The following is a 72,089-nucleotide window of genomic DNA, read 5'->3' as shown; positions in this document are numbered from 1 at the left end:
ACCTTACAAGGAAAATGACACCCATTGCCCGCAATGCCTGAACTTTCAAATAGGTATTACATAAACCATTAACTATTTCATCAAAAATAATCAACAAGGAATTAAACTTATAATTACTTAGAGAAGTACCACATCAAAAACAAGATATCTGAGTAAATAAATGATGCCATAAAGCCAGGTTTAACAAAATGCTTATGTCCTCTCATGGCTATAAAAAAATGTCCCCTCATGACTATATATAAAGTCCTTGTCCTTAAATCAAAATATATATATCTCTCTCACTGGTAGACAATTGATAAATCATGCTGTATTGAAGCACTTGAGCCTTTTTCCCAAAGAGAAACATGTAATGAATCTTGGCTAGATCAGTAACACATGAATGTATTCAGAACTTAATATTACCATGCTCATTCCTTCTTGTATTTCCTGTACAGAAGTATCTATTTTGATTATTCATAGAATATCATGTTCTCAGTTACCACCATCATCACTATATATAGCAGTGAACATATACAACTATAGGACACACTTTGGCCACAACACCCCCAGGTAGTGCTACAGGCTGAGGACAGAGTGGCTGGAGAGCAGTCAGGAAGAGACCTGTGGGTACTGGTAGATAGTAGCTGAAGATGAGCCAGCAGTGTGCCCAGGTGGCCAAGAGAGCCAATGGCATCCTGGCCTGGATCACGAACAGTGAACCCACCTTGAGTGCTGTGTCCAGTTTTGGGCTCCTCAATTCAAGAGAGATGCTGAGATACTGGAATGTGTCCAGAGAAGGATGATGAAGCTGGTGAGAGGCCTGGAACACGGTCCTGAGAGGAGAGGCTGAGGGAGCTGGGATTATTTAGAGGAGGCTCAGGGGTGACCTTATTACTGTCTACAATTACCTGAAGGGAGGCTGTAGCCAGGTGGGGGTTGGTCTCTTCTCCCAGACAACCAGCAGCAGAACAAGGGGGGGACAGTCTCAAGTCATGCTGGGCGAGGTATAGACTGGATGTTGGGAGGGAGTTCTTCACAAAGAGTGATTTGCCATTGGGATGGGCTGCCCAGGGAGATGGAGTTGTCATCCCTGGAGGTGTTAAAACAAGACTGGCTGAGGCACTAAGTGCCATGGTCTAATTGATTGGATAGTGCTAGGGTAGTATGTTGGACTGGATGATTTTGAAGGTCTCTTCCAAACTGGTTGATTCTATGACAGAAATTAGCTTTTCTAAATTCTAGCCCTGACCCTGACAAAAGCTACCTACTTAAGATTTTTTTCATTCAAAAACAAAATAGAGATTCTCTCAACTAAATGTTACTAGACTAATAAACCCTTTTTTGTTGTTGTTCAGTTATTAAAACAAAATACCAGTTAGTATTTCAGTGTAATATAAGCTCAGAGTTTATTTAATCATTATTTTTGCAAAGGCTGAAAAACTAAAACATAATTTTTTGGTCACTATTAAACATGCATATTTACAACACACATGCATCCTGTACTTGGTGGATGAATCACAGAATTTAGACTGAGATGGAGTCCATTAACTCTGAATCCCTCAAACACATCATCAAAGTTGTTTTTAACCAACTCTGTAGAGAGCCGAAGTCCAAAGCATAATAAAAACCTTGAGGACTTCCATTCAAATACAGCTGAAAGTCCATTTCCTCAACAAAGAAAGTTTTGGGAGACTACCTGAAGGGAGGTTGTAGCCAGGTGGGGGTTGGTCTCTTCTCCCAGGCAACCAGCAACAGAACAGGGGGACACAGTCTCAAGTTGTGCCAGGGTAGGTATAGGCTGGATATTAGGAAGAAGTTCTTCACAGAGAGAGTGATTTCCCATTGGAATGGGCTGCCCAGGGAGGTGGTGGAGGCACTGTCCCTGGGGGTCTTCAAGAAAAGCCTGGATGAGGCACTTAGTGCCATGGTCTAGTTGATTGGTTAGGGCTGGGTGATAGGTTGGCCTGGATGATCTTGGAGGTCTCTTCCAACCTGGTTGATTCTATGATTCTATGTTGACACATGCTTCTTTGGCCAGTCTTGGGCAACAGGACATTTGTAGAGCCATGACATCTGTTTTTTCAACCCTGCTGCTCAGGGATTTTTTGTATTTCAGCTTTTATACCGTTGGAGGAAAATAATGGTGTCAGCATCCTTACAGTGAAGACTACAAGACTTCGAGGGAACTCCCTTCACCCTCAGTGTGTCAGCCTGTGGTAGAACCTGCAGAAAGCAACAGCCACGCAACACACATACTTTACATCCCCTGTAGAATGCTCTTACAGCCCTTAAGCTTAGCTTTCAGCAGGGCACTAACGACTGAGGGAAATTTCAAGGCTTTAACCAGGACACATTGTTCCAAAAAGGTAACTGGATGCCCCACTACCAACGTGAACGCTCAGCTATTTATTACCTAGAAAACAAGCCTCTGTTTAGCAACTGAGCTTTCTGATAGTTAAGTTTATCAAGCTACCTTCTGCTCCCAGAAGCAAAGATAACAGAGAGTCACCATTAATTTCTCAGAGGGAAGGCAAGAGGAAAGCAGCACATATTCTTGTACACTTGTTATGTATATTTTGGGGGAGTTATACAACTTTAGTTTTGCAAAGCAGTTTTCTGAACTTTCACTGACAAACAAATCTCATCCGAAAAAAAAAAACCTCTTACATCAGCAGGGTTGGTTTGCAGATGTTATTTGCACCACTTATTTATCAAAAATAACTAGAAAATGTTTTTAAAACATCATTCTGGACTGTACAAATGGGAATGTGACATGGGCTGTCTGTTTTACTTATACCGTTTTACTGCTTCATATTCTGAGCAAACAGAGAGGCTATTTTCCCCAGGGGTTCAGGAGGGCATACTATTTCATTTCTCTCAGAAAATTGTTTCTCTGGATTTCAATCTTTTTTGGCCAGATATGACAAAATATAATATCAAGAACACTTATGCTTTTTATCAGCTCTACTTTCAAAGCATAAATAATAGATCAGTATATGTTTAAGTCAGGTGACCAAGTCTTATTTCAGAAATCAAATAAGCATTTTGCAATTTTTAAATGGTGCTGTATATTTTCACTACAGCATCATTATGCCTTTAAAATGCTTTCAAAAGACCAATTTATAAGCGTGGAGCAATCCTGAAGATATTTCACTAGCGTTAATAATACCTCACTCGGGTGGCATTCAATTTTCTGAATCCTTGGGTTAATGAGCCAAATAAATCAAAATTAAATTGGCATTGAAAGAAAAAAGAAATCCAAACAAAATTCCATCTATCACTTTATACATCCTGAGACTTCTTCAGTACTGTTTGCAACGGCTAACAACATTCCAGCACTCAGAAGCATTAGACTCACTTTTAACACAATCTGAGATTTTAAAATCAAATAGATCAGACTTCATGACTAGACAAATATAACATCTCATTATATCAGGAGTATTCACAATAATATGCACACAGTATTAGTTGAGTACTTTCCATTAGGTGTTCTTAAATTTCAGCTGCCCACCATTTATTCAATAATTCAACAAGCACCTTCCAGGAGGATTTCACCATTGCAATCCATTAAGTTTTAAGATAAGCCATAAAAATAAAACACATTCTGCAACCAGGCAGTCATTCACCATCTCCTTACAAAAGCCCCAGCAACATACAGATGTAGTCAAGTAGCTGAAACAAAAACCCTAGTACTTTTTTAAAAGTATTTCTAATCATAGAATCAACCAGGTTGGAAGAGACCTCCAAGATCATCCAGTCCAACCTAGCACCCAGCCCTAGTCAATAATTGTACTGTTGTAATAGAAACAGTAGAAAGAAATACATATTACCTTCACTATCCTCCCTAAAATATGAGAGAAAGGAAATGTTTGCCAGGTATTATACAAAAGATTTTACCATTGGGGAATGTCAGTGTGTCAATTCTTTAACAAGTTCATGCCAATACAGAGTACTAAAGATGCTTAAGTTGTTACCAGAAGTAATTAATTCAGCATCAGCAAACAACAATCAACAAACACTAACACGCAGTGACACTGCAGTTGCCATTGTCCTGCTGCTGCTACTTGTAATCAAGTAACAAATTAACTTCTCCACTCATGGAGTCACCTACAGGCAGGAGGGCATCCATTCACCCAAAAGAACTTCCTGCCAACACAGGAATGAATCAAAGGCCCAAATGCCCTTACACAACAAAAGCTGAAAGCAAGAAGGAACAGCACAGGAACATGTCTGCCTATTTCCCCAAGCAGCATCTTCCCCATGGCTTTGCAAACATTTGTATGATCAGAAGTTTAACCAGTAATATATGGATAATCTAACATATTGGGTTTGCTTCTCCTCCCAGAGGAAAAACTGACAGTACAAATAGTCAAGAATTTTCTAGCTGTTGCTAAAAAATGTTGCAAAAATCTGTTAGAAAGACTGCTGCATTTTGATGAAATTTCCACTACAAAAGTTTTTCCCCTTTCTTATCAAAATGCAACTAGTGTAGATGGCCAGCAAACAAGCAGTCTCCACAGCTTGGAAATCTACTCTAGAGAAAGCACGCCCCTCTGCCTTCAACAGGTTTGGGATACAGGCTCCATTTGGTTCCCATGTGGGCATCAGCAACTTGGGTCATCTGTTTCATGCACCGCAGTCCCAGTACAACCCTTTTTACTGGGGACTAGCAGTTTGGATTTTTGACAGCTTAAAGAAAACCACTTCCAAAAGGTGTCGATTTCACACCACTATAGAACAAAAATAAGCCCTTCCCCAGCTCCTGAATAGAAGTTTGATGTCTAATGCCAGCATGCCACCAGTGCTCAGTGACCAGCTGCTGAGGAAGCAGGTATTTCAGAAGAACAAGAAGTTCTATTCCAAGTTGTTCCTTCAAGTTCTGCCCATGACAGGCAGCACTGATTTAAAAAAAAAGAAATCCCCATTCAATGGTTACTCAATTGCTTGCTCAGAATGACATAGTAATTTTATTCTGATTTAAATCCACAGAACAGATATTCCAACTGCTCCAGTCCTTTTGAGGCTTTATACTTGTATTGATTTGTGGTTTTATTGTACCTGCCAGGTAGCGGTTGTGTGCCACCATTACTCAGTAATTTATAACAACAGGTGAGGAAGTTTGGAAACTAAACAAAGTACACCTTGATCTGCTCAAGAAAAAGAAAATATGAAACACCTCTGGAGCAGCCAAAACCACCTTTTAAATCAGTACACGGTGCAGGTCTGAGATACTCTTGCCATGTTCCAAAAGGCACTTGGAAAAACGTTAAGTTTGCAATATTATCATACACATAACCAACTCTTACAAGTATTACTATGGGAGCAAAATGAACACAGTGGCATGTCAACTGCTTGCAGGATCAGGCTTTAGACATATATCAGAATATGAAACATAGACTTGATCAGAAAACAATAAAAAGGTTTCAAGAAACTCTCCTAGATAAAAAAAAAGTATTTTAAAGTTAATCAGCGGCACAGGGCTACTTTCTGCCACTGAAGCAATGTTAATATAAAAGCCAAGATTCACTTGAAAACATTCACCTCTAAATCAAAAAGTCCCCAAAGATTAAATTCTGCATTTACATTATTTGCAAAATATATTTAAACTTAGAGGCACCTTTTTTCCCCCTGAAATAATTGCTTACAAGATGAGAGCTAAAACGCAATCTCAAGTGTAGTAAAGGTAATTGCTGCACTTACGGCTCATGTCATGTTGATGTATTACTATGTATCAGAGGTCACAGTTCTGTACTCATACATTATCAAATTTGAAAGAGCAATATTCGATTGTGACCAACCTTTAAACTGCCCAGAATGTGTGTGAAAATGGATGTGGGGCTAACCTGGGTTTTAAAAAAAATGAACCCATGTTTTGGAAGCTGAGGGGTCAATCAAGCTAGATTGACAGGGTTAGGTGTCACTTCTGGGTGTCCAATACTCCCCCAGATTATCAATGAGGTGTAGTACACTGATCACAAGCTAAAGCAGCTGTACTAATGAAGCAGTCTGGAAAAAAAATGGTAATACAGGTCTGTGACACAAGGCAGTACCTTGTGGACAATAATGTAGGCATAAGGACATAAATCACCATTTAGACACAATAAAACCTGTATAATACCCCCCCGAAATGTCTGTAGAATCACAGGTCAAAGTCAGCATCTTCACAGCTCTCTTTGAAGCTGTCACAACTTTATACTTTTTTTTTTTTAAACATTGAGTCTAGGCAGGTTTTCCATGCCTCTACTTGAGTGAGCACACAAAATTTTGCAGTCATATGCCAGCCTGACCTTTGAGGGTGGCTAGCTGGTTGTCCATGCCATGAGGCAGGAGTTCTCACAATTGGCTGTAGCACAGATAAATGGGTCTTATCAGAACCTACTCAACCTTGAACAACTTTTTCCTACTTATGCCAGTCCAGCTTGGGGGTGGGGGTTGCACTGAACAATCTGGGGCACCCTCATCCTTGTTTTGGTAACCTACCAAGCTCTCTTGAAAAATAAAAAAACCCACACATTTCCAAAAAATTAAAAATCAGCTATGAAGTCCAAGTTGAGTACAGTCAGCACAGAATTGTCATTTGAAACCATAAATCACTGCTATCCAAAGAGCAATCTGACTCTTCCCAGTCATCATCATCTGGATCTGGTAAGTATGCAATAACTTTTCCAGAATCAGTTTCCTCTGAGAAATCAGACACAGCAAAGGCAACATATAGTCCAACAACCACCTACATAATCTAATTTCACACTCTAGAATTTACTTCACTTTGTCAAATACCAGATTTCAAGAGAAATACAAGTTCAATTTTCACCTCAGTTACAAACAGAAAAGACAGCCATATCGTGAAGTCTACCAGACCTTAAGAATTTACACTAATTAATATCTTTGCCATTGATTTTAACTGAGTTTCAGCTGCAGGTTATAAAACTTCTGGTCAAGGCCATAGCTAGGATTAAAATGATACTTCTGATTAAAGATACTATTTAGAATACATAAGCACACATATGCTTCACTAATGTAGCAACAAAGCTACTAACACAAATGAGAATTCAAGATTCTATGCAGGATCTCCTGTTTAAATAGAAGTTCAATATACCAAACATACAAGATACACAGACAACAGCTACATAGGAAACACCAGCTTTCACATTTCTTCCAAAACATCATTGAAACAGTGTTCTTAAAATGCATTTTCTGTGGTTTTGTAAAACGTTTTCCTGTCTGCTGACAAGTTAAAATTAAGTTTCATCAAGTTAGTAGAGCTCCTTGAAGCGATGCAAGGAATTACAGGGCAGACCATTTCAGGAAAGCTGGAAGGTCTTTGTTTCTTGAGTTTTCTACAAATCCAGCATCTCTATTTTCATTTAGGCAGCAAAAAGGAGAAAGAGAGAAAGAATTATTATTTCAATCTAAGTCACAAATTTAGAGTTGAATTTGAATTTACAAATTGAACACCCAAAATTGCCAGATCTCCAGCACCTGCACCCCTTGTTTCCTCCTATATCTGATTATTTCAGGATTTTGCTGCATGTATTTCTCTGGTAACTGCAATCTCCCTTTTGAAAATTATTCTTGTCACACAATAGGAGAAGAATACATCATTTTACTGCGGCAACAGCTCGCAAAGCTCTCCTGAAAAACATTGTTAATTGTTTACTGAGAGTTCTAGCAGTGCAACGCTGGGTACACAAACAGTTCTTAAGTAGTTTGTCCCACAGTAACTACAGTCAGAAGTAACTAGTGATAGGAGAATTGGTCAGGACTCTTCCTTCTATGCAAAAATTAAGTTGTGAACAAATTGATTTTATGCAACCTTGAAAGGGTTGTATGATGATTCAGTGCTTTAGATTTTGCACTGTTGCCGAGTTAGATAATCTATCAAGAATCTTAAAGTGTTTGCTTTAATCTCAAAACCCCATGGTCCAGGAGCAAATTATTGTATAATCAATATGTCTCATTTTAAAGCCCTTCTCTCTATCCTGCCCATCATACACCTCTCTAGATCTTATTCTTGCAGGGAAAAGATTGAATGTGACCTGACAGGACCCCGGAGAGGTTCACAAATCAAAAGCAATGTGAAGATAAGTCAAATTCCTTGAGATTCATGATCTTTAAGGACAACTCAATTTATTTTTTAGTGCTGGAGTAGAACAGTTTCTATTGTTAAAAGCTATTAAAACTTAGTCTATTTGTTGTGTAAGCAAACCCCCAGTGAAGACCAACTCCTGAGAAATTCTCACCTACTGAGGATGACATTTTTCTTTCTCCAAAAAAGACAGAAATCCAGGGCAAGAATCAAGTCATTTCAGGCTAGCAGACACAAATATCAGGTATGGCACACTTCTGAAGGAAATTTACAGTTTGTCCTCTGATAAAAGCTTGATGTGTTACTACACACCAAGACCTGGAGGCCGACAACCCTATGCCAATCAGTTCCCTAGGAAAACTAGCATTAGAAGAGAAAGTTGTAATTCCTCACCTTCACCACCTTCCAAAAAACTTAGGACATGTGAACTTCATCTAAAGACCACACAATGGTAGAAAAAAACACTTCTACAGATCAGCGATTAAGTTTCTCAAACACTTTCCCTTCAGTGAATCCAAATATCTGGGTAATAGTTAAAAACCTCTTTGATGAACTAATCACAGAACCTGTCATTTAATACATTCTTAAACAGGAAAGGCACACACCATTAAAAAGCATCCACCAGTCACTGGGCAATCTGCTGTTGTCCTCTTACTCTAAATTTTAAACCTAATTCCTCCCACAAACTTATTTGTGCTAACAATTAGTATTTTTCAAACTTTCATTCTTAGTTTATTTACCAAATAAAAAGTTACTTTCTCCTTAGTGTTTATGTACTCAGTGTATTTGCAGACTTCTCTTATTCTTAGGGATATATCTTCTAAACAGTCTCCTCCAGACTAGAAACAGGTATGACACTACACAGGCTCACTACACCACAGAAATCTGGACAGGTTTGCATTATAGAATTAATTGAAGCATGAGATGCTGAGATCTAACCATTTTTAAATCATGTGACTGGATAGGAAAGAACATCTTTGAGATATTAGGAAAACAAAACAATCAAACCACAAGAAATGGAAGGAAATAAGGGCCTAAAAATGTTGCTTGAGAACACAAACTGGTCACATGATTTGCCCTCCAAGATGAAAATTATTATGCAAAGTTACTGTTCTAGTGAAATAGTCACAGAAAGGCCCTTCCTTTCCCCACACAGAGTCATCCTCATTGTAGAACACCTAACAAATCTCACTCCAGAAGCAATTCATTTTTAACAACTTTCTTTACATGCATTATTCTTGTACAGAACATATTCAGTCTTTATGTTAAGACCTGAGCTAGAGACAACTACTGAACAACAAACACTTCCCCCTGTTAATCACTTATCCACTACCATTAATTGTAATTTTAGAACCAATTCTAAACACCAAACAAGCTTCTCCAGTACTTGCTGTCAAATACATCCTTATTATTTCTGCATGATACTAGCCTGGAGTGTGTACTGCCATGTAGTAATAGCCAAATCCTACTACATTTTCAGGAAAAAAAAAATCTTTTCAGGTTCTTTTGTCTCTTAAGAACTTGACCTGACAGATGGGTGATAAGGGCACTTGTATAACAGTTCTCAGAAGCAAGCGTTTCACAGGACCAGACTTTTAAGTACTTTTACAGGAAAAAAGTGTTCACACATACACTTGGAAGTCATAAGACAACAAAACAAACTACAGCACTTGTTGTATTTAACCCCTTGCATTATTTCATCTCCTCAACTTTTGAGAGTCAGTCTGCCCTTGGATTACATATCACTGACAACTGCTATACCTTTTTGCTCTACATATTCCTACTTCCAAATTTTAAGTGGTTATGAAAACATGACTCAGTGTGGATACTGCTGTTAGATGGCAGATATTTGGGGATTTTGATTCAATTCCTGTTGGACAACTGTCTTTTACTATTGCCAGACCATCAGTAGACAGAAGCCAAGCAACTGCTGCAGAAACAGAATCCCCTTCTCACATTCATACCAGGACCGGGGCACACATACTTGGCAGCAGTAACATGTGAATGCTTACTGTAAATTGAGGAAAGCCCAGAGACTGTTACTGTCATATCCCTCCCTGAGACTAAGCTCACTTGCAAAATAATTAACTCTTTAGCCTCATTTATTACAACTGCTCTAAAATCCAGAAAGATTAGGAAGTTAAAAGTGGATCTATACTCCTTAACAATTTCAAGCCCTTCTGAAGCAATTAAGGAAGAAAAGACTGCTTGGACATGTTTTTTCAGCATGCTCAGGAAAACTATCTACACTTCCCCTCTTTAAAACTCCTAGGTGGTCTTCAGTCTCATAAAGCTAGTTTCTCCCATTTAAAACAAACATTTGTTTTCACATCAGGCTGACTGTCTCTATTTGATCCTTCAGTTACATTATACAAAGTATCAATCATTCCTTTAGAAAGTTGCTCATGTCACATTTAAGGATTTTTTTTTCTTCAAAGAAATCAGCCTTTAAAGAGATAAATTAGTGAGGCACTAAACACAATAAAGAGGCTAACATCTGAGAGGGCTTACATAAATGAGTTACCTTTGTCACATTTCACACATCTCTCTTTTAAAGAGGTTCCAAAATTTAAAATGCATTCTCTTAAAATACTGAAGAACACATTTCCCTATCACTTTGTACCTGCACTTTTCTCATACTGTTTTACTTGTATTCCCAACTAGAATAGTTACACACAAAATGCTTTTACTGATTGTTTCTATAGTCAAATACCTAGAGGTAATTTTAATCACATGTCTATATTCTGACTGTTAAGACTATTAATTATAATGTGAATTGCAACTTACTCTGTGAACCAGAACAAAAATTCCTTGTTTATCTAAATACAGACCAAACTTGCTACTAACCAGTGGAAGGACTGAACTTTTCAATTAACCATAAAAGAATCAAAGTATGTGTGAACAGCAATAATTTTCCTAAATGTATAATTATCTCTCAAATACACAGATACTAAGGTCACATTTAGAAACATGTTTTACTTGCAAAAGTCTTTGGAGCCACACAAAATTAGCTTTTTACTGCTGCCTTTACACTGTCAAACCAGTTCAACAAACAAAGCCACCTCACACACCTGTTTTTGAAGTTTCTCAAGAATCAGAACATTGCACACAACTACTACATCAAATTAAGCTACACCTACTTCTTAAAAATCTAACTGATTTAGGTACCCCAATGCCAGGCACCAGAAAAAGTGTGGTCCAGGTTCCCAACTGTTGTATTTAACACCACATGTCCTTAATTTGAAAAGCTGTACAATAATAATTAAAAATATACACATTTTCAGTAATCCTGCAGCAAATATTCATTGTTATTTTCACAAATAGTATCAACAGACTCTAGGCACAGCTAGGAAAGTCCTCTGGCAAATACACATGCACTTCCCCTATTGCTAAGGGATCTATTTCTACATTACATGTAGCTAAGGTGGCTTTGATAGACATGCTCCTTTATTTCTTCAGAACTTCCACAAGCTAACTGCAGAAAAGCTGCATACAGTAAAACACAAATTCTCTTCAGTTTTAGAAATCACAAAGCAAATAATGCTGATAGATATCTTTATTTTCCTTTAACAAAATACACAAAGGCACAAAATTCACTTTTATCTTGTCATTATTGTACAGGTATAAATAGTGCTTTGTATTCAAGTACAATCAAGTGCAAAGACTTTCTATATTTTATGTAAACACAAAAGAGTATGTATGTGCCTCTGGTTCATCTGCAATGCAAATACCAAAGGAGATGCCATTTATCCGAGTGCAATTTAACTGAATTCTGTCAAAAAGTTAGACAATGAATAACATTAACACCACTGTAATGACACTTTCATAAGCTCAAGTCAATTTTTGGATGACACTTCTGCTTGTAAACTTCTGTGTATTTAAAAATGTACTCAGTTCATTTTAACAGGGAAGCATTAAAAAGTATCTTAAGTTCACTAGACCAAACTTACTAGGTCAGCTGCTGCCAGTAATTGTTCATTACATGTGACAGCTAAAGAGATGTCAAATTATACATCACCCTTAGGAAAGCTTATTTTTTTTTAATATGCAAACTGAATGATGGCTACAACTTCAACCAACTACACATTCTCTGTACTAACTTAAAGACACGTACTTAATTTACAATACCCACACTTCTACACATAGCTTCGACATACTGTGGCAGTTGAGGCAGTTCAAGCTCAAGCAAGACTTTTAGGTGGTACCATTAAAAAAAAAAGCTCACCTGAATAGTAACAATAGGCATGAACAAAGCTGAAAACTAGCTACAGAAGGCACTTGAAGTACTTTATTCTGCTTTCACTAAAGATTCTTCACTTCGTTCAGAAATAGACTCTCTTTCTGAGTCTCCAGTTGTTGAAATGTTTTCTGTTTCTTTCACAACTTCTTCAGCTAGCTTATCATTTAGCTGCTCAGGACTTGGTGCTTCATTATCTGTCTCATCTGTTTCAGTGATCTGGGCTGCATCTTCTTCAGAATCTGAAAAGAAAAATTAAATAACCATTTTCAAAAATTAAGAGGTAGCTAAAATTCTTGGAAAGCAAATGAAACAATATCTTGCCATTACACACATTTTTAACCAGTCACTGTGAAGTCCAAAACTGCTAAGAACTACTTTTTTTCTAATGAGGGAGTCACAGGGAAAAATGGTAACAGCCAGGAAAACACACACACACAATCACAATGAAAAAAGAGTTCAGATCTCAGTTATAAAAAAAATTATGCATTATTTGTACATGCTCCTCCACAAAGTATTTCTAAGCTTGTTCATTAATGCAAGACAGCATCAGGAAGACATTGTGGTGATTCGGCTTCTTAGTAATTCAAGTTTTACCAACAGTATAGCTTTTCCTTTAAGAGTTCAAACTGTACACAGAAACTAAACATTCTGTTTCATGGAAACTAAAACATCAGGAACCAGATAACCAGATAAAGAAAAAAAATTAGAATAACATAGGTCTAAGCATCTCAAAACATACTCTGAAGATTGCTGCGTGTTCTCAGTCCTCTCACAGTAAGCGTAGGGCAAAACCACAGGAGTATCTCAGCCTGGGATGGGAGTTTTTGGTAATAGGCAAGCAGTCCAAAATACTAAGTACTCTCTCTGAAGAAGTAAATTCTGTCTTCACAACAGGATTTCAGTAGCACACAAGAAAGGCAGTCACATTTTGAAATAAGCATAAACATTGAAAAACTGAACAGAATGATGCACTACACAAAGGTACTATAGAATGATACCATCAACAGCAGGTTATTTATTGACTAGCATTAGTCAACAGTACACAGGATGACTGCATACTGTGAAGGCAAACTGTGCAAAACCAATGCAAAGTTAACATTTTTGAGCTGTAACCTTATCAAATGTCTGTAATATATTTATCAAAACATGCCTGGTGTCAAAGTAAATCAGGCGGCTTCAAGCTGATACTCAAGTGTTCAGGCAGAGCTGAAAGTTTTAGGAGAAGCTAGAGCAGTGGGCAGGTCACAAGTCACAGCTGGTACAACTGCTGTTTATCACCAAGAACTCAAGACAGCTCTTTCCACACAACATCATGTTCAACGTCTTTCTCCACATCTAGCTAGTTTCAGGCTCCACTTCAGACTGCTCAGAGCAGCCCAGCTTCTCCAGTTCCTCCTCTGACTCCATCTTCCACCTTAACATGTTTCCAGACAGCTTAGTCCCCAGTTCAGCTTCCTTCCATGCCTTCTCAATCACAGGCTACTCAATGATACCTTCAAGTCAGAGCCTCTATCCTTCTATTTCCACCCAAATCAATGTTTCCAGTTTCTTTCCAGACTATCCCAACTCTCTCTTCCTGGATTCTATTCCATCAATCTTTATCTCCCAAGTGACATTTTTGTCTCATTTCTGTATTTTCTTCAGCCTCAAATTCTACAAATGATTTTGTACCTTTCCTTGCTACAACCCCTGGAGACCTGAGTTACACCCCTTCTTTATTGCTGCTGTTCCACCTGGAGTCAAAGTATAGGATGCATGGAAGAGAAAACTCTGTGTCCTCTCCCATTATTTGCAGCATTGCCCAATTATTACTTGTTCAGAGTTCCAGTCCTGCAGCGCTCAACTGTACAGCGCTAAGCATCATTCAGAAGTGCCTTGTCCCTTTACCTTGATCAGATTAAGAACCATTGATTCAGTTTGATGCCAAGTATCTACAACATTTTTGAGGACAGCCCTAGGGACAACCAGCCACTAGTAGAAGCAAGCAAAAACATGTAATTAAAAGAAGCAAACTTGACCAAGAGCATGCTCTGCCCATATTCAAAACAACAGGTGAAGGATGCTGCTTTTATTTTTTGATACTCAATAGTAGAATATAAACTCTGATTGTCTAATTTAAAAATGTCACATCATCTATGACTTTTCCCTTCACTTAGTTCTTGATTAAGTTTATCAAACTCTTGAAATTCTTCAGATTTTAAATGATTTCCAAATGGAAAAATTTTATCCAACAAGTTTGACAAAGTTATTGGGAGCTAAAGAGTAGGTCACTTAACTAAGAAGTCACAGCAATCATAGTAAATAACCCCAACTATAAGTATGACTGACCTTCATTAAAGATAGAGTGATTCCATTGTAAACACAGAATCACAGAATGTTAGAGGTTGGAAAGGACCTCTGGAGAACAAGTCCAACTCCTCTGCCAAAGGCAAGATCACCTAGGGCAGGTGATGCATCCAGGCAGGTTTTGAAAATCTCCAAAGAAAGACTCTACAACCTCTCTGAGCAGCCTGTTCCAGTGATCCATCACCCTCACTGTAAAGGAGTTTCTCCTCATGTTGAGATGGAACCTCTAGTTTGTACTTGTTGATCCTTCTCTTATCACTGTGCATCAACCAAAGAGAGATCATCACCTTCATTCTGACATACACTCCTAGGATATTTATAGACATCAAAAAGATGTCCACTGAGCCTTTTCCTCTAAACAGGAGAGATGTTCAAGTCCTCCAGTCAACTTAGTAGCTCTCCACTGGACTCTCTCCAGTAGTTCCCCAATTAATGGAAAGCTTAAAGTCAACCTGATCTCAACATTGTGTGATTTAAATTATTGTAAGAACAGCAGCCAAGAAGAAAACACTCTAATGGTAAACCTAAAGATGACAAAAGAAAATTAGGGTCCTTGATGATTAATACTTAATCAATGATTTAAGTGAAGAACATAGTAGCTACACACACATGATCAACACCAAACAGCCCTGTGCTGGCCTCAGACTTTTAAGAGATGTATCAGTGCAACGTTAAAAAAGTTGATCCTCCTGGCTACAGCAGTTCCTTTTTCCCTCCCCAATGCTACAGCTTAAACTGAGTGCTAAGCATTATGTAGGTTCACATTTTAAGTTTTCAGCTATCCCTCCACTTTAATTATAGAGATTATTTTACTGTATAATAAGTGAAATCACAATACTGCATCACTATGAAGTAGAATTTGTATGCTTATTATGCAGGAACTGTTATAAAATAAATCAACACTAAAATATAGCTACTTGACTTGTGCTTGGTGTGAAAAAGGCACACAACCTTAGCACCACTAACGACTGAAGGACATGAGATTTCCACATTATGTTCAAGATGTTTTGGGACAAGTTTTCTTCACTACACCAGTGTAGCTCCCCACTGGGACAGGCTTTCCCACACTACCACATGGCTGAAATATCTTTAAGGAACATGCATTTCACAGCAGTCTGTATTTGTGGTTTTAATACCACAGAAGTTACTTTGAAGCCTTTGAAAAGAAGTCTGATACTGGCTTAGCATTTGATTCCTTGTACCCTTTTTGTCCTAGCTAAAAGGTAGGCTATGTCATTCAGCCAAACTAAACTTTGGTAGACTGAGAAGATGACACATTCTTAAATGTAAAGAACTTGTGAACAAGTCATTAAACTCAAGGCAAGTTGACCCATATCTGCTTGAGAAATTGAATTCTAGCTATATTAGTTGATATAAGGAAAGAGCACAGCAGGCAGAAACTTGCACCTCTGAAAAGAAACAATAACTCAAAGAAAACCAAATGAGATTCATGCTGTCCTATAAAAGCAGATCATATTTGCTTTGAAAAAAAAAAGCCTCCAGTCCATTTTTTCACTAAAAAACAAAACAGAAAGCAAACAAACAACAAAACCAAAAAACACACAAACACTCACATACAAAAGACCAAACAAAAAACAATCTGACACCAACAAAACACTGTTGCAGACTAAATTCAGACCATTGACCAAAACATGTAACTCAAATTTACTTCTTAATACCTGTCCTCCAGCACTTCTACTGCTAAAGTTTCTGCTCCACATGTAACACTTGTGTGATGGTTTGGGTGTTATCTGCCTCCTTACTTTTATGAAGTTACCCAGACTAGACTCAGAGGATCTGGAAGTTAGAATGAAGCTTCATATTTACAGCTCAGCACAATATACAAGCAGATATAATATATACAGCTATAGACAGAAATGAATAAAGTAATACAGAAACACAGCACCCCTCCCAGAAATCAGAGTCTCCAACCAACCTTCCACCTCCTTTCTACCCCTCTATCTTATCCCAGACTTTGCCTTACATTCAAGGTGAGTTGGAAGGATCAGCCAGGGAGGGTAGAAAGACGAAGGATTACTTGTACAGACAGCAGGTTAGGGAGAGAAGTGCAGGCAGCCAGAGACACACAACAATTGTGTTATCTGTGTATTCTTGTTCTTATACATCTCAGCAAGCCTATGAGTGAAGTAGACATCACCATTGTTTCCCCTTCACAGTCTATAATTCCTCTCACTAAAATATCCCAGCCAGCTTCAAACTAGCACAACTTGTCCAAAGCTAAGCTCTGCTTTCAATAGAGCTCATCTATAAGCACGCACTTAAAGTGACATTATTTTTAAAGGACAACATTACAGTGAACTCTTCTGTTCCACAACACACCAGGTTTCTGCATCTGCCTTTTAAATGAAAGCCCTTTCAAACACATTAGCAGTTGCTGTATCCCTTGAATCCTGAAAAAAGTGACAGATCATTGAATCAAAATATTTTGTCAGGGTGGTCAAGAAATTCCATTAACATCTAAACACAACACAAGAAGCTGCCTTCATAACATGATGACTACCACAGTAAAATCTCATGTACAGAGGAGGCATCTAAGGAAGACCCTGGAACATCAGCACCAGATATTCACCAGAGAACACTGAAGCAATCAAAATTGGTTTCCTTCCAAATACTGCTAAAAGCAACCTGAATTAAGAACACAGCACAACAGTACCAAATATAGGCAAGGCAGAATTAATCAAGTGGTTCCTACTGGCTTTCTCAATATGATCCAAACATGAATACTTCTAAGAGAAACATGTAAGAGAACAGACCAGCCTTTGATGGAAAGTCAAGACTGAGCCATTGAAGGTAAGAAAAGAAATTAAGTATATTGCTTCATTCTGGTACTTAAAGTTTCCTAGGTTACTTTGCATACAGTTTTGTTTTTCCTGACTTTCCAAAAAAATCCGTGTTGTAGTGAGTTTACTCTATAGGGGGAGGGAATCCACCCTAATGTGGGACACTACTTAATTCTACCAAGCTTAAACATTGTTTCTGTTACACTGTGGGATCCCTACAGCTGCTGTATTTCTAATCTAAATCTTGGGGCTGTACAAGAAGCTTCCCTCCACAATCCCTGTTTAAACTAACATAAAACCCCATCAACACACCTATCTAACTGGGGATCCTCTGGTTTGAAGTTGTAATTTCTGGAGCTTTAAAGAATACTGCATCTTCCTGGTGGCTGTACACCAGATGCCTACTGTATCTGCAGACTATAAAACCTCTCAAAAGGAACTATGTTAAATTTAAATTGACAATTTGTCTTTGAACTTCCCAAAATTAAACAAGGCAGTTTTACTGGATTTTCCTGCCCTGAGGAAAACAGCAAAACCAACAAAGGCAAAAATTCCAACACACCTCAATGACCTGCTTAACAGTGAAAGTCAAACCAGTCCTGGACATGTTCCGTTCTTCTTTTTAGTGATGTTTTCTATCTATCAGTAACATTAGAGTGAAAAAAAAGAATTATGCATCATCTCCATGAAACATGCTGCCTAACATTAAGAAAGCTTAGGGTACAAGGTAGAAGACAGCAGTATAAACAAAGCTAAAAATAGGGACAAGAACAATAGAGAAAACACAGCTAACTGTAGCCACTACGGAAGTCAGAACAGATCATCCTGTTTCAGTTGGGAAGGACCAACAACAGTCTAGCCCAGTTCAGTTCTTCAATTGCTCTTATTCTTACAAAAACTCATCTGAACAGAGAAGATGGATGCCAAGCACAAGAGGATTTCATTAGACATTACAAAAAGAGCAGACTTCATGAGATCAGAACATACCTTCTGTCTGTTGAGTCTCCTGGGGCTTTTGCTCTCTAGGTTCTAGAGGCTCAGTTTCAGATTGCAGTTCTGTGGACTGCCTTTTTTCAAAACTGAAGTCTGGAAGTCTTGGAGCCTGAGGTTTAGTTTTTCTTGCAGGATTCAGGAAAAAGCAGTAGGCACACCTAAATGCTACAGAAAAGCAGATCCGATAAGGAGCTTAACTAATTTCAAATTTCACTTTTATTCCTACACTATCTTCTGTTTGTCCAAAATATCAAAACTAGATTTTTTTTTCAAGTTACCAAAATACTTTTAAAAAAAAGAGGATTATACAGAAGTGACCATGCCTACTTGAGTGTACTTCCATCAGATTTACACGAGCTGTTCCATATAGCTCCATTTTTAACTTCAGCATAAATTGCTTCTTAAAAACCTGTTTGCTTTCAGCTTTGCTACACTTTTAAGTGCTGCCCACAACTGTGGAAGTTTTGACCACTATGAACAAAATAATCTCAATTCAGCCACCAGATGCTGCCATATGGTGTTCTTCTATTCTTTCTTACAGAAGAACTACATTGTCAGATGATTACTTTTTTCTCTCCTTAAAATGCTACTTCCTTCATTTTTTGAGTAAGGAGATGCTATGGATTCTGCAAGGTACGTTTCACTGTTTTTTGAGAAGAGTTGTACTCCAGTGGTGCTTAAAAGGCAGTTTTGTAATAGACCACTTGATAGTTAGATGCTTATTTCTCCCCTTAAAACAAGGATGGAAGGGGCAATTTCTTGCACAGTTGAATTGTGAACTCATTTGAACTAAGATGACATGCAGACTATGTAGTTTTTGGTTCACAGGAAACATTCGACTTATTCTTACAATGCTGTATATCTGCTCATAAAACAGAATATAATGATATAAAAGATGTATTTAAGATTCCCTCATTTCTTAAGTATCAGGCTTACAGATGTGGTAGAAAGGAGGCAAAACATCTGTGCTCAATAAACAGCTATGTATCTCAAGTTACTGTCAGCCATAAATTCACATACAATCCCCTAGGGCTTGTTTCTGGTACCTCCCCAGGATCTTCTTGCAAAGCACAAAATTTTGTTTCAGTTCTGGTAAAGAAGGTACACTTTAATATCAGGTATTTTTTCAGTATAAAACCTTTCTGAGATCCATTTATAGCCAGTAGCAATACTCAGACATGTGTTGGAAAAAGCTTCTTTCTGCTGAATAGCTTTCTAAACAAAACCCCTGGCCTGCAAGTTACAATGAAGTACTTCTCTCAATATTGGTGTGAATCTTAGGAGTAATAAGTTACCATGAAATCATTCTTACATGATGTGGCATTTTACTGTGTCAGTTAAGTATTTAACTGCCAACAAAATGAAGTATGATGCATGTTAGTTACAAAATCTAAGACAACTAATAGTCTACTCTTACCTATGTATTCAAATTCCTCCTTCAAAGCCATACCATTGTGAGAAAAACACTGCTGACATATAAGGGCATACCTAGAAAACATAACATATATAATTACACACCTCTAAGTAATAACATGGTGAAGTGAGATGTATTTCACCTTAGATACTGACAGCTTTACTCTTAAAAGGCAATTTCCACAGTGAAGTTGTTATCCTTTAAAGCAAACTAAGTCTGTTTGTTAAATAATAAAGTTGGCTTGAAAACAATTAAGTATTTTTAGCTGTAGTTTAAGCACCATGGTTCAAACTATTTTAAAATATCTTTGTGAGAAAACAACATCAAGTTAAGTTCATATTTCTTTAGAATACAGTCAACATGAAAAGTGACTGTTTAACATGAAAGCTTCATTATGTTCGCACCATTTTGAAGGAAATTTGAAAGCATTTGTAATGGTAATAAATGACCAAGTGCTAAGATAACCAATTATGTTTTGAACTTTAACAAAGTTCATTCTTTCACCTACTTGAGCATAGATATTTCTCCATTTCATGACTAACACCACCTAAAGAAGAGGTTAACTTTGTCCAAATATTACCACTTCTCCTACTAAGAGATTTCAGGTGAAGCAGACACTTCCTTTAGTAACGTTACCTGTTCTGAGGACCATCACCAACCAAATATTCAATAACTCTGTCCACAACTCCTCTTTCCCGAGGAAGAATAGGTCTTGCTAAAGGAGGGCCTGGAGGATGAAGACCTAGGAAGACATGAACCACATCACAATTATTTCCAACTATATTATTACATATATTTCACTTTGTGTGCTTATGTAATAAACCCAAATACAGGATTATCAAGAGAAGAGAGTTTGTTAACCAACTGAACTAATTCAGAAGGATATTTAATGAAAAGATGCCATGGTAAAAACGTGGATTTCAAGTTTATCAGAATACAGATTTAGCTTTTTTGTAGCACTTTTGCTGGGGTCAGAACCAGAACTTGTACAGCCATGGCCTCCAACACAACTGATACTCTTTCATGAAACATACATACAGAACTAACACATCTCATAAGTATACACAAACAAAGACAGCACAGCAAGTCTCACTATTTGTTTAGCTGATCCAAGATGGTCTGGTCTTTAAATGTAAACAGCATGAAATGTAATTACCATTTCAAGCCTTGGACTTTTTAACCTTCACAGACTGAAACAACAAAGAGTAACTCATGGCAGAATGTCCTACACTGTGGTAAACCTCAATGCTGATATTAAGCTAACCTCCCATCCTCTATGGCAAGCATCAGAAACATTGGTGGAATAAAAGATTTTCAGCAGCACGCTCTCAAAGTGTTACAAACAGAACAAGACTAATTGTGCCACTAAGGCTGCAATATTTCTAACAGAAGCTTTCAAAACACCTCTCATCAATACTATGTAATAGACCTAAATGGACCTTCCTAGTCTTTACAAGCACAAAAAAATTTGATCAGAAAAGCACTTCAATTTACAACCCATCAATAAGCACATAAGTTTCATGCTCAACACAAACGTTTTTGAAATAGCCCTCATTTTCACAAGTGAACTGAATTCAGGAGATATCAATCAGCAAATATTTTCCCAGCTTACTCCTCTGTTCTGCCAACAAGCATGAACCCAGACAAAGAAAACCCTCACAGCAGCAAGGCACAACAGACTCAGTGCAACATTAACTGGACCTAATTTTTATACTGATTCTGAAAAAGATGCCCAGATAAGAATTTAGGTAAAATGCATTTCCTAAAGCATCACAAAAACATGAAAGACTCAAAACTCCCATCAAAAAAATAAGTCATTACACATCTGACAAAGTAAAGATCTGGTGTAAATTTTCACATGACCTGTTTACCAGCAATATATGAAAAGTTTCTTGAATTAATAAACAAGGTAAAAATTAAATAAATTTACCAAGAATGAAACATCACAACACACTCTGAGAACAACTCCAATTACCTGCCTACGAATAACTCAAACCAACCATCTTAGTTCTCATGCTGTTATGGACACCAAGTAATTAATAAAAACATCAAAAGCAATCATTGTAGAAAGACTGGTCATTTCTGCAAAGCTTGGCAAACTCTCAACTACCTGCTGGTTATTAATTTTCAAACATATGGGAGCTCTGTGGTAATATACGTTAAATTGATTCTCCTCTACAAAATATAGTATAATGAAAATGAATTATTAATCTTCTCTAAAATAGAGATAATTAAGGCTATTGTTATTTGTGGCAAGCCACACAAACTTAGATGCAATATTACTCTTATAGGTACTGAATTTACATACTTTTTCACTACAGCTACACAACTGAAATTTTATGTGCCTGGAAGGCTTGGAGAAGTACAAAATTCAACAGGGCTTCCACATAAGCAGACAACTGCAGCAGCTTCTGTTGCTATCTACAACAAAATAGCATTTTTGGTCAAAATGCCAGTTGTTAGCTGGGAAAAAAAAAGTAGTGCCTATAAAGCATTATCACAGAAATATTTACTATTTAAATTAACAGACTTGGCAATTGTTCTTTCTAAAAAGTCCATTAATTTTTTCTCCTTTTTTCTCTAAACCATTTCAGCAGTAAAGGCTGAATTTCATCCAGCTTATTCAATATGCCTGAATTTTCCCCTAAGAGTAGAACTATTAGATAGCTGACATTTTATTATAGAGTCAGCCTTTAAAACAAGAACACCATTTTAAACTCATTAAGGAATTTTCAGTAAGCCAGTTTCAGTAAATGTGGTTTGTAACCCAACAACCAATTTCCTGATGCAGAAAGACAATTTCTGGTACTTCAAGATAATCAAAACTTGCAAACAACTTGCCTTTACAGTTCATTTCAGGGACAAAACTAAATTTGGTCGTTTCCTAATACAGATAAACAATTACTAGCAAAAAATAAGGCCCAGTGGACTCTGCAGAGATATGAGAGATCACAACTTTTCATGACAAGTTTCTTCCATTACACTAAACAATACAAACAAGCATTTTAACATTTAGCTGCCCAAGATCTTCCATTAAGTGGACAGGGTGTCAATATATTATGTATAGCTCTGTGTTCAGATTGAATCATGGAAGTTATCAAGCTAGAACATACGATTTTTTACAACTCAGTTAAAAATCAGGAATAAAAGTTAGAGAACTACTCCACATCAGAGTGGTGCTCATAAAATTCCTGGTGAATTGCAAACCTTCTATTTTCAAGACAGCATTCCACCTCCTTTCTTGCCTAGTGATCCAACTTGCTAGACACCCTACAATAAATGAAAGGCCTGACACTAACTCATGCATAGCTCGATCATCAGTGAAGAGAACAACGCCTCTCACTGGAAGTCTCAAGTTTTGCCATTCCTCTTATGAAATTTAGTTCATATTATATATCATGAAGTCCATCCCATTTGATCAAACGAGAAACCAACGGAAATGCATTTTCAGGATATGAAATCAAATTCTGAGGAGCATTCATTTCTACCAGATTTCAACCTGTTGCTTAACCTCTGCACCAAAATAACAATGTGATTTTAGAACTCAGCTATGACACAGACAAATTTTCTGGTGTATTTGGTATTTTACACTTTAATCTGTGCATATAGATTGCATGGCTATGTCTCCTAGAGTAAAAATTTAAATAAATGTCAAGATGCATGTTAAAAAATATGTGCAAGGTTTAGTAAGAAACATGAATGTATTCTGAAAGCATTCTCCTCTGCACCTGATTTATATAAGTGTACAGCTCTTCTAAACTAAGAGCATAAAAAGGTATGCTGCATTGTTGACTACAGAATACTGCAAAGTTTTATTGCCATTTAAACAAAGAAGCCATAACAGTTAAATGAGCTCAAGCAATAGGTTTCAGCATCAAAAGGTGCCAGCTGTAAAGAGTTATGGCTAATTGAATATGGAACTCCTGCTTAATCAGATAACTGCTCTGCTATTTCCACACGAAATGCCATTTCCACACTGTCTGAAAATGGCCTATTTTATTGGTAACCAGAGAAAACAAAATAAACTGTAAACAACTTTAAGTGTTCTGTTTACCCATTCCAGGCACTGGAGTAGCAGGAGAAGCAGGGCGCCTTGGTAAAACACTTGACTGCAAGGATGGCACAACAGTTCTTTCTGGGGTTCCGCTCACAGCTGATGTGTCTCTCTGCTGATTGGGAGATGCTGGAACCAGTGACTTTGGAGACCCTTGTTTAGGAGTTGCAGGCTGAGGGGTTGAAGCATTTCTTTGACCAGTGGTCCTCTGACGAATTTCTGACAAGAACATGTGCATACTGAATTTAACATATAGCATTATAAGCATAAGATCAGTAAAAGTACACCAATATAATTTATATAAGCAGCAAATAGTAGACATAAACAGAAAGGTCAGTAACTAAAGATCACCATTTCAGAAAGAAAACTCACACAGACTGTTGTATTTGCATAGCAGTAACAATTAATTGCTATATACTTAGGGCAAAATTCTTCTACAAGAAAACTAGATTATACCTACCTCGCACCTCTGTTCTCTAAGGTGGAATGTTGGGAGATACAAACAGCTAGATTCAAACCACAATGCACAGACAGCAGACTACTGTTTTTACTCAAAGCTTTAAACATGCTTCCATGCATTTAGTTTGCCACGAGAACGAAAAACATTCAATGTCTAAAATATCCAGGCTAACTGTTCAGAGTTAAAGATTTTTCCTGACTGGATAAATGAAACTACTCTAAAGCCAAAAGAAAATGTAATATTTCATTCAGATCATTTAGTGTCATGCACTTTTTTCAGCAACCCTATCAACAAGCACAAAACAACAAGAGGTACTGCTGGAACATGTTCTTAACTATTATCTCCTCTCACTCCACTATTAGAGTTGTTATTATTAAAACACTATTACAAAAACCTTCATAGGTTTACTCAGTTGTTCTCACTGATACCAGTTACCTTTAACAAATAGAAGTATCACCTCAGTAATATATTACAGTTTAGATATTGTATTATTTATGCAAACACAAAGTTCCATTGTACTTATACAACTTCGTTCTGCAAAGTCAGGAACACTGCTCATGAACAGCAGTCAGTATTGTCTATTTCCCATCCCCTGTCTACCTAATCACCTCAAGGGAGCCTTGGAAACACACTATTACAACAAATCAAATTGAAATGTAAGCCTCACTTTAGGGCTATGGTCATTAACGCTGCTCACAAGTTACAGTTTAGTCCCAGAAGATACAGTCCAAGAATGCCTACACATAAGGCTACAGTACCCTATGCATTTGATGTCTAGCACTCAATTAGTTTAAAAAGCTTGCTTCTCTTCCTTCACAAGAAATGGAATTTAACATTAGATATGGACTTCGAAATCTCTAATCTTGAAGCCCAGGTAGGTGATTTTATCTGCTGACTGTGTTAGGCTGGAAGAGTTTAAAACTTTAGAGGTCCACTGGCAAGTGGCCAGGGAGAGATGAGTGTGCTGAGGTCTGAAAGAATGCTCCCTGTCCCAGAAAGTACAATACTACCACACTAAGTTTCTGTATGGGCTGAAGGAGTGTGCCAACACCAGCTTACATTATCTAGAGAAGAGTGACTATCACTGAAATACTAGGTTAAATACAAAAGTTCTTTTGGAAAAATCACCTATCTCTACTGCCATGAAACTGCAACATACACAGACTATGTTCTTGTCTACTTATCTGTACGTATAAATATGATTAATATACACAAGAAGAAAGAAAAGACCCTTTATGAAGTCTCTTAAGTCTTACTAAGTCTTGTTATTGTCTTACTGTTATCAGAACTTAAAATGAGAAATGTTCGCCTTTGGTGAGACCAGTTAGCCCATCCATTCCCACATTTCATCCTTCAAATAACATCCACAACAGTTCTAAAGACAACACACATGCCTGAACTACTTTTGCTTCCTACACCTTTGATACTATCCCTATGATCCATAAACACATTGTCACAGATCTTGCAGAGTACATCCCTGTACAATCATTTCGGTATCATATATGGACCCTGCTGCCTGTGAACTCCTCTAATCCCTTTTAAACGTGGTGCCTGCTTCCACGAAAGCAGCTCTACTATTCATCTGCAGTAACTGGATATGATCCATATATTTGGCAAATTGCCTTCCACTGAGATGCAACATGTTAATAATGAGCCTCCTGCAAAGTTTCAGATTTCCCTAAGTTCCACAAGCTAAATAAGTAATGCATCCAGACTCAAGATCCATCTGAATCTGTAAAAGCAACAATTATTTCACTTTAAACACTTCTTTCAAATCTAAAAGCTGCAAAAGTATTATGAAAATTGGAATGCTACTGGTCATTCTTCTAAGAATCAACTACTCTGTAACATTTACTAGATCTTTGGATTAATTAGTAGGATGCATAAGTTTCCATTTCAGCTAGCAGGTCACAAACATATCAACTAATCAAACTTTCATCAGCTGCCTCATACACCATACCATCCAATCTGACTACACATTATTCACCCTCTTGTCAAGAGGACTTGATTAAAGAGTTCTGTTGCCTTGTGTCCAAATTGAGTGAAGAAAAGATCAAGGAATGTCTACTTGTTAACAGTTATTTTACTAGTCCCCATTACTATAGTTGTACCATATATTGCATATATCTACTTACACAACAATCACATTAAAGTATGATCCAGTTATAGTAACTTATATACTGCACAGAACAGAAGCTAATACTTTTTTTGAGCAGATGTCTAGTGCGAAAAGCAGCAAGCTGGTAAGTTTTTGACAGCTAAAAGTTGAAATAATTACTGCACATACCAAAAACAGGTTATTTGTAAACTTACAGCAACTTATTTTCTAAGTGAAAGCCACACAAAGTGTAACCTTCTTGAACTCTAATGCATCTACAAAATACAGTAGCCTGAGCATCCACTTCCACACGGACAAAAAGCAGCACCAATTCCAAATTCAATGTGTTAGAGAATACATCAGAAAAGGGGGAAAAGGGAAGTTGGGCTATATATGAACAAAATCATAGAATCACTTATGTTGGAAAGGACCCTTGAGATCATCAAATCAAGCTGTAAGCCGTGTAAATTTGAAAAGCTCATCTCCCAAAGGCTAAACTGCACTTTTATTCAGGCTAAGATGCTTAATATGAATGCATCTGAAGAAGCTCAATGAAATATGAATTGGAATTGCACTACATTTTCTGATTTGACCCCACTTGGAAGTTTCTGGTTCACATTCCCACACAGTCTCAGAGAGAAGCATTTAGCATTCTTCTCAAATGAAACTGAACTGAAAGATGCCTGTACCAGGTCCACAATACTAATTTAGAGCTAGCCTTAAATAAAATGCCCTAAACATATAGTCTGGGCAAAGTCTTCAATAACAACTTTTTCACTCTACAAATCTAACAATTTGAAGCTCAGCAAGAATACAAGAGTGGATTTGACCTCACAGCTTAAACACCTTTGTTAATAAATGCAGATATTCTGCACGCATCAAAACTAGTGCTCCAAGAGCAAAAAATTAGACAAATCAAAGTTTAATTAAAAGAATGGATTCAAAACTGACAATTCTAACATATGCTTTCAAACAATATGGGGGGTTTTATGGAAAATTATGCACACCAAATTCTGCAGTTGGTTTTGAGCACCAAGTCTCTACAGGTCTGAGCTGGTTTTAACAACAAATTACTCAGTTTGAGACAGACCTTTATAGGTATCCTCAGTATTACAGTACAAAGTGGCATTTACACTGTGTTAATACTAGTGTTTCCAGTTCAAATACAACATACACTCACAGAAAAACTTAATAGTAGGGTTCTTCTGCATACATATCTTTTTTATCATCAGCATGCAGCCATTGTACAAGGGAGAGCGAGAAGCAGGTATCTTTTCAGTTTTTACTACAACTTCCCTTCAGGGAGTTGTAAAGTGGGGGTTGGGCTCTTCTCCCAGGCAACTTGTGGCAAGAAGGCATGGCCTGAAGCTGCACAAGAGGAAGTTTAGATTGGATGTTAGGAAGCATTTCCCCATGGAAAGGGTAATTAGACACTGGAATGGACTATCCAGGGAGGTGGTAGAGTCATAGTCCCTGGGGTGCTTAAGGAAAGACTGGATGTGGCACTTAGTCAGTGGTCTAGTCTGTGAGGCGGTGTTAGGTCATAGGTTAAACTTGATCTCGGAGATCTATTCCACCTTTAGTAATTCTGTGAAAGCCTAAGTGTGCAACCTAGAAACAAGGCTTACTTAAAACACATGCAAGTCTTGTTCTGTTTTACTGTTGTTCTTGTGGTGAAGTGTGTGTTTGGTTAGGTTGCAGTTTTTTCGGTTTTGTGGAGTTTTGGAGGGGATTTGGGCTTTGTTTGGTTTATTTTTATTTAAAGGCACCTTTAAATGGAAGAAAACAAAATAACAAAGAACTGTCCATTCCTTGCACACAGAAAATATACCCCATGTCTGCACCAACTTTGAAGAACCTCTCCACTCACCATAAGAGTAGTTGAAACACTGCACTAGAAAAGGTCCAAACAGCCAGAAATAGAAACAGAACTGAAAAGCTAAGTCAGTGAACATCACATACAATTTGAAAGCACCTTAGCATTCTGAAAAAAGTTGCAAGTATAGCACAAGTTCATCTTCCTTTCTGCTTTACTATGAAGCTGCAGTAAAGATCCTGCTGTCTAGAGGAACAGCAGCCTTTAATGACAGATCCCTTGTCAAAAAAATATAGACCATTAATAGGCATAGTCTCATAAATAGTCTATTAACCCAAAATAAAGGGCGATTGATCTAGAAATTGTGCCATAGGAAGAATTCGAGTGGAAATTGCTATGGAAGATGAGAAACAGTGCTAAAGAGCGCACGTTTCACAGGGCTATTACCTTGTCCAGGTCTTGAGGCTGCAGATGTTCCAGCAGATGGCAGTTCAGCCTCCTGCCAATTAATTATAAATAACATTATCTGAACGTTAGGCTCCATAGTACTTCTCATATTAAGTCAGTATCAATATCAGTTCTTACCTTTGGTCTAGATTCTGGATCAAACCTTTCAAGGATTAATTTAGCAGTCTTGTATGTTTCTTTCTCCATTACTTCCTCAAGCTGGAAATAAAATGTTCCACACATTAATCCATAATTCTGAAAAGTATTTTGCCTCACATTCTCTCATTTACAAGCAACTTAAAGTTACCATAGTAAAGCTCTGCCCACTGAACCAGTAGTGTGTTCCACTGAACTACTACTGTGCTCAGATACTTGAGGATTTGCTGTAGTCAGTGGAAATGAAATCTTGCTTTCAGAAATAGTTTCTAAACTCTAATGGGCTACTTGTATCTAACAGCTTTATTGCAAGGAAACACCAAATATTGCTAATTGTTTACATATAATGAGGAGAATAATTACATGCCCCAACTTCAATAATGGAATGTGCAAAAATCTATCAGCCATCATTATTGGAAGTTATTAGACATGACAAGAGAATGACAGGCAATTCCTTAGATTTATTTCCTCGTAGCATTTAATGCTATTAATTTAAGGAAGGTCATTAGCCAAGTGCTTTACAGAATAAAGTCTCTGTGCCAATTAACTGCTGTCAGCATCGATTTTAGATTATTTATTAGCAGAAGCAATTAGCTTGCTGCAAATGCTGTGAAAATTCACTAACTAGAGAACAGCTACAGAATTTGCTCAAACTACTTTAAAGGCTGAATCTCCATCTTTACAGTGATTCAAAGCACTTTTCAGGAAAAAGAAAGGGGGAACACGTTCAGATTTTTTTACAAATTACTGAGAACTATGCATACTTTAGGGAGCATAATTAAAGCACTTCATAATTACAGCATTTTATTTACAATGCACTCAAGTGGCTTTATAGCTAATACATGGGCTTAATTAAAAAAGTAATCACTAGTAAAGCATCATTTCAGTGGTTAACAGCCAATATTAGGAGAAGCTTAACTTTCAACTGTCTCTATTTTAAGTTATGACAAATAGCTAATACATACAGAAATTATCATGCATTTTACAGTATCTTAAGCAGACCTTTTCTCCTAGAGATGCTGACTAATGGCCATGTTCAGCCAGAAGTGGGGGGTTTGTTTGTTCTTAAGTTTGCTGTTGGCATGAACTGAAAAACTGAAAAGGTCAGTGGTCAAAAAATTAAGTTCTCTCAAACTCATTTATCACTGCTAAAATAACAAATGGGGCAGGCTAACATGACTTTTATGCCATTATTTAGCTGGTGAGAAACTACAGTTTCAGCCACTCTATGTATAAGACTTTGTAGGGGTTTTACCTTCAGAAGCTAAATAAAATTCACTCACTGTAATGGATACACAGTATCCACTTAACACTCCTACACCACCAGAGATCTAAGGTAGGAATACTACCCAGGCTGTTAATTAAGGACTGTTAAAACAAAAAGGAGTGAAGACGGAAGTGAAAAATCAATTTCCTAAACTTGTATTTCAGCAGGACTTTGGCATTAACCCACCAACTTCGTAAAACAAATGCCAAACAGTGCAGTAACATCAGAATTAAAGGTCCAATACGAAAATGGAAGTATTTATTGCTTATAAAAGTGAAAATCTTAAGGCAGACTTTTATAAGAAGGATAAGGTTAGTGAGGTGAAGCTGCAAAGTGGGGAAGTATTAACAGTCAGTGTCAATATCTGGGCCACAAATCAACAATAAATGATTTAAAAGTCCATTTACATCACCAATTGCATAATGCATGTAATTGTCTTTGTAGCCACACAGCAAAGTGAGACATAACCTTCTGCAGAATAAAGTGACCTTTAGGAAGAGAAAAAAAAAAAAAAAGCATGCTCCACCATCACTTGACACTTTCCTTATCTAGCACACTTCTTTCCACAGCAGTATTAGATAGGATGGTAGTTATTTGTGTATGTAAGTTTTGCCAAAATAGTAACAGTATTTTGAAATGACAAAAAACAGCTCTCATTGAAAGATTCAGATGTTCAAGTTGTTCTTCAGAGTATACAGTTATTGGATAATTCAATAAGTTACTCCTCATATTTTGAAATTCATGTATAGCTTTCTAATTTACTTAAACTGAATCTGACCAAGAATTGAGTTTCACAATTGACTCTTCACAGATTTCTTAAACTGTATAGAAATTGTCAAGGTTTCTATAAGCAGATTCAGTTCTTATGGATTCATTTCTATAATATCATTTTCTCAACATCAATTGAGATTTCTCTGACAATACCAAATAAGGAATCTAATGGGTTAGAGTTTACTCAAGAGTAAATAAATATTATCACTAGAAGGAAGTAAGCACCTGTATAAAATTTCAATACTACACTTTCATAGCAGAAGAAACTGGCTTGGGTACTGTCACAGCAAGCACCTTTATAAATGCAAGTCAACACACTGATTTCTAGATTATTCACCATCCTGAAGCACAACCTTGGAAAAGCTACCCAAGTGCTGAGCACCAGCTTGATACCACAGCAAACTGCTTGACACCTCCTGCTCTTTTTTTCCCCCCATAATACACTTTTCTCTGAGACTGAAAGCTTTTCCCATGAAGATATCTTCTAATTTCTGTCACAGACTACTTCACCAGTACACTATTTTTAAGATTAAAAGCTGAGTGACCAGTGAAGTCTCTGTGAAAATTAATATGAGCCTAATTACAGATTTTTCAAACTTATTCCATGGAATTAACCACATCTTAAACAAAGTAGTGTGGTCACACACCACATTCTCCCTTCTGACTAACTGTATGGATGGTCTCCTTTCCAACTGGCAGCCAAACAGAATTCCTGTGGTAATGACATCAGTTGCCTGTTAAAAAGTAATACGAGTAACGTATTTTAAGCTACTTGTAAATGCAATTTAGCAACTGGAAGCCTGCAGTACTGGCACACTGCAAACTACTTATTCAACTACTTATGCAACATACTACCACGTGAGTTTTTAAACTGCATTACTTGGTATGTCAAACCCAACGATGGAGAGGTACTTCTCTATATTCACACAAAGCTACAAGATTCATTTCTGTCTACCGTGCAAAGTATCAGTATACACAGAAAAACTGTCCTTAAAAAAGGGAAATTATTTAAGATAATAAAGTAGCTGGACTCTGGATGCATCCACAAGAACAGTAAATCAAAGTAACTGCTTTGCAAGAACACTGAATGAAAGTAATACCTCATTGGATAGTTCATCAGAAAATATTTTTAACCAGATTTTGAGATTCCAACTACACATTTACAGTACTCCAGCATATACCAGGTAGACAAGAGTGGGCTTATGCAAAGAGCAGCTTCTAGTAAAGTTTGTCACATACTGAAGGTTATCAAATAATCTAAAATTTCCTCTGCCTGGAAGACTCAAGGTATTAAAGTTTTAGATATCAGTTATTTTAAATGTAATTAATATACTGATACCCTTTTTCCCCCATTGTTATTAGAACTCCAAGGAAACCACAAAATCACTTTTTTTTCCCCTTGGAAAATAATCAGATGCAACTTTTTACATTCTTACTTGAAATGGGTATGAAGGCTAGTATTATACTCAGCCTGCTGTACCAGAATAGCTGAGCAAACTTCAGCATAGTTTAATTCTAACATTAGCCAAGTAATTACTATTCTATCTTCACAGCTCTGTCCTCAGGCTAAGAATTATCCCATCTTCAAGACTGCTTCTCTCCACTAATTCCTACTTGTAGCAGCTTAATACATGTCCTGTGCCTCTGTTTTAATATGCTTAACCCTCTGAACTTGCTCAGCTATATACATTAAGGCTTAAGGGCTGACATCCTCATTAACAGAGAAACCCAGGACCAAAATTAGAGCTACACAGTCATCAACTCAACCACAGTATCCCTTATGATCAAGGAGGGAAAGAAAAGTTGTATCTTCATGCAGCACTTTAATCACAGCTAATGAACTTAGTCCGTGCCCCAAATTCATAAAGAAACACTTCACATGTTTTTTATGTGTTCAGTAGGAAAAAGTAGTAGAGTCAGGTCTATGGAAACTAAGTATTACACAAACTCTGAGCTGAAATACAGTATTAATAGGCAATTCCAAATGAATTATCTGCATTTGGGGTTGACAAGTTTCTATAACCACATGAATATCCACAGGATTATGCCACCAAAGACTCAGCCTTTTGAATAGAAGTGAAGTTCTGTTGAGCAGTTCACTGCACAGCCACAAGGGCATTATGTCTAGTAGACGAGGAGCTTACTCCATTGTAAATACTCATCAGCATCTCACTAGGGAAAAAGTGAACCACAAGTGTCTGTAAAACACAAGTACTGTAACATTTTCCAAACAGACAACTGTCTCCAATATAAGACTTCTCTAGAAATTGAGTAGTTGAGCTGTAATGAAGTGAAAAACCACAGCCATTATGGCAGGGTGACAGTGCCTAGACTACAATTTGCATTACAAATAAACAGGAAATGTGTAATTTAAGTAAATTCCATATATTTTGAGGATCACAACAAATATCTAACCAATTCTATTAGCAAACTCAGGAGCAAATTCAAATCCAACAGGAAAAAAAAAAATTCACTCCCCTCCCATTACTCTACTTGGTAAAGGTTTTTGTTTTATTACAATGTAGATGTTGCTACAGTTACTCATAGCTAAAAATAAACCTAAGTTAACTCAGAAAAAAAAACCAAATCCAAACATTATCAAAACCAAATTATGAAAAACACCCAAAGTTGTATTCTTATCTAAAATACAAATTATATTCTGTCTCATTACCTGCATCTACTTACATCTCATTTCAACATGCTAGGCTTCATGTATGATGATCTAATTTTAATGCTTGATTGAATACCTTTAAATTATGGTGGAACTCCCGAGTCAGTCTTCTGAGTAAAAAATACCAACACCGCGCTGATTCAAGAGGATGCAATAAGTCTTCTGTTTCTGGTTCCTTGCTAGGAACCAGGCACCCACAAGATCAGGAGGTAATCATGGACTTTTTATTCCCCTCAGATTGAAAAATAACTTAGTTATAGATTATTGGACTTCCCAGAATTCTGTTTTACTAATCCTATTTAGAAGTTTGCCTTTAACGATTAAAGCTTGACATGCATATATACTAATGGCAATTTATACTTTCAGGTTTGAATTCTCCATAGCTATACTATGATTTTTATATCATTCACAAAGTATTCATGCAGTTACCTACTGCCTGCTCTTCTGCAATATGTTGATTTTTTGCATGTGCAAAATACACATTTACATCTTGTTTCAGAAGCATCAATTCCCCAAGTAAAAGCCTCCCCTTCAAAAGCCTGTTTTCCTGGCTAATCTTTTATGCAATGTCTCTTAAGAAGTGCTTCTCACAGAAATTCATCATTCTAGTTCTAGAATATGAAGACTTTTATGACTACAGAAAAGCAACCCAAAATAAAGGTTTTGCATTGACTCCAAAACTTGTTTTGTTCTCCACTGTACTTTCTGTGTCAAGAACTCTCTCTCCAAAGCTACCCAATGAGTAAACAAATGAGATTGAACATTTTTAGTCATATTAACTAAAACTAATTAGTCTCCGAAAATTTAAGCCTCTCCTTTTCAAAATCATCTCTCAAACCAAAAGATACTTCCACTTAAGAGATTTCTTCATAGCAGACATAAATATTAGTAACTCTTTATCAAAGGACAATGACATAACTGGGCTGCAAGTTATCATTTTTAGAACTCCATTTCAAAAATGATAAAAAAAAAAACAGTGAAGCATCAGTGAAACTTCTTTCCTCTGGAAATGCCACGTAACACCAGACTACCTGGCTCCTTTTTCTACAGCTTTGCTATGGGTTTTCTATTAATTTAGCTATCATGGCAAATTCCAGGAGACATGACATGAACACTGGGAAACTCATTAACAATAAAGTCTCATAATACAACTAAGTTTTTTTGGGGCAAGGAGGGGCTGTTTGGTTACCTGAGGGATCATGGGGGTGGTTTGACTGATTGGGAGTTCTTTCCCTGTTTTGGTGGTTCTGGCTTTTAAATTTTGCCTTGTGAGGTAGGAGATAGAGCCAAAAACATAACAAAGAGGTTCCTTATCAAGTGATCAAATAGAAAGGAAACATCTTTCAGTGATGCAAACTTCAAAGAGTGCAAGATATCCAAGATTTGCAATCTTATTCATCCTTGTTTTACTGAAATTAAATGGTGATCCAGTTGAAGCAAATACATAGCATGCACCAGTTTTATACTGTTAACTTATCCACACAACTCACAAAATATGATGACCTCAAGAGAACTGACAGAATTGCATTAACTTGTGAAAAAATATTTTTTAGATGAAAGTAATGGAAGAATTAAGGTAGTGCAAAAATAAGATGGAAGGCTATGGGAAGTAAGTGGTGATGCTTCTAAGATATAAACAATAAGCTGCTACTTTATGAAAGAGAAGTCTTTTTTGCTACTTAGGAACACAACATTAGTTGACATAGTAATTATTAAAGGTCTAAACGTACTCTGTTTACATTGGGGCAACATCTAACACTTGCGTAATGTCAAAGTAGTCAGCAGTGTATAGGCAAAGTATACATTCTCATTTCCTGACAAAACAATCACTTTACATAGGTCCAGCAACACTAAAACAGCAAGTTTAACTTCAACTGAAAAGGAGACATTTATACTGATACTCAAGCAAACCTTTGTGATTTTGGTGTAAGAAAAGCAGTGTATAGTACTAGAAAATACATGAAAACAGTGGAACGGTAGTAGTTTTACCTTCCTCCCTCTGCTATTCATCTATGTATTATAACTCAATTAGTAGAGATGCAAAAATATGTTAGTGGACCATAACAACTAGCTTTTCTTGATGGCTTACTTACTATTTTTTTCTTTTGAGATTTTAAATCTTCCAGCGCATCATCTAAAAGAAGGACAAAATACATCAGTTCTGAAATATAAATAGATTATTTCAGCATACTCTAAACATTGACTTCATCCTGTGCAATCAGGAAAAATTATGCACTGCCCACTACCAACACAACATTAGTAATCTTTGCATAAAATATCTAAAGTTTTTATGTGAAAATAAATCATTTTAAAGGCTGAAACTGCTTATAAATTGTAGACCACTGTTATCATTTTACACTTGTAACTATTAAAAAGTTTTATGTACCATTTCCTCATTAAGCAAAGCAATTCCAGCCCATGCCCTGCTTTGACCTACATTAAAATTGGTACAACAATGAACCAAATACACTTAATCTCATGAGTCAAACTAGAGGGGGAAAAAAAAAAACACTTGAGGTTCAAGTACTAATATATCCAAGTACCAGATTTACTGGCTTCAATATTTCACATAAGCTTCATAACACATGATAGTTTCAAATGCCAGGTCAGTTCTGAGCTTCAAATCTCAACCTCTTCCACACCTTCATTACTTTTACAGTACAGCAGAGAGTCTCAATTTTGTAAGAAAAGCTACTAGAAGGATCATTTTAATAGTAAATATTAAGAGACTCTGTAACAACTAGTAGGCATGACACCTAACATCTCTAATAGGGCGGGAAAGAAGAAAGGTCAAATACATCTGGGATTTTCCTTTAAGTCAGTGCTTGCAGCTTGGCACTCATAGAAAACTCAAGGAAATCAATCTTTGTCTAAAACTGTAGAGATTGGCTGGATAAATCCATTTTCCCTCCTATCTACACCACAACCAGAAGAGTTTAAACAAAAGTAACTTTATAACTTTTTCCTTTTCTCAACTCTGAGATACAAACAGTTCAGCTGTGATAAAATACAATTATTTTTTACCCATGATGAGTATCTGGTAGAAGAAAAAGCTTCATAGAAATATAAAAAACAAAACCAAAAGCCATTAAACCAAGTATGTATTTGGTTTGTGTATTTCTTTACGTCATCATATGATAGAATGACTCGAGTTGGAGGGGACCTAACTAGTTCAAATGCCTATATAGAAGTATTCTATATACACTTTTTTAAGTTACTTCAGGAACACTACTGTTACTTGAAATTACAGTAAGGCACAAGTACTTGAACTTTTTTCAGCCTGTAGAAATCCATTGTGATAGAATTAACCACTTTATTAAATGTACAAAATATTACATATGGGCATGCACATATTTGAAATTATTCCTTATTAAGACAAATATGACACGAAACATATTTAGCACTGGGCTGGACCACAGAAGATGGGCAATTCCATCTTCAAATAAATAAGGTACCTCCCTCCACTAAATTTTACATTTATCTTAGAACACAGCCTCTCTCGTAGCTCCACACGAATTCACTCCTTGAAGTGCACTGCAATGCAGTGCAGCATCACGCAGTCAAATGACACAGTCTGGTTAGCTGTTAAAAGTTACCTAACAGAAGCTGCTTTTGGTACAGAAATGCCTAGAACACCTTCAAGCATAGCCTCCCACAAAGCAATGCAATCAGTTTAAAACATGGGTGTTTGCTGCCAATCGCTTTACTTCCTGTGATCAACAAGAACCTTATGAAACACCTGCCCCTTCAATTTGGCCAAATGGCAGTTACTGCAAAGCACTCTCAGGAGAAGTCAACACCAACATTTATTTTTCTCCACAGCAGTCTTTAAAACTGAAATTCCATAATCTCTCTCAGTGTCTCACTAGTTTTCCTTGTTCAGAGTATGGTTCCCAAAACCAGCACATGCTGGTTATCTGTGGTTGTAGCATTAATCACCTCCAGTGACTCAGTATATTATATTAACTTATCCCAAAATAAAAGGCAACCTTTGAGTCACTCAGTTGCTAGTTTGCTCTATTTTCTACACTGCTTTAATCTTAGCATTACACATTTTATTTCTCTTCTGCAAACACATTTTTAAGGTAAAACATTTTTATTTTTACCTCATCTCTGGAACAATGCAGAAATAACTCTTTTGAATGTTCTAACAGTTACTAAACCATATACACACAAGTTCAACAAAAGCACTAGACTTTCTTCTGTGTTTAAAATAGCAATAAATGCACTTAAACTAGGAAAACATACATATTTTTTTCCTATCCAGCCATGAAATGCAAATAGAAATAAATCACACAGCACCATAGAATACATAGACAATTTTATTTTGACATAAAAATGTATGTCCTTTGCTTGCATATCAAGCACGAACATTAAATTTAAAGAAAAATTCCAAAAGTGGTGTTTAACTCAAACTGTCACAAATTAAATACATCATGTTCTTCTGCAAGTCATAAAACATAGTGGAACATGGAGGTTTTCTGTATTATTACGCACATCACCATGAGATATTGTTACAGACTGGAACGCCTTCGAAGAAACTCTGGACTTAATTCTAACTATTACAGACAAGTATCACAGATGGAGTTTTTAGGTTTTGCATTAGAATGAGCCTGCATGTTCTCTACCAACTTTTCATATACAATTGGACACCTGCATTACTTTTTGCATTTATTACATGACTCCAAATTTTCCTTGGCTTGCAGAACAGAACCAAAAACATCTGTTTATCCTTTTTCCATTTTGGAAAACACAAGCATGCTTTGGAGAACTTGGGAGAGGAAAAAAATGTCTTGACAAATTAAAACACAGTTGCTATAAATTCTTCTCATACGTAAGGAGAACAGACTAAGACTGATGGAATACCTGCAAGTATTAAGGGAACTGCTACTACTGTTTATACTTCATTCCTATACTGTACTCCTTGTTACTCCTACACTATATTTTGAAGCATGCAAACTGTAATGAAACATCAAGCAGTTTCCTTCCTGCTCAAGGACTGTGTGGTAGCAACAACAGCTTAGCTAATGCTAACATCAGCATCAATCAAAAAACTACTCTTCTTTTCCTGGAAGTCAGATTATCCTAAATATTTACATTTTCATAGCAAGCATCATTCCCAACTAGTTCTATATTCTAAGAAAAACAAGACAGAAAAATACTTACTATTCCTTTCTGTCCTTTTGGAAAAGAAAAAAATGATCAGTGTTCTTATAAACCAGATTCTTTAAAACAGAAAGAAGAATTATATTAATTAAAATATATTACAGTAACCATTTATTAAGTTATTCAGCAAACAAGAGACTTACCAGATGAATTTAACTTTGCAAATACAAAGAACACAAATCTTTAAATAATATTTACACAGAAAACTAAAAATTAAATTAGCACCTTGTCAACAATATTTAACACCAATATAAATAAAATCCTACAGTCCTATTAACACTTAACCAAATTACTCCAGCTAGAAATACTACAAAAGTAGCTTCCAGGAACACCATCACCTGCTATAACATTCCATGTAAACCTCTTAAACTTTTTTAAATCAAGGTATATGAGACTAGCTGAAAATTACCTAAGTCATCATTCCTTACTTGAAAGATTTATGACACATATTACCCAGAAAACCAAGCTTGCTAGCTAAGGCTCAGTATTAAAACTTGGGAAATTTGATGGAATAATTCAATAGCCAACAAAACCATGTGATACAGCTACTGTATAAATATTCTTCCAAGAGTTAACTGACCTAACTCCTGGCAATTTTAGAGAGCTCTGAATCCATTCAGTTTCTCTACGTTTTCAGCTGACTTAGCTCAAACAATGAGACAGTTTGTCCCTGCTCAAGATAAAGTTAAACTGATCTATGACCATTTTACACTTGCAAGTTTTCTCTGTGATCATCAGTACTTCATTTGTTTTAAAGCTCAGAACAGATTATAATTGTGAAGTTGACAATCTCTCCAGCAAGGTATTCAGACTAAGCCAAATCACAAATCTCATATTTCAAGCCTTTTCAAGCATCTTATCCAAAGCTCTCCCAGTACCAAGCACTATAATCAAGCCTCAAGTATCAATGTCTCATTAAAGAAAAAACACACACCACATTCTTGAAAGCTAGAAAGGCTCTCTGAGTAACAGCTAGCCTAAGCAAGCAGGCTACAAGATTTCAAATAGAGTTTTGACCCAATTCGTGAGAACATTTTTTGCATTTACACAATGGTCAGCCAGTTCAAAACTCTTTCAATCATTAAGAATGCAACCTGAGTTAGGCAAATTAGACAACTGGAATGCAAGAGCAACCTATCCAACATCCCAGAAACACAGAAAGAAGTTTAACTCTATTCCACGTTCAAATGTATGCTGTAATAAGTACTCTAACTACACAGAGAGCTTTGCTCACACAAATGCAAGATGTGCCTCTTGACAAAGTGTCAAAATAAATATTTTGTGAGATTTGAATTGCCTTGAAGACTAAGTTACAAAGGAAAAAGGATTTTTTTCTCTTTTACCATATATTTAACAGTCTTCTACCTAAAGCTGTCATCTAAACTAATAGATAAAGAACTTCAGGAAACAAAAAACATTTGTATTTTTTTTGCATGTTGTTTCTGCATGACAACTCACACTAGTCAAACTAGCACTGTCTTAAATACCTACATTTTACTTTGCCTTTTAAGTTTAAAGCTAGAGCACTGACAAGTTATTTTTTTTCACTCAAAAATGCTGTACAAATATGGACAGTATTTACTGAACTAATATGATAGGACTTCAGGAAACAAAAAACATTTCCTCTTTAAGAACTCTGAGGTTAAAGTTTAATAGCAAACCATTTCAAACCTATTTTACTAAATAAAAATTTTTTTTCTGAAAAATCACAACATGCAAGACAAAACAGAAGCTAATTCACATAAAAATCATTTCAAGAACATTCTCCTAATAGGCTGATACATGAAGAGCCGAAGTAATATATTTCAACATACATTAAAAATTAAATTACATATTTCAAGAACTTCACTTGCTCTACCAGCATCAGTAACTTCCTAAGACCCTGAGGGAATGACCTAAGGCAAAAATAAGTTGGTGACTGACTGCAAGCTGGAAAAGGCAGACATATTGCAGTTTGATTAGGGATGAAAAAAAATCTCTAGAGCTATTACTGGGTGGCACCAGGCATTCAGCATGGAGTCACCTCTTGACCGAGAACAAAAGACAAGCTGGCAGCTGCTTGCCATTCATATCTGCCAAAAAGAGCTGAGGAGGGGGTAAGCCTAAGAGAAAAATCAGATAAACACTTGCAAGTCATATGAGAACAACAGTCTAATTCTGAAAGTTAGTAAACCATATCTAATTTGTAATGTTCTAGAAATCTAGAAGGAAAAAAACAAACCCACACAAACAAACAAGACCTAGAAGACAAATCAAGTAATAAAATCCCAATGCAAAAATTGATATAAGACTAGAAGCCATTGCATTCATTCATAAGTTTTCATTTCTACAGTAATCCTTTCATATTTAAGGGAAGGGAGGATCTCCTGTTAGCATGAGCAATCTTCACACCCTAACATTTTCATCTTTGTGCCTTTAAGAATAAAAATCAATTGACATTGCTGCTAAAGATTGATTTGAGCTTTAATTTCTATATTAATCTTTTCCAAGCAAGACATTGTTGGCCACGTATCTTCTCCACGGGATGCCATAACAGCAGCATATTAGTACACTATGCATAACAGTATGACAGACAAAATGCATCCTCAAGTATTTTTTTGCATGTGGTTTCTGCATGACAACTCACACTAGTCAAACTAGCACTGTCTTAAATATCTACACTTTGCCTTTCAAGTTTAAAGCTAGAGCACTGACAAGTTATTTTTTCATACAAAGATGCTGTACAAATATGGACAGTATTGACAATGTTAATTTCAGTCATTAGTAAGTGCACAATGTTCCTCATAAGTACCAAAGACATCCAGCAGGGCTGCTTCTCCTACCCCTTGATAGTCCAGGAGAAGGGGAGGCAGGGAAGCAGCTCTTTAGTGAGGTGGGAGCTCATTTTTTTTACTTTAGAGAAGTAATTTTCTTGGAAAACAAAAGTCACTCATAAGGATGAGTGACCAATCACCTCAGTGGAATGAAAAAGCAGAGCATACTTTCTCTTATCCCTATCCAATGATGCACAGATTTTTTCTATGTGAAGAAAACAGTCAATCATTTTCTAGATAAAAATATATTATGTAAAACTAGTCCTCAACATATCTAGGCTGATGACCTTGAGTTTTTCATACATGTGACACAGCTTAGGTCACTGTCATACAGCAGTGATGTTCTTCAAAACAGCAGCAGAAATAAAACCCAGGACAATACTCTTTTTGTATTACATTATATTGCAGTTGGTCAGATATAGGTATCTCTCTAGCCATAGTACAATTTTGGTAAGTCAAGTAACTTTAGAACCCGCTATATGACAAAAGGCTGAGAGAAACGAGTTTGTTCAGTCTTGATAAAAGAAATCTTAGGAGACCTTATTACCACATACTAGTACATAAAGGGTGGCTACCAGGATGATGGGGACTCCATTTTCACACGGAAAAGACAAGGAATAATAGGTACAAGTTACCCCTGGGGAGATTCCAGTTGGAATCCAGAAGAAAAAGTTTCAAGAGAACAGCTAAACATTGGAATAATTTCCCAAGAGAAGTAATGCATTCCCCTGCATTGGTCAGTTTTAAGACTCAGCTGGACAGTATACTGGACTACCTCATTTAAACTATGCTATCACCTAGAAAGGTTGGACTAGATGATCCTTGGGGTTCCTTCCAGCCTGGCATTCTGTGATCTTCTAGTAAAACGTATTTCTACACTAAATCCAGACCCACAAGAGACGTTTCCCTAATAGAAGGTGTCTGCCTAACAACTTGACTTTATTTTAAAAGAAAAAAAAAAATCAGCAAGTTATGACAAGTCAAGGATTGTCAAAAGCAAACCCAAACCCCTGCTGAGATGTATGTTCCATCTCCTTTTATCAAACAGGCAGCAGTAGAAAAACAAAGAAAGAATAGATGCTTATTTACTTACATCAATGGAAATGCAAAAAATGGAAGCGTCATACGCAACCTTGATGTCCATCCATCAGGAAGACACCACAAATACACAATTAAGCAGGTGATAAGGTAAAGAAGTGAAGAGTAGAGAAGCAGCCTTCCAACCCATAGTTTCTGTAGCCTCTGATTTTTTTCCCTAAATTCTTCCAATGTCTGTATTTCCTGCAAAATAGAGTTCAAACTTATCAGTGGAATTGGTAGTTTAACGAGCTGCTTGTGTTTGCTAAAAGTAGTCATATCAATTTGATACTTGATTAGAAAAGTCTAGCAGCTTTTTGATAAATTATTTTATTTGTCCAAAGATAATGTCCCAGTATAAATACATCACACTACTAAGGTTATGATATGAGTCACTTGCACTGTATTAGCACTAACACATCGCTACTGGGAAGAATTATTACAAATCAGGCATGCTTTCCTATTTATAATGCATTACTGTCTTGGGGACAGGTGGAAAATGATAATATCTTATGAACACCTATATTTACAATCACATACATCACTAACAACCATACTTCACAATCTACAACAATCACCAGACACCTATGGAATTTCAAGCATTTATAATATTCATCTACCAACATGGGAAATTGTTGAAATCTGTCATTTCACATGTTTTCATTTCTGTATTTTCCTCACATTAAGAGTGAAACACTAAACATTTCATGCTTTTGGCAAATTAAGTTATCAAGCATTTTAAGTGACAAAGTAAGTACTCACACTTTCATTAAAAGGAAAACAAAAAAGTATCAACAGTGTATTTCAAAACAGCTAATTTCCCCATAGAGTACAGACATCTGTCACAAATGTTGGCTGCAAAAAAGGAGTCACTAGTGATTACTGAACCATCTATTCAGTTCGTCTGTCCCTGACCTTCCTTACTGCCACTACAGTTACGTCGCTTACACTTAAAACCTTATCTGAAGCTTTTCTAATGAGCCTGAGGAATGGAACGTTACATTGGCAACATTTTCCATGACATAGGAGTTTAACCATCCATTTTAATTACATTGTGTAATCAAGCCAACTACATATTCATTCTCATTTTCTCATTTCAGGTTCTCTAAATAAATATTTAAACTGTAATTTCTCATTGTCTATTATAGGTATGGAGTTTTTTTTAATGACTAATAGTAAGGGGGGAAAAAGGTAGCAACTCATCTGAAACTCAGATGTGTACCTACAAGTGGAACAGCTAAAGTATTTACAATTCCATGACAATATTTTTCCCAACATGAAAAAAAAGATGCACGGCCAGCAAAAAAAGGATGCATATCACTGAAAAACACTACCAGCAGCAAGGAAAAACACACCACCAAACAGCAAGCACATACCTTATCAATTTTTTCTAATACTTCTACAGTGGAAGGCTTTGCCTGCTTACAAGGGAAAGAATAAAAATGTTAATCTCACTTAAAAAGTATATTTTGAGGATTATTGCATATCAGTTTCCTAACAAAAAGACATATTATTAATATTATCTACTTTCATTCAAAGTAAGACCGCCTTCTTTAATAGGGACAAAGAGAAGGGACTGTAGTGAATCACTGCTGTACAGTTGGTAGTATTATTAAATGAAGACTCCTCTCCTACTCTACAAAAAGATGAAAACCTATAAAGTATGTACAGCAATAGCGGATGTGTGGGTGGGAAGTAAAGCAAGGAGAATTGACATGTGGACGGAACAGGCAAAACAAAGAGATTATACACAAGAAGCCTTTAGCCAAGAAACTAAGCTTTTCATTGTTATTCATTCCACACAGACACATGGTCTAGATAAATTATAAACAACTGCAAATAAGCATTATCACGTCCATTCCCCTTAGGAGCAACTTTGAGCCCATCTTCTAGGAATCTTTCCTGATTCGTGACAAGTATAAAGCCACTAATTTCCCTGACCCTTCAGGTCACAAAATCAAAAAACACAGCCCACACTACATCCCCATGAAAGCGAGTTTCTTTCTACTACACAAAACTGACATTTCACCTAAACTTTTCCCTTTAAAGGAGTTTTGTATGGGAGGTGCTGAAGTCCACTGATAATATGGTACAGGTAAACTTAAACAAATGACAGCAGCCAGGGGAGTAGTCAAAAAACCTCACGACTCTTCTTCAAACTCAGTAAACCATTCAGCCAATCGAAAGTTAGGAAGAAAGACTTGTGTAAGTTGCTATCAAAACATTACTGAAAACAGACAACATTAGATTCTGAATACATCTATCTTAACCTAAAACACCCACCAAGCTTGGAAGTGACAGATGCTGCTGTACCTATCCTAACAAAGCACCACAACACTATTTAATTCTACATGAAGACTTTAAAACTATTTTTATACATTAACCAAACCAGTACCAAGCCTGGTACTACAAAGGAAATGAAAGACAGTTGCAAAGTTTTACATTTAGAGATTTGGCAGAGAATATTTTTGGTCATTTATGTCCCCATACTGGACTTTTAAATGACAAATTAGCATGGAACATTTAGCACTAACATTCAACAAGCATTAACAGCCAACCAATAGACATTAAGAATCACATCATGCGTACTTCCATCTCTTAAAGATTATTATATTGTTACACAATCTTACTTACCCTCCACCTTGAAATTATTCCACCCATCTTCTGTTGTAGACAAATGTTGGCAGAACTGTCAATCTTCTATAAGAATTCACAGCTAGAAGTGAAGCATTAAGTTCTTAGGAGCAAACCAACAGCATAGTCCAAGATTAGTGAATTTATTCCATTATCCTAAGAAATAAAAATACTGCATAAAGCCATTGCCTAATAATCTTATATGTTACTTTAAAATCCAGTCTTTTGTTTCATAGACTATTTTGTAAGTCAGCTGATCAGCCTTGAAGTGGCTAAATTTCTTTTCTTCTTTGGAAATATTTAACCAGAGGCAAGTCCTCAGAAACAGAGGCTCAAAATAACTGCTAAAAAATGACTACTAAAAAAAGCCATCCAAATCCTCCATCAGAAATAGGAAAAAAAAATATTATGGAATAGCATTTCCTCTGCTACTCACAAGCATATCTCCTAATGTTCCTTTTCAGCTGGCACTCCAGGAATCCAGCACTGGAATTCTACTAATTATGAGTTCATCTCCAAAAAAAAAAAGTCTACCTCCTTGTCATGCTTTCATCAAGAATAATCTATTAGATATCACTCTTGTTCTTCCTTTGTACCATCAGTTTTAAGTTCAAATAATCAGAGAGATTTCATTTGCTCTAGAACAGCACTACAATGGCAGGTTTTCCCTGCATGCAACACACGGTCCAGTCACAACATATCAAATGGCCTCAAAGCAATTCCAAAGGTGCAAAAGTAGCTCAACTTATCCTACAGAAATCTGGAACACATGAAAAGCACTAATTTGACAATCTGGATCAAGGCTTAAAACAAAAGCATGGCAACTTTCCATCAGCAAGTAGTTGGAATTAATTCACTTTGAGCCTTAGAATGACAGAACTTTTATCCAGTCATTTAATTCACAAGTCTTAATCCCAGATATTAAAAAGTGATAGGTTCATAGCAATCCCGAGTAAATTAATCCCAACTAAGGCTCAACCTTTTAATTCTGAAACAGTAAGACTTATTAAAACAAAGCATTGACCCAGTTTGGCAGAAATATAAGTGATTACTATCTGGTTTATTATCTTTCAATTTTTGACCAAAAGTTATCTTAAATTCAGACTGAGATTAGGTTTCTTTGTTTCCAAATTGTCAAAGTCTGTCAGAACAAATTAATATAGTACAGAATACACATTGCTCACTAGTACAAATGCTGTTGTAGTATAGTAACCTCTTCACTTTGAGAAAGCCATGGACTTGAGAATCCAGAACTATAGGCCTCAATTTCAAAAACCAATCCTCAAAGATAAGGAAATCCGTATTTGAAATGTCGCCAAAACGAAGACAGAACAGATGGACAGATTAGCTCTGCTGCTGCCAAACTGCTAGCACAAAGGGGTGAGCTACAGAGAAAGCAATTACCCTTTTGACTCAAGTAAATTCTCAAAATAATCACCACTACAGCAACTCAACTCAGTGAAACACCAGCATTATTATTTTTCAAGCACACAGTAACACTGAAAATTTTACACAAGTGCCACTTCACAGTTACAGGGCAGTTTTCACATGGCAGGGACCACAGTAAATCTGAGAAGATACTTTCTTTGGAAATCTACAGAGCCAGAGAGTATGTTTACTGCAACACAATAAAAAAGCTATGTCAAAGCACCAGTCAAGAAGTTTGTAAATTTAGCACCAGGCTCCTAGATCTAGTTTGCTTCTCTACTGTTACCACTGCTGTTAGCATCAACAGTACAGTAGCTCACAGCTGTGGACAAAAAAGAACATGCTCACACAGCTGCCTTCTGTGTGATTTTCCTTCAAGCCAGAGTTTGAGAACATCTGTAGTAGAAGTGTTAGAGGATCTTACGGTTATCCACGAGCCATTGGTGACAGTGACCTTTGTCAGCAACACATTCTCAGTGCTATCTCTACATACGTTTTTTTTTTAACTACCCGGCAAATACCTGGAAAGGAAACAGGTTTGACAAGTGTCACCCTGCACATAATTTTACACCAACTATGATGCTGACAGGCTTTAGGTATGCTACTCTGTGGTGAGTAACACTACCAAAATCCTTCCCCAAAGAGGTATTAAGCAATTAGGGCCACTAAATTCATATTCAGATTTTAGTCACCAAGTCCTTAGCTAAGAGGTGAATCATTTTCTATGGTTTCCTTCCCGCCCTTCTCTTTGACATGACAAGAAGTTTTCTCGACTGCTTCAAGCTCTCTTCTTCTCTCCTCACCTGCTGCTCCACACACAAAAACCCTCCTGTTCAGGGTAAGAGCCCTCCTTCCACAAGTTTCCTTCCTTCCCAGGCTCTAATGATCACAGTACTGCACGGATCTTTTTCCTTCCAAAGGCTGCGATTCTTTATCCAGAGCTGTCCTTTCCTCTCACTGAGCACTGCTGCAATCATGCTCACTTCCACAAGCATTATGTCTGATTTAGCTGCAACATTTACTAGCTTTAGGTTTAAAATACACAACAGAAATATCAAGAAACAATTAATGTAGACACTTAAGAAAACATTGCTACCAATTTTATTACTTGGGTCTCAAAAAAAAAGTTTCCTGATGGCATTGCCTCTACCCCAAAAATAAGCAATTAGTAAAACGGAAAGCAGAAGCGCAACAGTGAAGAGTATCAGGAAGTTTCTCTTTTGAAACAAGAGGCATGAATCATGCAGTTATAGAAGTCATTCACCAACCTATTCATTCAGATGGAGACATGCTGAAATTCAAGACCAAATAACATCAAGGTAAGTCACATTAAAAGAAGTCAGAAAAATCAAGGCTTTGCACACAGACATACAGGCCTTTTCCCTGGGTACAGGGGGAATGCTCTTCAAACGAATTTTCTGTAAACTCATTACTTCATTTCATGTAAACAGTCTCAGATATTTACCATTAAGAAGAACAAAAGTTCTATCTTTCAAATGGAATCACCAGTTGTGCTCACCACAATTCATATTCACCGAGAATTTACTGACCTCAGAAACCTCCACAGTGACCACTCAAAGTTTTTCCAGCTATAAACATCGTGGACAAGGAAACGAGTACAAGAAAACCCAGAAGCATCATCCATCACCCACTGCTAGCCTAACCTAGCACCTTTCAACTAAGAAAAGATTGGAATTTTCCCCAGTTTAAACTTCCTTTTCAACTGGGTTTGGAAGTGTCCTATGCCTTGTAAAGCCTTTATTAGAAAGGCAAATCAGTTCCCATACAGAGACTCCAAAGCGATGGAGCAAGGAGTGGGAGGGTCAGGCGCTCTTTTTGAAGCTCAGTCCTGTTTTGAAGCCCGCGAGAGCGACCGCCTGTGGCCTAGGGAGAGAGCCCAAGGGCCCGCGGGCAGGGAAGATGGCAGCAGAGGTCAGGTTCGGCTCCTGGCGCCTGCCTTCCCGGACAGCCGCCCTGTCAATCAGGCCAAACCCCCGACTCCGTCGACCCCTCTCTTCATAGGGAGGCGAGGAAGCCGCCGACCATCCCCCTCCCCGCATCCTACGCCTTCCGCCTCCAAGGCTGAGCCCCAACCCGCCACCGCCCTGCTGCCCAGCCGCGTCCGGCTACCCGCGACAAGGCGGGAGAAGGCGGGAGCGCTCCCGCCCAGCTGTGCTCTGCTCTGGCCCCCAGGAACGCGGGGCCGAACCGAGATCACGGGCAGCGTCGGGTGACCCTCTCCCGCCGCCACGCCCATGGTGGAGCCAGTCTGTAGCGCGGAGTCGGCCGGGCCGGGCCGGGCCGGGCTGCTCCTCCCCCACTAGCACGTACCTGCCGCGGGCCGGGCCGCGCATCCTGCCGCCACCCGCCGAAGGAGGGGACGGTTACCGGGGCGGTATTCCCATCAGGCGCCGCGCGGGCCCGGCAGCCAATCAGCGCTCAGCTGCCGCAGGTCGCGCTGGCCCAGGGGCGGGGCTGAGCCGGGCCCGTTGGTGAGGGTGAGGGTGCTGGGGCGGGTGGTTGTTAGCGGCGCTCGCTGTTCCGCACCGCGCCCCGCAGCCCACCGCTCCCCGCAGCCCACCGCTCCCCGCAGCCCACCGCTCCCAGGTGGTGTGGTACCGGGTGAGAGGCAGCAGTGCCCAGACAAGACAAGGCGCTTGCCTCTGTTTCGCTATTGCAGATACAGCTAGGGAGGCGGAGCTCGCCCTGCTACCTCTGTCGATGTTCGTTTACAGAGAGCAGCTCTCATTGCACCCCTCATTGCAGTGGACAATCTTCGAACGCTTTTTGAGAGAAGCAGCACTTTGCATTTGTTTAATCCTCTCGATGCTTTACCTTTGTTTTAACGTGGTGGCCTTTCTTGGCTGATAGTGTCCCATACTGAGAGGGGCGAGAAACTCAGTAGTTGGTATGTCTGCACGTCCTCGCAAGGTCTTCAGTGCCTTCTTGCTCTGAAGTTTGCCACTATAGACACACAAGTGGAGCACCTAGTGAGACGTAGAAGAAAGTCCTTTAGAGAGTCTGAAGTAAAAATACCGAGGCAGAAGCTGCATACCTTCGGAGGCTTCTGCGTTGTCGGACTAGTTGTGTGCAACAGCGCATCATGACCCAGCCCGTCAATGTTCAGGTTTTTCCAGTCGTGGTAGGCTGACCCTGGCCAGCAGGTAAATACTCAACTTGCTGCGCACTTCCTCTCAGCAGGATGGGGAAGAGATCAGGATGTGTAAAATTAAGAATGCCTGCGGGTTTGGTTAAAAAATAATTGTGAAGAAAATAAACCACGGAATGTCTGTTTGGTGACTCTTGCACTGCTATCCTGTCTGCCTCCCCCAGCTTCTTGCCTGCTCACCCAGGGAGCAGAGTGTGAAATAGATAAATCCTTGACACCGTGCAAGTACTGTTGAGAAACAGCTAAAACATTACTGTTATCAGTGCTAGTTTAATCACAGAATCTCAAACACAGCAGCGTAAGTGCTACAGTGAAAAAAAAATCTGTGGGTGGATTTCTTGCTGACAAAGAACGCGATTTGATAAACATGAGCAACTTGTGCTGCAAAGAGTGCCCTTGAGCCCATCTCGGAGGCAGGAACTAAGGCGATGAAACAAACCCCCACGTCCAGCTGCAAGGGGGCAGGATCTGCTGCCCGCAGGAGGCTGACCCATAAACGTTTTCGTTAAGCCTTACCCTATCTGTACCTCACACACAGCCTTAGCCTATCTGTGCCTTAGGTGTGTACCAATTAAGCTAGCTGAGTATGCCTCTCCTAAGCTTGGCATAGAAGTCACTGTATCACCGCGATAAAGGGAGCACAACTTTTAACCACATTGGTGTTCATAGAGTGACTCTGGCCATGGTTTTCACCGACAAAAATCAACTTAGATTTGTTCAATCAACTCCCACACAGACCTAGTACATCCATTTCAAACAGTTCAAATCCAAACAAAATAGGCAAGGCTTTTAGGTCACAGAGGACAACCAAAATATTCCACCACCTTTCCAGGCACCACAGTCAGCTTCAAGCTTTGAGTAGTAGAGCTGCTAAATCTGATCATCTGCCAGACATTAGTTCTGTTATGGGTTGAGATGGGCTAACTCCTCTCTCAGAAAGTGAAGGAAAATGAAATAAGAGAGAGAGGCTTAAAGACTTGGGGGAAAAAAGAAGTAAAACAGTTTTAGTGAAACAGTAACAGTAAAAATAAAACATAAGGAGAAAATAATGAAATATGCCTAAAAGCAATATCAAAATTCCCAGAAGATGAGCACTTCACCACTGATGCTGCGGGGTTAACACTAGGGAAGTCTCAGACTGGATTCAGCAGCAGATGAGAACTGGATTCAGGAACACACAGGCTGGAATCAAAGACAGAAGAATGAAGAGAGTCCTTTTTGGACACCAGCCATTGAAGAAGAGGGCTTGACCCTTGTAATCACTCAGCTTTATATAATGTGCATGGAATAGAATACCTTGTGCTCTGAAATAGTCCAAATTCCTTTCTTTTCTTCCCCCTCTTCCCCCCTCACCCTCTTCCCCTGGAGTTTGAATGGGGTGGAGAAGGTGTGAAACCTGCTTTCACCCCACCACCCTGCAGGCTTGGAGAGGGAACAGCAGGAGGCACCTTTCCACACGTGTATTGACCCGTGTGGAAGCCTGTGCTGGAATCGGGCTGGTGGTTGGCTGGGTTTTCACGCCCAGTATAAAATGCCAAGTGGACACTTTGTCTAGAAAAGTATAAATGAAGAAATCCCCACCTTGACAGAGCTCCTGACAGGACAGGTTCCTGATGTGATGGAATTCCTATTTTGAACTATTCCTGCTTTTGGGTAGCCCCTACCTTTTTACACAGCTCTTGGTTTTATAGTGTCTCTGCCTTTGGATGGTTCTCCCCACTTTTGCACAATTCTGTGCAAACTTGCAAGCTTGACAAGCCATGGGGTCCTTTGAGAGAGCTCCCCAGCTACTCTCAAACCATATCAGCAGCCCACTTCCTGGCTGCTATCCCAAACTGGGGAGACCCTAGCAATTTGTATCTTCCCTGCCACTGCAGAGGCAGAGTTGCTTCCATGAATCCCTGTCTTGTGGAAGCTATGTCCAGAGACATTTCTGAGTTTGGCAGCTTTTCCACTTGTCTTTGGTTTCTGCCACGTGAATCCAGACTACTGGATATTGCTTACAGTGTCAGGAGGCAGCCGAGCTGCAGAGAAATCCATCAGGGGATCATCATCGAATACCTATCTCACCTCCATGAGTAAAGCCTGCTGTTCCCTTAATTCCTCTGCACAGCCTGATTGATAGTGGGGTAAAGCTGTGTTTATAGCTTAGCCTTTTCCATTTTCTAACTTCCTAAATCTCTACATTTTTCCATAACATCCTCTTGAAGAATTCCCAATTGAATTAGAATCTGTAAATAAACCATAAACTGGTTTTGTATATAGTTTGGGGGCAGGGGGTTTCAGGAAAATAAAATGATTCTATTTGTATAGTTCCTGACTTGGCCACATTCATTCCCTGCCTTCATGACACCTTGTTGGTCACATCTCTTTTTTAGCTCCTCCCCACAAATACCACGTTTTAACTTAAGTATAACCCTTCCATTTACATCACTCCAACATGGTACACGCGATTTAGCAATGATCCTGGTTTCTATAGGAGCAAGTATATGTAAGAGCCTTTCTGTGTGTGAATCCTTGGTGATGATTATAAACACCAACTGCTATCACTTAGAGAAGCAGACACTGTCTGCAGAAATATGCCATTAACTTCAGAAAGAGCAGTCACTTAGAACAGGCTTAGCTGAAAAGTAAAATCACTGATCAGAGAATTGGTTCTGGTTTAGCTTGAGCCAGGACAATTCTTAGTTTTGACACTGGGAAATTAAGCATTTTAATTAGCTTCTGCCACTGTTCAGAGTGAATCTTGCCACTCTGTGTTATTATCTAGTTAGAATATTAGCTAAGTAACAGCTCCAGCTGTGAATCATGGTCTAGCATGGGCTTCAGGTAAGTTCATTCAGAGCAAATGAAGAGAGAGAGACCACATCTGGAGTGTGTCCAGTTCTAGGCTCCCCAGTTCAAGAAGGACAAGAATATATTGGAAAGTGTCCAACAAGGGGCTATAAGGATGTGTTGATTGCATAACTGAAGACTGGTTTGCTTTCAATAAGTGTTTTTTTCCATGGTAACAATCGCAAAATTCATGTATGCTGGCTGTATATCATTGAGTGCAACCATTAACCTGGGGTGGCCAAGTCTGTTGCTAAACTATGTCACTAAGTGCTACATATACGCACCTTTTAAGTACCTCTGGTGTTGATGACTACATCACTTCCCTGGACAGTCTGTTCCAGTGTTTGACAACCCTTCCAGTGAGGATTTTTTTTTCCTGGTATCCAATCTAAATCTCCCCTGGGACAACTTGAGACCACTTGCTCTCATTCTATCAGTTGTTACTTGAGAGAACACCTGACTCCCATCCCACAACAACCTCCTTTCAGGTCGTTGTAGAGAGCAAGAGGGTCTCCCTTCAGCCTCCTTTTCCCCAGACTAAATAACCCCATTTCCCTCAGCCTTGTGCTCTAGTTCCCTGAGTTTTGTGCTCTAGACTCCTATAGTTTCAGCCTAGTTTCCCTTCACTGGGCATGCTCCAGCGTCTCAATGTCCTTCTTGTAGCAAGGGACCCAAAACTAAACAATATTTGAGGTGCAGCCTCAGTAGTGTTGAGTACAGGGGGACAATCACTGCACTAATGCTGCTGGCCACATTACTTCTGATGCAAGCCAGGATGCCACTGACCTTCTTGGCCACCTGCTGGCTCACGTTCAGCTGTCCATTAAGTGATACTCCCAGGTCTTTCTCTGCTGGGCAGCTTTCCAGCCACTCTCCCCAAAGTCTCTAAGCTTTGACATATGGAAAATGTGACCTCACAACACGCAAAATGTTATTAGGTAAGGCATGTTTAATCAGCGCTGGGTGACAAGGGGAGGTCATCCTCCAAAGCCCTTGCACACCTTCACCTGGTTCAGGTAGAACAGTTATGCTACAAAAACATGGATATTCAGTACAGGGGTAGGGTTACTATAATTAGTTCTTGGAACAGGAGGAGATATTACAGTTAATTCCTGGAACTCATTTCCATACTGTCCCACCTTTTTATGCATGCTCATTGCCACCTGGTGGTCACCTTTTGGGGTCTTTGGGAGGAAGGCCGACATCTTCCTCAGGCTGATCTCTCTACCTTTTGTCCACCTAGCATTAGTTGTGGGTCACACTCTTGGCTGGAGTCTCTAATGTTCTCATCTTTGAATACAGAATCCTTCTTCTCCATGAAAGTGTTTCAAGACCCTCCCCTCTCAAGCTTAACCCACCTCCTTTGTGTTTATCTGCTTGATGATGCTTTATATCAGTGCTCACACAGTTAATGATTTAACTAGGTTTCTACACTCTATGTTCTCTAGCCCTTTTCCCATATCAGCTTTGCATTCGGATTGTTGCTGCCCAAATGCAGGACCCAGCACTTGGCCATGCTGAACCTCATACCACTGAGCTTGGCCCATCAATCCAGCCTGTCCAGATTCCTCTACAGAGTCTTTTTACCCTCAAGCAGAACAACACTCACACCCAGCATGCTGTTGTATGCAAACTTAATAAGGGTGTGCATGGTCCCTTCATCCAGATCATTGACAAAGATATTAAATGGAACTAGCCCAAATACTGAGCCCTGGGGCATATAGCTTGTGATTGAACATCAACTGAATTTTATTCCATTTACTACCACTTTTCAGGCTTGGCCATCCAGCCAGTTTTTTACCCAGCAAAGCCTCCACTCATCCAAGCCATGAGCAGCCAAGTAGTCCAATTTATCTTTCTGAATAAATATATTCATCCATACAGCCTTAGGATAATGCTGTCTGGTTAAGGGAAGCTTAGTGTTGCTAATTTGTGTTTACTTGAGGGCTTTTTTCAGGCTTCCAAAGCATGTTCAGTACTCTCTTAAAGCAGATGCTTCTGGATGTCTCTGGCTAGTGAGGCCACATAGTTTTACTCATTTAGATGATTGAAAATTTTAGATGCTGAAACAGAACCATTGTTTACAGTACAAATGGAAATGTGATTGTGGCAAATGGGGTAAGTAGATAGCTTTAAGACCTAAAACTCCACTACCCATACCACTGTTGACTGTGATCCACATGTGCTGCCTTCTCACTTTTTTTTCCACTGCAATGTTAGTGAATGCAGTTTGGAAGTTAGATGGTGCTGTATGCTCCATTGCTCAGACCAAAACTGGGGTACCATAACCTGTTTTGTTAACCATTCTGTGCTTATTGCTGTACACCACAAGAGATTCCTCAAGAGCACATCTTTGCTTCAGGTTACTTTCTTGCGCCCTGTGGGCACCTCAGTAATTAGAGCAAGCCTCAGCTGTTAGGGATGCAATCCAGGCACATCTCACAACATCTCTGCTCTCCAGCTGCAAAACTACCACTACTGGTGGAACAGAGTCAGTGTCAGTATTTGAGTTGCTGCAGTGTCTTTGCATCCCACTCACAGCTGAACATACCACAGCCAGTGGTGTTAGCATAAACCAAACTGAATCAAGCCAACAATCTGTATCTCACAAGGCCTGGACTCTGTTTCCTCTGCATCTCACATCAAATGAGTTCATGCTGGCATTTCATAAATGGCAAATGTATAGTAATTAGCACATATGTGCATGATTCAGCTTTGGTCAAAAAGGGAAGTTTCTAATATCTTTAATAAAATAATATAGGAACTTTTTTTTTTACTAATGCAAGAAAATACATGTAATTAATAACTGCCTTGTGTGGGATCTCACGAGGAAAAGTTGGTCAAACCTGCACTTTACTCTTCACTAGCATGACTGCAATGACTCAGGACTATTTTCTTGTCATGTTTTTGGTTTGTTGGGTTTTTTTTTTTTTTTGTTACAAGTTTCAGTTTGGACTGGGACTGGGAAAAGAGCTAGAAAAAAAAAATCCAGATTACAAAGGTTTAGTAGAGTCCTCACAAAAGGAACGGGAAAGCTAGAAAGAATTGAGGCTAGAAGCCACAAGGCACATATAAATTGGAATCTTTAAGAAAGGTTTAAAAATGGATTAACCAAATAATTTGTGACAGAGCACACAAAAACCACAGTGTTCCTGAGGGACTTCAGTGATATACTTCAGCAAGGTGTTCTTTAGAAATTCACTCTGGAACAGCAGCACTGCAAAAGACACCATAGCTTTTTTCTGTATGGAGTAGTGTATGCTTCTCTTGATGCTCTGATGCAACTGTAATGTTTGGAGTGTCAGATGTCTGTATTCCTATGCTTACCTCTAATTCCCTGAGCTTTTCAATACTTTACCATGTAAAAAATTTGAATGCTCCAGCACTTTCAGGAAGTACTTTGCATCTGAATTTTCCTAATAAACTATTATCTCAGAAAGAAATATATAATCCATCAGGTAACATGTATCAACTTAAGTGAATGGCTCTGACAAAACTCTTTTTTTAACAGTTGCAAATAATCATCAGAAACAACCAAGATCAGCTTTTCTATTCCATAAAGTATTTGGTGTGATTAAGACCTTTGATTTTGCTTAATTATTATTAATAATACTGTTATTACTGTTACTTAATATTGTTCTTGGCCTTTGCTATCATAGAATCATAGAATCAACCAGGTTGGAAGAGACCTCCAAGATCATCCAGTCAAACCTAGCACCCAGCCCTAGCCAATCGACTTGACCATGGCACTAAGTGCCTCATCCAGGCTTTGCTTGAGCACCTCCAGGGACAGCAACTCCACCACCTCCCTGGGCAGCCCATTCCAATGCCAATCACTCTCTCTGTGAAAAAGTCCCTCCTAACATCCAGCCTACACCTCCCCCAGCACAACTTGAGACTGTGTCCCTTCTTCTGTTGCTGGTTGTCTGGCAGAAGAGATCAACCCCGACATGGCTACAGCCTCCCTTCAGACAGTTGTAGACAGCAATGAGGTCCCCCCTGAGTGTCCTCCAGGCTGAACACCCCCAGCTCCCTCAGCCTCTCCTCATAGGCTTTGTGTTCCAGGCCTCTCACCAGCTTTGTCGTCCTTCTCTGCTGCTGTTGCTGTTACTAATGCTATATATGTTACCATTGCTCATACTTATTACTACAATCATTGCTGTTTTTACTACTATTATTATTTGGTGATTATTTTTCTTTGGAAAAAGATATAAACATTTAAAAGCTTTAAAAAAAAAAAAAACAACACACCTTAGTGACTTAAACCTCTTGGCAGATATGCTGGAGTGCAGGTATATACCTGTACCTGAAAAGCCATGAAGTTTAAAGCAGAAATAGCAGCAGCATCTTCATTTGAGCACTATAAATTTCTGCCAGTATGTCTAGGAACATGATTAAACTTTGGATTATTTTTGTGGCGCAAAGAATCAGGAAAGGGATTTCTCCTAAAACACTGAAGTGCCTACATTTATTTTATCACTGAGATTTCTTGAACAAACAGAAGAAGCCTAGTGTAACATTGTCACATGAGAAGCAGAAAGATGGTTTTGCCTCTATCTGAGATAAGCTGTGCTTCAGATCATGTATGAAGCTGTAGAAGCAGTTATTACACACGTGTAATTACGTTTCCATTCCTTGATGAACATGGCTTCAAGCTCTGATTCTTTAATGTTTATAACGAGCAATATATGTTTATAGTTAGAAGATTATGGTATAAACAATAACTCAATGTTCTGTAAAAAAAACATACTAAATCAATTTTCCCTAACCTCCAAATGGAAGTGTGATTATTCTCATTGAAAGTATTTGAACTCTACTAATACCTAAGTCAGCTATATTATTTTTTTGCTTCCTGGAGCAGTTTGCTCTTTAAACAAATTAGGGTTCTGATTCAACAGGATTCCTCCTCTTTAATAAACACATAAGTACATCCTTAAATTTTATTAGCATTTATTTCCTTGAAGCTAAATAAAATAAAGAATGCTTTAAAATAGCCTTTTTAATATGGTTGTGCCTACTGGACAAAGTGGGAACTAACCCAGCAAATTGAGGGCCAAATTATGTACTAATTTGAATGAAACTCCTGTTGACCTTAAGAGGACTTTTACTGGATTAAGAATAATGGAATCTGGAACCAAATAAAGGGGAGAAGGAGAATGTGCTGTTCTCCCTGCAGCAAGCCTCCCTTTCAGGGTGATGAGTGTGTGTGCAGAGCACAGACAAGTGTAGAAACAACGTCCTGTTCCCATTCAACCTGACTTAGTTTTAGTGCTTTCTTATTAGTCGAGCTGGAAGAGACAGACAATGAGAAGGAAAGTTCTAATTAGTACATATATTTTTCTTTTGATAACTGCTCAAAATGGTAGATAGAACATTACCTCCATTAAATGTGCTTCATACATATTCCTGATTGTTAGAAGACCTCACTTAAATGAAGTATTAAATTTACATTAAAATTGTTTACAGCAAAGTACAGAGAACTGGATCTGCTAATAAGCTTTGTTCTGGGTGGAAACCAAACAGAACCACAGAGTCCCAGAATGCCAGAAATAAGACAATAAATATTTCTGGCACAATTTCAAAGGTGCATAATGCCAGACACAGACATGTAAAAATAATGGCTAACTCTATAGAGATTACAGAAGAAATAAAATCACAGTTCGTAATTCATATAATCATGTTAAATAGCAAGGTTATAAACCAATTCATATAATAAAATCCATGTGTAAAAGTGTCTGTGATTCCATTCAGGTAAAGATGACAAATATAAGAATTCCCCTTGAAAGCAAATGTATATCTTGCAGGCTGAAGGACAATGAACAGTTGCTTTGTGTTCATGTTTCCTGGTATAACCTCTGTTAGTCTTTTTTGCACATGTGATGTTAAATTGCTTTGCAAAGAATAAGAAATTTGAAAGTGTTCATAATTTCAGAACGTATTTCAGCTACAGAGTATCCTTTACTACAACTATCACTGCTTAAAGTTTAGATTATTTAAGATCTGAATTTACAGTCTCTTCACACACAAAACTGCCATGATTTTCTCCTAAGATGTCATACTAATAAATGTCCAAGACAGAACTTGAATTATATTAGAATGATGTGGAAAATATTCCTCTTCTTAAAATAAATCTCTTTCTGTAAATACATAAAGAAAATGGACAAAAAGCAGAATTTCTGCTGTAATCATTCCAATAACTTATAATGATAAGATTCAAAATCATTCCAAGCCTGCTTTGGCTACATAGAAATGCTTACATAAAATTAATATGTCTTGATTTTTAAAAGCATATTTGGGAACTGGCATTTTGGAGCAATGAGTTGTGTTTTTATTGCACATTTTTGGGGTACTCTCCATGTTCCAGTCATAAACTGATCCATAATAAACCAATGGACTCATAATCAACCAGGAAAAAGGCCAATGATAAAGAGGTAATGAGTCAAAGATAAAGTGCAGATGAGATGTGGGGGAAGAGAAAAATCTGAAATAACACTTCAGTTCTTCAGGCAAAATAAGTCAGAATAAAATGCATTAGAAAAGGCTCATTTTCCAGCACAAACAGCACATCAAATTGAGTCTTGTTCAGTCTAAAGGAGGTTGGAAGGAAATAGAAATAGAATGCAGTGATGTCTAGGAGTTTTGCTTCAGAGCAATATATTTCTTTATTTTTGTTAGATTTCATTTAGTTTATGAATTAATATATATACATTTATCAATACTAGATCAGTTCTTTCATGCCAGAAAAGCAGGGGTAAATGTGTGTGTGTGTGTATATATATATATATATATACATATAAAATATGCTTGTCAGTGACTTAAATTCTTTATGAAGAAAAACCAGAGGTAAATATGTGTATATATATAAAATATGCTTATCAGTGACTTAAATTCTTTATGAAGAATAATAATTTTATGTAGCAATTTCATTATCTTCTCTTTAAGACAGACAGATGTTAATCCTAAACGTCTTAATCCACTGTTAGCTGCCTGGCTCAGGAATTTGTTCTTCAGAACAACACAACTTCTTCATTTTCACAGAAGTTCTAATGCTATGGCAAACTTAGAGGACCATTGAAAAATGTATGTCACATTACTAATAAAAGAGTATTGTCTTATCAGTGGCTTGTCTGCCTTTTGTTTCTTTCCCAATATCTGGGGTGTAAACAGTTTAGTGTTGTCTGTGTTGTATGTTTGAACTACCAGTGGCTAGATATTTGGGTGCTGGGATTCCTGGAAGCTTTGGCAGTGCAACTATCCATCTCCTTTTAAGTAATGTACTAAATTAAACCTGTCTGATATAGGTATTGACAAATCATAAGCTCTCCTATTTGGTTTGTTTGCTTAGCCTTTGATTTTCAGTAAGAACTTTCAGAAAGGTTTTCTTTGTTCTATAGAATTATAGACCCATAGAATCAACCAGATTGGAAGAGACCTCCAAGATCATCCAGTCCAACCTAGCACCCAGCCCTATCCAATCAACTAGACCATGGCACCAAGTGCCTCATCCAGTCTTTTCTTGAACACCCCCAGGGATGATACTGCAAGTGATGTGATTTTCAGAAAGTATTAATTGTCTAACTTTTGAAAGTCAAGCCAATGTCCTAAACTTGACTGTAGTATTTTTAACATGTCAAGAGCAGAGGAATCCATCCATACTTGTTGGGTATTTTTTTCAATCTTGACCTATGCCTCTTCTTATTTTCCTAATTTTTAGGAGAGTCACTTCTGTTGTATGCAAGCTATTTTCTCCTCTTTTTAATATAACTAAGAATTAACAGTAAAACTAAATCATTACATTAGTCCTGAGAAAAGTGCAGGCACCACACATATTTCTAACAATCTATAAATGCATTCCTACAAACTTGTTTATTGGATAAGTCTGGCCATAAATTGGCCAGGACACAAAGGTTTATATGAAATGAGGAGAACATTGAACAAAACCAGTCTAAGTCCATAGTATTAGATTTAAAGTAACCACAAATTTCCAAACCCCACGATCTTTATAATGAAAGGAAAGGACCACATCATATAACTGTCTTAGCCAGGCAATTCAGCATTTAACTTGTTTATTTTTAAGTTAAACAAAATCCAAATATCTCTGGGGAAGACAATGCTAATAACATACATAACCACATAAGCTTTGTATATGAAATTCAATTTCAGCTTTAGTAGGGGCTGTCAAATTGGAAATTGTAGTAAAAAGCCAATAAACCTTAATCAAAATCTATCACACAGAGAGATTTGGCGTTTTGTTTTTACCCAGTTCGTTCCAGGATTCCTGGTCTGATCCTGAGTCCTGAAATACTTACATATTGCCTTGATATTATTCTTAGCTTTGCAAGTAATGTACCATATTTTTTTAATAAAGAAATTCCATATAAATAGAAGAAAGCCTGCTTAATGAGCACATTTGAGAAAACAAAGAATGTTTACCTTTTGGGTTTTTTGTTTAGTGATGCTAAGAATTTCTTGGAGTATCTGATTCTCTACTGGGAGAACTACTGTTGATTTGCCTAAAAGCAGAAACAACCTGCTCATACAACAACCAACTTCAGTCTAGTGATTTAAAGCTCTCCTGAAGGCTCTTCTTTGCAATTGCTTTCAAAAGTGTGTACATTGACATCTACTTGTTAAATTGTATACACCCAAGACAATATTTTGCTTCTTCACACCATGCTTAACTATTTTTATTACACTGGCATAATCTTCCATTCTTTAACACATCCTTTCCCTAATTTAGAATTTATGCCTTCTCTGTTCTTTGAACATTGCATTAACTTAAACCCTAATCCTCCATCAGAGTCTAAGTGGGATATTTTAGCTGCGTGGTTACCCAAACATTATGGTGCTATGCAGTTGTAGAGGTCAATACATGATGCACAACTGAGATCTGATTCACTCTGATCATTCTGGAGCACAAATCTCATACCTCTTTCTACTTTTGCCCTTCACAGGTTTTGCAGACAGCACTTTTGGTTTGTTTTTTTATTTAGAAATGTTGCTGTATTATCAGAGCTGTTCACTGGTCCAGGAGATTGTGCTGTTCCTCTAATTTTACAGCACCCATGCCTTCCAAGGTGATAGCTCACCCTGAGTGCTACAGTGGAGAAATCACAGATTCTGATTTTTGAGTAGGCTACATAAAGCATTGATGGGATGCAGTTAGAACTGAAAATGTTAAGCATATCAAAAACTGGTAGATCCATCTACTCAAAAGTCTTCTTTGGCACTCAGCTGTTTCCTAACTCACTGCTTTATTGAAAAGCTTTCCAGTTATTAACTTAAATCACATTACATACTTTCTTCACATTTCAAGTTAAAACTCTGTCTTCAGATGAGCACAAGCAGCTCTTCATCAGAATTTTGTGCAAGGACTTTTGCAAGCTCTCTGCTGGAGGACAAGGCTTCTGTCTTAAGTTAAATAGTCAAAAAAAACCTTTCATACATTTCCAAAACCACCTTAAATTAAGAGGTAGCACCCTCATTCTTTACCCCAGATCTCAACAAGAAAAAGGGCAGTGGTGCTTATAATTATGACAGCATTCATAACACATACATACCAAAAAATTGATTTCCTAAACAGTCTGCTTTGTATACTTAGAGATCCACCAACCAACAACTCCTTCATACCTTCAGACATGTTCATCTCCCAGAAAGTCATTTCACATGACCATGAAAGTAGAATGGGAGAAAAGAAATAGGAACCCCTCCATTTACAGCCTTAAAATCATGTCAGTGCCATTAGACTCATGACACTGCTCACCCACTTCGGTCCTGAACTGGATTTGCCCTCTGTGGTCAAGCACTACAAGGGAGACATTCATCCTCAGCAGAGTCAAAACCACAGAACTCCAATTCGGAAGTGGGTGTGTTATGAGGAGTTGATATCTGATTCATTGTACTTTTTAAGCCTTTGTCTTTGAAATCAGAACTCCATGGTCCACCCAGCTGCATATAATTAAGAGCAGCAGCTTGGCATAGCAGGGCGAGGAGCTTTTAATGGGTGTTTATAGGTCAAAAGCATCAATCTGTCTTTTAAATGAAAGGGAGCAGTCGAAGAAATAGTAAGTGCTAAAAGATAATTCAGAACTCAGAGTGTCCTTAGAAGAGGAAGGTCTGTTATGCTTGAAGCTTCAAAATGCCAGGCCTTCAGAAGACTTCTGTGTGCCTCTGCCACCAGCAAGGAGAGAGAGAAACTACTTTTCAAGTCTTACTTTGAGGAAAATAAATCAAAAAAAGTTGCATTTGCATTTTTTTAGCTGCTTGGAAGCTTAAAAACATTGCAGCAAAAGGGTCTAGATTGATGTAAATGAGGCAAAACCAAATATTTCTCCATAAAATGGCTACACTAGCATAAAGAGAAATACTTAGTGGGCTTAAGGTGGGAATTTAGGGAATAGTATTTTTGCTTTTTTAAACAGGAAATACTGTTTAGGCATTTTATATAGAGGGTTCTGCGTTTGTGAAAGGATAATTTGCTCTAAAATATGTGGGCAGCCAGCCTAAATTCTCTAATTGAGTAGTTTGCTTATAACCTCAGGCTATTAGGTGAATGTAAACTATTACAGGCTTAGTAAAAAAAATAGTCCCATTAGGATTTTAGTATTTGTATGTGGTTGTGGGTTACTGTTACTGTTTCCAAAATGATGAATTAATGAAAAGGTCTTTTTTAATAAGTTTGCAAATACCTGCTTTGAAATAACCAGACTCAAATGAAGCTGAAGAGTTGAGGTGGTTTTTTTTTCTGTCAAAAAATACCAGATCAACACTTAACTATCAGTTCCAGTGTAAGTTATCTAGGATAAATCACAGCTATGTTTGCAAACTGTACAAAATAAATATTCCTACCAAAAAATGCCTGTTTGGGTTTTACTCCAGTTCTTAAACTCTCTGTAATTTTAAGTGCCAGCTATTAGCGCAATAAAAAGTGTTCTGATAAAACCATGGTCTTTATGGAACTGTAAGTACTCAGCCTTCATGCTTTATGCGGGTACTTCAACTGCTAATGTTAAGAAATCACACAGGTTGCTTGTCAATTCATATTTCTATAGGGAGGGAGACAAGAATGTGTGCACCTTCTTTTATATTGCCAGTATTAAATCTTCTGCATTTCACTACGTTAGACATTTCTCAGATAAATAGTCTGTTGCTTTTCATAGAATCATAGAATCAACCAGCTTGGAAGAGATCTCCCAAGATCATCCAGTCCAACCTAGCACCCAGCCCTGGCCAATCAACTAGACCATGGCACTAAGTGCCTCAGCCAGGCTTTGCTTGAACACCTCCAGGGATGGCGACTCCACCACCTCCCTGGGCAGCCCATTCCAATGCCAATCACTCTCTCTGGGAAGAACTTCCTCCTAACATCCAGCCTAGACCTCCCCCAGCACAACTTGAGACTGAGTCCCCTTGTTCTGTTGCTGCTTGCCTGGCAGAAGAGACCAACCCCCACCTGGCTACAGCCTCCCTTCAGGTAGTTGTAGACAGCAATGAGGTCACCCCTGAGCCTCCTCCAGGCTAAACACACCCAGCTCCCTCAGCCTCTCCTCACAGGGCTGTGTTCCAGGCCCCTCACCAGCTTTGTTGCCCTTCTCTGGACATGTTCCAGCACCTCAACATCTCTCTTGAATTGAGGAGCCCAGAACTGGACACAGCACTCAAGGTGTGGCCTGACCAGAGCTGAGTACAGGGGCAGAATAACCTCCCTTGTCCTACTGGCCACACTGTTCCTGATGCAGGCCAGGATGCCACTGGCTCTCTTGGCCACCTGGGCACACTGCAGGCTCATCTTCAGTTTTCCTATTCCCGAGCAAATGTTAGCCTATCACATTTTATTTTTCATGGCTATGGTAGGATATTAAGGGGAAACTTAACTTTAATTAAAAGTAATGGGAATAAATGGCCTACATATAAGCACATGAGAAGGCAGGCCTAAATTCATTGATAACTTCCAATGGCCAGCCTCCTTCCCATAAAACCTGAGAGCCAAGAATTATGAGAAACTCCATAGTCTATGAAATAAGCCCTGTAATAATTTTGGTGCAAAAAAAGGTCAATGGTGCCTAAACTCCAAGGGAGAAATATGACCAGAGGCAAGCAGCTCTCCAGATGAAGTGGAGGAGGGGTGCAAGTGTAGCTCAGCATCTCCTGGACTCTGGAAAATATTCATGTGGCTGTTTTCACATGGATTGACTTTATCAATATCATGGGGACTGGAAGGGTTAAAAGATAAAAGCAGAAATCAGAAAGAACGTTTTGCACCCAGGCCAAATAAAACTAAGTCAAACACTGGAAAAATAAGCTACAGACTAAAAATAACACAAATAATCTGGTTGCTAGGGGGATTAGAGGGAGTAACCCCAGGAGCAGCTTCCTACAGAATTTACAAACTGTGTAAAGGGGATTTATTAAAAATAGAATGGCCACATGCCGTAGAACAGAGTCATACAACAGCTTAGGTTGGAAGGGACTTTGGAGATCATCTACTCCAACCTCCCCACCATGGGCAGGGATGTCTCTCAGCTAGACTTGGCTGCTCAAGGCCTCAACCAACCTAGCCTTGAACATCCCCAGAGCAGAGGCATCCACAGCCTCCCTGGACAGTCTGTTCCAGTACAAGAGTGGTGAGATTTTGGAATAGGTTGCCCAGGGAGGCAGTAGCATTTTAGTTATCACAGTATCACAGTATCATCAGGGTTGGAAGAGACCTCACAGATCATCAAGTCCAACCCTTTACCACAGAGCTCAAGGCCAGACCATGGCACCAAGTGCCACGTCCAATCCTGCCTTGAACAGCCCCAGGGACGGCGACTCCACCACCTCCCCAGGCAGCCCATTCCAGTGTCCAATGACTCTCTCAGTGAAGAACTTTCTCCTCACCTCCAGCCTAAATCTGCCCTGGCGCAGCCTGAGGCTGTGTCCTCTTGTTCTGGTGCTGGCCACCTGAGAGAAGAGAGCAACCTCCTCCTGGCCACAACCACCCCTCAGGTAGTTGTAGACAGCAATAAGTTCACCCCTGAGCCTCCTCTTCTCCAGGCTAACCAATCCCAGCTCCCCCAGCCTCTCCTCGTAGGGCTGTGCTCAAGGCCTCTCCCCAGCCTCGTCGCCCTTCTCTGGACACACTCAAGCATCTCAATGTCCTTCCTAAACTGGGAGGCCCAGAACTGAACACAGTACTCAAGGTGTGGTCTAACCAGTGCAGAGTACAGGGGCAGAATGACCTCCCTGCTCCTGCTGGCCACACCATTCCTGATGCAGGCCAGGATGCCATTGGCTCTCTTGGCCACCTGGGCACACTGCTGGCTCATGTTCAGGCGGGTATCAATCAGCACCCCCAGATCCCTCTCTGTCTGGCTGCTCTCCAGCCACTCCAACCCCAGCCTGTATCTCTGCATGGGGTTGTTGTGGCCAAAGTGCAGCACCCTGCACTTGGAGCTATTGAATGCCATCCCACTGGACTCTGCCCATCTGTCCAGGCAGTCAAGGTCCCGCTGCAGAGCCCTTCTGCCCTCCAACCCAGCCACATCTGCCCCCAGCTTAGTGTCATCTGCACACTTGCTGATGACTGACTCCATGCCCTCATCCAGATCATCTATGAAGATGTTAAAGAGGATGGGGCCCAGCACAGATCCCTGAGGGACACCACTAGTGACAGCCGCCAGCTGGATGTGGCACCATTCACCACCACTCTCTGGGTCCAGCCCTCCAGCCAGTTCCTAACCCAGCACAGATGTTGCCATGCAAGCCATGGGCTGACAGCTTAGCCAGCAGTTTGCTGTGGGGGACAGTGTCAAAGGCCTTGCTGAAGTCCAGATAGAGCACATCCACAGGCCTCCCCACATAGTTGCTTCCATACAAGTAAAAACTAATCCACAATTCATCCATAAACTGGGAGAAGCACATGTCATTAAATGCCTAACACTGAGAGATCTTATGTTGATGCTGACCGATGCACATGGATTGTTCTGCTCCTGTCATAGTGTCAAAAGATTGTAAGTTGTTGGTGTTTTCACTTAGTAATATAAAGAATTTTGTTCATTAAGTAGATAAATAGGAGATTCCTATTTTGAAGATTTAACAATATTGAAAACCCAGTAAAACAGAGCACAGATAAGAAGAATGTGAATATTGAACAAGTATAGAAGTGCAGTCAGGAGAGAGCACTACATGCAATAGTAGGTTGCTCTGGCTGTACCTGGGACATCTGATGGAAGTTAAAAACAGTGAAGTCAAAACTTTTGCATTATAATCTAAAAGGTTTTTGAAAACTGAATCTTTTCAGTGTCACAAACAAACCTACTTCAAACTTTCCTTCTCATAAAGTCCTCCATAGACATTCCCATGTCCTCATCCTGTCTGTCCTTTATAGTCTACGCAGAGACTGAGGATTTAGGAATTCAAGAGAAACATTGCCCTGGGTCTCAGTCCTATGGCCTGGAGCCAGATGATTCTCCATTACAACTGCAAAGAAAGAGGAAAACACATTCAGCTTCCCTCTAAAAATGTATAAATGCAGGGCAGTGAGCACTGCTGTCATTGGGAGGTAGAACATGTTTACTGCAGAAGGATCTTTAGACAATTTGTTTACTAAGTCCTTACACATTGTCAGGATGTTTGAAATAATAGGCTTACTTGTTGAACAAATTGGGGAAAAGCAACTCTCTGCTAGTCTTAAGTTGCTCTTCTAATAAGAAACTTTTAAGATTGGAGTTTGATTACTTTTTTTTACCTTGGGGGAAAAGAGTGTATTATTCATTAATGCAATAGCTGAACTTCTGGTGCTAAATGTTTCAAACATTGCTCAAAGGCAGATGCACAAGCATTTGGTGTGGACAGCATGAGTCTGCATACTGGGGACTATGGAGTTGTGCTGGTTTGACCCTAACTGGGATATTTTAGTGAGAGGAATTAGATTATAGGCTGTGAAAAGGAGACAATGATGATGTCTACTTCACTCATAGGCTTGCTGAGATGTATAAAAACAAGAACACAAACATAGATAACAGAGTTGCTCTCTGGCTCTGACTGCATGCACTTCTCTAACCTGCTGTCTGTGTGACTAATCCCTCTGCTTCCTAACCCCCCTGGCCAATTCTCCAAACTCATCTGGAACATAAGGCAAAGTCTGGGATAAGGTAGAGGAGTGGAAAGGAGGTGGAAGGGTGGTTGGGTGCCCCTCCTGGAGACTCAGGTTTCTGGGAGGGCTGTTGTGTTTCTGTATTACTTTTATATTTCTATATAGAGCTGTATATATTGTAAATATCTGCCTGTATATTGTGCTAAGCTGAAAGTATAAAGCTTCATTCCTTAATTTCCAGCTAGGCTGAGTCTAGTCTGGGTGATTCTCACAAGAGTGGGAGGGCAGGTAACACCCAAACCATAACAGGGGTCTTCTAAGAGGTGCTGAAAACCTTAGCTGTATGAAGTACTATTTGTGGTGCTTAAAATGAAGATTAAAACTCACATACAGACAGTTTGATGTCTATACCTGTGCAAAGTCAGGTGTTTTACTGGGATCATTAATTAATTTCAGTCATTTGCATGTGTTTCCTCTTCTGTCATCAGATTCATGGCAAGCTTAGAACTTCAACACCCTTTTGCCATAGTCAACTAGGGCTTGTGCTGGAGGCTGTCATATCATGGAATCATATCATAGAATGAACCAGGTTGGAAGAGACCTCCAAGATCATCCAGACCAACCTATCCCCCAGCCCTATCCAGGCAACTAGACCATGGCACTAAGTGCCTCATCCAGTCTTTTCTTGAAGACCTCCAGGGACAGTGACTCCACCACCTCCCTGGGCAGCCCATTCCAATGCCAATCACTCTCTCTGGGAAGAACTTCCTCCTGACATCCAGCCTATACTTCCCCTGGCACAACTTGAGACTGTGTCCCCTTGTTCTATTGCTGGTTGCCTGGCAGAAGAGGTCACCCCCTCACCTGGCTACAGTGTCCCTTCAGGTAGTTGTAGACAGCAATGAGGTCACCCCTGAGCCTCCTCTTCTCCAGGGGAAATTAGAAACCAGCCCTGAACATGGAATATAAACTTAATATTGAACATTGAAAATAAAAGCAATTGGAAGTTTTTACTGACTTAATCAAATACTCCTGAATTTCCTTCAGGTGCTACTAAAGGTTCTTTGCAAAAAGGCTGCTGCTCCAAGGAGTGTGAGATACTCCTTAAGAGTGCTCACACTCTCCCCAGAAGAAAAAGCTGACACTGAACAGTGAGCATTGTGCCTGCAATGGTATTTCTGAATTCCCCAGCCTCTGTTTCTTCCCACTCATCTGACCAATCAAGAAAAACAAACTCCACAATGATACAGAAATGATTTTGCTGCCATCAACTTTCCTATTCTCTACTTTACCATACACAGGCTGGCTGTGTCTAAGATCAGAAGGAAGACATTACAGCCTTGAAAATATGGGGGGGGAGGAGTTGTTTTTTTTCCCACTACTTGGGAAATTCTCCATGGTGGCATTTACATCCTTTCTTCTGTTTGCTCTCTTGACTGTCCTACTAGCAATGTTTGCAAAACAGGGAATTTGGAGTAAATATTGCAAAATACCTACAGCCAGTGCATGTGTGAGGATCAGCTTTCATACTTAGATACCTGAAAATTGTTTGAGACATCTGAATCAAATTGGTACAATGAATCAGTCTTGAAACACAAATATTCTGAAGCAAAATATCATAGAGGCACTGCCAATTAAATTTTGCCAAAAAAATAAATGAGTATTTATTACCTTCAGAAATTTTATGAAGGAGCTATAAATCATACTGCTAAAGATAAAATTGCTTCTCACTGTGGAAAGATGGAGTCAGTTGCCTTCACTCAAAACTATTCTAATTTGACCCACAGAATTTCTTAGTCAAGAGATTGATCAGGACAAGCTCAAACCAAAATAAATGTCAAGTGTTAGTAATTTTTTTTCAGTCTAAAAAACAAAACCAAACTTGGCAAAGCAATGACATGGAAGGGATGAAGATCTTTGAACTGATAGTTTGTAATTAATCCTCCATTCTATTTCTATGTAATTCCAAATTATTTTATCTCTCTCTCTCTTCAGCTTTTCCATAACCTCACTGGGGATGAGCTTTATCTCTTGTGTCGTTGAAGGAGCCCCTGGAGCAAAGCTAGTTTGGTAGTTCTGAATAAGTAGCTCAGCCTGGCTGTGCAGGAATGTGAATACTGCCTTTTAAGAGCTGAGAACTGCTCTTTATGATGTGACCCATCTACTGCTGTCCATCAGTGATCACAGAGTTCTTCCAGTTGGAAAAGACCTCTGAAATCAAGTCTAACCATCAACCATAATGCTTCACTCTTAATCTCTTCTTAGACCTTTTGGTTTTAAATATTGTCATTGTGGCTTTAAACTGTTCATTGGGGTTGTGTTTAGAAACCAATGAATTCACAAGAGAGTTGATTTTAAAGTACAGGCTGGACATAAACCTTACCTACTATGTAGTTGTATCATGGGTACAGGAACTGTATCTAACTTAAACCCATGGAAGAAAGCCTCAGGATCAAAGCCAGACTTTGTAGATGTATTTAATTATGTATTACTGGTAAAGCAATAAAAGCTTACAATATGGCCTCTATTCACAAAAAGGACATTGTTTTGTCATGTTCTTCTTGTAAATTCCTTCTGCATGACTCAAAGTGTCATTTTACATGAGATTCATAAAGACAAATGTCAGTTCTACATGGGTGTACCAATGTGTTACAGAGTTTAATCAAAAGCAAATGTGTATGTTGAAATCATATGTGTCATTAAGAGCATTTTTTTCCCATAAATTTGAACTCTATTACAGTCAACAGACGGAGCTCCTATGCAATAAAGCTGCACTACACCTTCTGTATTCCCTGGGAAAAAAAAAGTATATGAAATAATTTCAAAGTGTAGTTTGTTAAACACATTGTTCTCTAAGGGAACTGTTATCTCAGAGAAGTTCTTCGGAAAGAGTCTTTGTAAGTTGTGTTTGTACTTCCATTTCAGGGACTGGCAAAAAGTCTTGAACAACTTACAGCACTAAAGACCATCTTAGGAGGGTTCACATTTAGTCTTTACAGGAAAAATAAAGTAGATAATCATAGAATCACAGAATCGACCAGGTTGGAAGAGATCTCCAAGATCATAGAGTCCAACCTAGCACCCAGCCCTATCCAATCAACTAGACCATGGCACTAAGTGCCTCAGCCAGGCTTTTTTTGAACACCTCCAGGGATGGTGCCTCCACCACCTCCCTGGGCAGCCCATTCCAATGCCAATCACTCTCTCTGGCAACAACTTCCTCCTAACATCCAGCCTACACCTCCCCCAGTACAACTTAGAATCATAGAATCATAGAATCATAGAATCATAGAATCAACCAGGTTGGAAGAGACCTCCAAGATCATCCAGTCCAACCTATCACCCAGCCCTAGCCAGTCAACTAGACCATGTCTGTGTCCCCTTGTTCTGTTTCTGGTTGCCTGGCAGAAGAGCCAAAGTCCCACCTGCATACAACCTCCCTTCAGGTAGTTGTAGACAGCAATGATGGGTCAGAAACTTCTGCTGAAAATTAGGAGATACATTCTCTCAGGCAGCCAGCAATAGAACAAGGGGACACAGCCTCAAGTTGTGCCAGGGGAAGTATAGGCTGGATGTTAGGAGGAAGTTCTTGCTAGAGAGAGTGATTGGCATTGGAATGGGCTGCCCAGGGAGGTGGTGGAGTCGCTGTCCCTGGAGGTGTTCAAGAAAAGTCTGGCTGAGGCACTTAGTGCCATGGTCTAATTGATTGGCTAGGGCTGGGTGCTAGGTTGGCCTGGATGATCTTGGAGGTCTCTTCCAACCTGGTTGATTCTATGATGCTATGAAAAGAAAAGCAGTATCACTGGTGTGTCATAGAATACCTTTCTGGAAGTGCATTCCACGTATGTTACTGGCAGAAACTGACTCTGGAAAGGAGACCAAGAGAAGCTCATCTGCTGTGAAAGAGATGCTGGGAGAAAATGAACTGTTTTTTAAAAGGTTATTAATACTAATGAACTACATTTGATTCTTGGAAAGCGAAAGACATTCAAAGCCAGTTTCTTAATTCTGATGTACATCCTGGTTTACATCCTCTATAAAATCTTTTATTGCAAAAGTGAGATTCTTGGTTTCCACTTGCTATTTTTGTTCATGTGTCTTTCAATTGCTCAGGGGAATCTGAAAATGAAATTCTCTTCCCCACCAGCTTTCCCACACAGAGCATGTACTGCTAGGGTGAGATATTTGTCCCAGAGGAAGATACCATAAGAGTCATATTCCCTTTATGTACCACTCTCTTCCTTTCCCTGCCATGCCATATCCCTCTTCTCCCACCACATGCATTTCCCCAG

At 38.5% G+C, this 72,089-nt stretch overlaps 1 protein-coding gene across 4 annotated transcripts; it reads right to left on the bottom strand.

The window, feature by feature from the left end:
* Positions 1-11,603: 11,603 nt before the first annotated feature.
* LNPK (lunapark, ER junction formation factor) lies at positions 11,604-49,138 on the bottom strand. 4 transcript variants are annotated; one of them, XM_064162201.1, is made up of 13 exons: positions 49,049-49,138; positions 45,290-45,371; positions 44,032-44,076; positions 42,672-42,859; positions 38,766-38,824; positions 35,693-35,733; positions 28,873-28,953; positions 28,735-28,786; positions 23,914-24,132; positions 20,496-20,601; positions 19,863-19,933; positions 18,440-18,610; positions 11,604-12,544 (listed from the first exon to the last, which is right to left on the bottom strand). In XM_064162201.1, the coding sequence occupies exons 2-13, from the start codon at positions 45,314-45,316 to the stop codon at positions 12,354-12,356; spliced, it is 1,251 nt and encodes a 416-aa protein (XP_064018271.1). In that variant the 5' UTR covers positions 45,317-45,371; positions 49,049-49,138; the 3' UTR covers positions 11,604-12,353. The 4 variants fall into 4 exon arrangements, with proteins under 4 accessions (XP_064018271.1, XP_064018292.1, XP_064018276.1 ...); XM_064162222.1 differs by having other exon boundaries at positions 44,032-44,073; XM_064162206.1 differs by having other exon boundaries at positions 45,290-45,445; positions 49,049-49,087.
* Between the last annotated feature and the right edge of the window lie 22,951 nt (positions 49,139-72,089).

The sequence above is a fragment of the Pogoniulus pusillus genome, chromosome 2 (genome assembly GCF_015220805.1).
Source record: "Pogoniulus pusillus isolate bPogPus1 chromosome 2, bPogPus1.pri, whole genome shotgun sequence".
Lineage (NCBI taxonomy): Eukaryota > Metazoa > Chordata > Aves > Piciformes > Lybiidae > Pogoniulus > Pogoniulus pusillus.
Note: the sequence above shows the minus strand (reverse complement) of the source record. Positions and strands in the feature narration are given on the sequence as shown.

What these genes read in the sequence shown, in the direction of transcription:
- LNPK (XM_064162201.1), bottom strand. Translation starts at nt 45,316, where the DNA reads ATGGGTGGAATAATTTCAAGGTGGAGG. An exon ending in GAATAATTTCAAGGTGGAGG is followed by an intron (nt 44,077 to 45,289) that starts GTAAGTAAGATT and finishes TTCCCTTGTAAG; the next exon opens with CAGGCAAAGCCTTCCACTGT. An exon ending in CAAAAGGACAGAAAGGAATA is followed by an intron (nt 35,734 to 38,765) that starts GTAAGTATTTTT and finishes TCCTTCTTTTAG; the next exon opens with ATGATGCGCTGGAAGATTTA.